Source organism: Nilaparvata lugens, chromosome 10 (genome assembly GCF_014356525.2).
Source record: "Nilaparvata lugens isolate BPH chromosome 10, ASM1435652v1, whole genome shotgun sequence".
Lineage (NCBI taxonomy): Eukaryota > Metazoa > Arthropoda > Insecta > Hemiptera > Delphacidae > Nilaparvata > Nilaparvata lugens.
Window position 1 is genome coordinate 20717228 of NC_052513.1, and position 62622 is coordinate 20779849.

Below are 62622 nucleotides of genomic sequence, written 5' to 3' on the forward strand. Positions count from 1 at the left end.
AGTGTGGTGAATTAATAAAGAGTAGTTTCATATAATGAAACAACCCAAATAAGTAGAAATAAATAACGGCTAACTTATTTTCCAAAGTTAGCATATAACCAACTCGAAGTTATTTATTTACAATGGAGCGGCTTCGTTGAACGTAACACGAAGAAATCACTAATTGGTCAAGTCTCCACCATAATGACAGAAATAAGTTGTAACCAATGATTTTATTACCTTTTATGACTGCAGACGGATTGCTATAACTGCGTCATTAAATCTCTTTCTCTGTGAATTGTTATAACTGTATTCTCCATGTGACGCCTCTGTAATTATTGAAGGACCTCCCAGTCTATTAGTCTCTTGTAGGCCTAATATTGTGGGAAAGGTGGTTGATGTTGAGCAAATGAGCAAAAATAATACATTTTGAATAAAATATTTTATGTCCCATATCTTCTTTCTTCCATGAAACGTAAATGAATATTTTTTTGAAGCTTTTATTCATCAAAATTTGGGATAGTTTTTGGCTATGCCTGCTGTTTTCTCCCAGTCATTTTATGATATAATAATATAATGATTTGTGATTTTCAATAAATGAGATGATGCAAATGGAATCGTAGAGGAAAGATAGCGTAAGTATAGTTGTTTCTGATGAAATAATTCCATTTTTGACATAGAATATCAAAATGATCATAAATGATCATGTGATATGGTATGACACTGCCAAGGAGGATACAAATACAGACATTATGGAGTCTAGAAAAATGGCGTTTCAATAAATTTACCTTTCACTACCTTTCACAAAATTGTTCCTATAGAATTCGACTATACTATTACTAAATAGTATATACTATTCTATATACTACATAGAATTCGAATCAATATTTATTTATATTGAATCCAATAACAGATTATGAATCTCTCCATTGCAGGAATGAGGTTATAAGAAGGGGATAAATCCCTTTGTTCAAGAAACGTCATTCTATGGGTTCAACTCGTTCAAAGCATCAAATTGAAGAAGCTAAAAGCAAATTTGTATTTATTACTTGACGATTTTTTCGTACAGAGGTACTGTATGAAATAATGATACTGAGTGATACTGAGATACTGATTGTTTCGAACTGTACTGCATACTTGTGGATTGTACGTGAATGGTTCGAGAGTATTTCTCACGAGAATCCAAATGAGGTGTTTCCCAATAAAAACTAGGGATGGGTATCGATACATCGATGTTTAAAAACATCGATGTTTCAACATCAAACATCGATGTTTTTAACATCGATGTTTATTGTTCGATGTTTTTCACTTATCGATGGTTTTACCTACACATCGGTCATCCGATGTTTTTCCCAACTAAAAAGTAAAAACAATTCTAATTTTTTAATTTGATACAAATTTTTTTGTTTGAAGAGGATTATCTTGAGAGCAATAAGCAATAGTAACAGAACTATAATCATTATCTTTATCATATTTAGTGTAGTATTCTGTTTAGTGTTTTTCGTGAATATAGATCACTCTTGTGAAAGATCTCGCATAAGTTTTGATTTCCTGCAGATTGCTATTCTTATTTTTCAATCAGGCTCTCTGTATTTTTATGTGAGACTGTTGGATACTCTTGAAGATTTACATTACTTCTGTGGTCCGTGTCAAGGTTAGATAGTTAGTTATTTAGAATTGAATAAGAGGTCGGATTCTTCGTTTCTTAGGAAGAAAGAGTTTTTTCTTACTACAATTATTTCCTCAACATGTGTTTAACACTAATTAATCTAGCTCTGGAAAAGAGGTCCTCGTATTGTAAGGAGTGCAGATATCAATATAAAAAAACTTAATCCATTTCCATTCCCTAAAAAATCTATCAGGTATTGAATGAATACGATATGAGTATCAATGATTGCTAAAATTAGCTTTGGGTGAAATTTCAAGACCGAATCCTCAAGGATATCCCGAGAGGTTTCAGACTAGACCATGAAAATGACAAATCTTGTGAACTAGAGTTGATGTATCTTTCTAGTCACAACCTGACTTCAATTATTCGAAAGACTGTTACTTGAATACCACAAGTCCAAAATTGCTGTGATTCCAGTTAGTAACTGTTAGAAAAAATAAAATAAAATTGTAGTCACTTTAGAAGCTCTTTTTTTGCTCTACAATCTGAGATCAGGTAGAGCGCTCTATCTCATATTCCAGATTCACCTGACAACAATGCTCCTTGTATTGTGAAAAACACCTAGTTTTCAGCTTCAATCATCATCACCAACTACATTGTCCTCACATTGGTATTTCGCACAACGACATAAGTTCTTGAGATTATGTTCTATGAGAATCGATATTTGAACGATATATTCAAAGTAAAAATTGAAGAGTCAAGAATAATTTCCTTTGCTGATGACACAGCCTTAATAATTAAAGATAAGTCATGGACCCAAACGTCTTTAAAAGCAGAAAAAGTTATGTCAAATATTAAAAAGTGGCTTGATCTGAATACATTGAGTATGAATACTACTAAGACTAAATATGTTGCTTTTTCTCCCACTGTGATTGGACAACCACCAGAGGAAATTGTACTTAAAATACACACGAATTGTGAATCGGAGACGTGGGGAGAATGTGCTTGCCCGAAACTAAACAGGAAAAAGTGGTCAAGTATTTGGGGATTATGGTAGACTGTCATCTCAAGTGGGACATGCATATAGAATTAATTTGTAAAAGGCTAAAATTTATATCCTATATATTTTACAAAATCCGTAAATTATTAAATATACAGGAGTTAAAACTAATTTATCATGGATACGTTCAGTCAATTCTGCAATATGCGTTAGGAGTATGGGGGGAACTTATGATCACATAATAAATAGAATTTTTGTCATTCAAAAAATGATAATAAAGACTATTCTGAATAGACCAAGAATTCATCCAAGCAGGGACACATTTGATGAATTCAAGGTAATGACCATACGCCAACTATATATTAAAAAAAAATCTCTACTACATAAGTAAAAATAAAGATAAATTTACAATAAGGAATGATCTAGCCACATATAATTTCAGGTTAAATTTTCATAATTTATTCAACACAAATCACACTAACCTAACAATATTACGTCGACAATTGAATTATTTAAGCACAAAATTAATTAATTTAATCCCAAATGGTATGCAATTTTAACTGAGGATAGACATGGGGCACAGATAAATAAATGGATAATTGAGACATTTTTCTTTACTCTCGATAATATTTTATAATATACATTTTTTTATTTCAACCATATTTTTTTTGTTTGCTTACGTGATTCTAAAATGTTGCCATATTTATTTTTATTTATAATAATAAAATAATATTTGATATAATAATATTGAACTGATGCTCACGCCCAGCGGACAGGATTTTCCTTGCTGGGTTGTTGCCTTAATGAATAGATTTTGATTTAAATATATTTAATTTATAAATTTTGTTTTGATTGTAAGCTATGTTTTATTTTTATTTCTATGAATTTCTTGAATAATTTATTGTAAATTGTATCGATGGCAAATAAAAGAATTGAGAATTGAGAATTGAGAAATTGAGAATTGAGAATCACCCGTAAGATACACTTCATTTCAGTATTTCCTAGTGGGGGGCGCGCTTAAGGACACCTCAAGGATCAAAATTTCAAACACATAACTTTTGACACAATGGTCAGATTGCTTCATCCTTCTCGGCTCGTCACGACGGTTCAAAATCATGCATAATAAGTCAAATTCGGTCGAAAAATGGAAAATTTATTGTTGAGTGTACTTAAGCCAATATTCCAATACACAAAAAATGACCAATTTCTATATTCAAAGCTGCATGTCTTGTGAAATACTTCTGATAAAATTTCCAAATCTAGTGAGAATGTGAAAATTCTCCCCCTCTACCCACTTCAATAAATAATACTCTCGATTCCAAAACAATTTGGAAGTTAAGATTTTTAAAATGGCGATTTACATTTTTTTTTGGTAATTTTACTGTTGATCAAGAGTTTCTAAAACGAGTCTGATAAATCATAGAAACTTTCGATTGATTACAAATTGTAGATAAATATTCATCCTCTACGAGCTCAGTTGCCTAAAATCCATCTTGAATCACTTTTCGCTATCATAGAACTGCCAAAACTGTTAATATGAGAAAAATATCTACAATTTCCGGATTTTTTTTCAACAATCAAATCTCACTTTAAGAACATATTTTTCCATGAATTGCTTACAGCAGATGAAATAGAAAATTCTATTGTACATTTCAAGATCATGTAATAATTTTTATAATAAGGGGTTACCGAGATACATAGCATTGAATAACGAAATTGGCCATTTTTTATGTAAGGAATATAGGCTTAAGTACCTACATTCAACAATAAATTTTCTATTTTTTGACCGAATTTGACTGTTGATGCATGATTTTGAACCGCCTCGGCGAGCCGAGAAGAATGAAGTGTAGTACGATGAAATCTGAGCATTGTGTCAAAAGTAAATTATAAGTGTTTGAAATTTAGATTTTTGAGGTGTCCTTAACCGTGCCTCTACTAGGAAATACTGAAATGAAGTGCATCTAACGGGTGATTCTTACCCATGAACTTATGTCATTGTGCGAAATATCAATGTGAGGACAAAGTAGATGGTGATGATGGTTGAAGCTGGAAATTAGGTGTTTTTCACAATACAAGGAGCATTGTTGTCAGGTGTACCTGGAAATCTATATGACATAGAGCGCTCTACCTGATCTCAGATTGTATAGCACAAAAATACGCCTAGAGGGATTTTGAAATATACATCTAAATTGTAACAATCGAAGATATTGTTGATCATAAACTAAAATTCATCAAAATTGAGTTTTTCTTCAAATTTTAATCATTTTTGCAAAATAATAACTAAGTACTCATTGGAGATGGAGAGTTCCGAGTGATCTCATTTTTTCAGAATTTTATAATCTGGTAGAGATTTGGCAGAAATAGCTGGAAACTGGAAAATGAGCCGAAAATACGAGATTTTTGGGCTATTCTGTATCTAGCACAAGGAAATCTTGCATGAAGAAATTGGTTTTGGACTCCTTTTATGTACCCAAATAATATATAAAAAATCAGAACTGCAATATAAATTGCAAGCACACCTCCTTTTTTATTTAAAATATTGACAAGTCCTGGACACTTATCGCTGAAACTTTTCAATATCCTCCCTATCACTGTTAGGGAACTACCACTTGCTTCATTCAAGAAAAGATTGGAGAATCTCCTTTTAAAGAATCCCATTTATTCCTTTTCTGAGTTCATTCATCTGCCTGTGCTAGATTATTTTTAGACTTAAGAATTGATATGTCATTTCTCTTGTATTAGGTCTGCTTTTATTAATTCTCATAGTGCTTTATATCCCCTAATTCATATTTTTATAATGTTTGTTATTTTTTCTTGTGATAGTTATATTGATGTTTATTGACTTCTTGTTATATTTATTGACTTTTCCTATTGCATTGTATATTGCCTTAATGGAATAAAAGTATTCTTATTCTTATTCTTATTCTTATGTCTATATTGACTGGACTAATAGTATCATCCATAAAAACGTAGGGCAATAAACGATGTTTAAAAACATCGATGATCAAAAACATCGATGTTTACTGTTCGATGTTTTTCACTTATCGATGTTAGGATGAAAAAAACATCGATGTTCAAAACATCATGTCTTTCGATACCCATCCCTAATAAAAACTCGTTTCGACGATGTTCGCTTTTCACAATATTACTAGTCAGGTCAAAAATATCCCCTGCCCTATCACCTTTCATCTTTGTAGAAAAATATGTTTTCGCTTGCTACTCAACGTCTTTTGCTGGAGTTTCGAACTAAGTTTCTATAATGAAATATATCCTCATAGGAGCACTCAATCCAGATTTTCTTCATAATGTGGATCTAAAAAGTGAATGATCAAAGTGCTTTCTAGAAAAACTCGACAAAATCGTGAACTGATATTGTGATCTTCATTGAAGAACTAAAAGGAATAGACTGCCTATTACTGTAAATATTTGGTTCAATTTTGGAGGCGTTATTAAAATTTATAGGAGTTTCCATGATAATAGTTGTATCAACCTGTCAAAAGTGTTGTGAATGAGGGGCTATTTTGAGGGGTCTCAACAAATCAACAGTATCCACAGTTTTTCTGTTAACTAATAACCATCATTCTATTTTCGATCTATCCCTTCCAGTGGTGTAATTATTTTCCCAGCGTGATGTTGGTGTAGCGATCTAGAAGCAAGGGTTCCAGAGGCTGGCAGAACATGGAGGAGAGATGTGTTTTAATGAATTTAATTAGAAAAGCCGCAGGACAAGAATTCCTGAGGTGGGTGTGTGTACGGGCGCATGCGTGTGTGAGACACCCTTCACGTCTGCAGAAGACATGTACAGATTATACCTATATTTTGGCCTATCTATATACCTTTAAATTGTAATCGTTATATATATATATGTGTTAAGGACCCATGCCATTCCTCAGCCCGATGGGAAGATGCTCCATTGAATATGTGGTGAAGTTCGTAGACTGGAAGAGAAAAAAATTGGAGGGCAAGTTTCGAAACTTATTTTTTTGTAGGGGACTCATCTCCAATGCAAAGCTGATACATTCCTTATCAATAGGAAGCACTGATGATACAGAGAGTTGGTGCTAAAGTTTTCATGGATACATGTTTTCCATGGATCTTTAATCACTTGCCATCCTCAGTTGTAAATCAAGTAGTACTAGTAGTTCTCAAGTGTTCGAACTATCTCATATTATCATCTTGCTAAAATAGAGTTTCATCTGAAACCTTCACACCCGATTACTTCTCATGTTCTTCCAAAAGGTATTCATCACTCACTCACATAGGTACTGTACCTTCTAAAATGTGAAATAAAACATGAATTTTAGAGAGGTGAAAAACCGATATCAAGTTTTCACTATTTGAATGTGAGCATCAGAGAATTCAATACCGGATATATTTATCTTTAGGGGTACCCAAAAGGGTGATTTGGATGCAAACGGTTTGCGTCCATGGGCATGGGCTTGAGGTGGAGGGGGTGTTCACCCCTGCGCAAATAGATTTCAAATCAATTCCATTGAATGAAGTATGATAAAATAATAAATAAGTAGTGACTGTATCTTCTTTTCTTGCATGCGCATTTATGCATAAGGTTGGTAACTCACATAATTCTAACACATTATTTTGATAGGTCTAATAGTTATGCTATTGATGATGCATCATCGAACCCATGATCAATGATGAATCATTGAATCATAAACTCATTGAAATCTTTGAATCAATGGAAAAGTGTGAAGTTTTATCAAGATAATGATTTATTATAACTTTTGACTGTGTAGCATGAAAGTTTGCAACGGTGCACTGCAACGCGTATCACTGAGCATCCTATTTTCAAACATGTTTGACTTGCCGGCTTTTCGGCGCTCTATCACAATCATAACGAATTCGCGGCTCATTGTGGAAACAATCGTGCAAACTAAATACTCTAATAAATAATCAAAACATGTGTTTTCGTGATTGTTTTAGAAAAATAAGTTAGGAATATTCCAATGGATTATATTCGTAAAACTTATTTATGAATTAGTTGGCTTTTCTCTGTGTTTGAATATTGTTTTCTTATGATATGTGATTGAAAAAGTAAATCCATGAAAATGGAAAACAAGTGAAACAAAATATGTTAGATTCATTTGAAATAGTGAACTAAGTTATACGACATAGTAATATTGTATGGATAGACGTATAAGTGGACCTCATTGGAAGTAATTCTCTTCAGAATGTTTCATTATAGTGTTTGAATCACGTTATGGATATACTGATCTGATGAAACCCATTTGTCATCATTATTCATGAGGATTCTGGATATTAATTATTAATCATTCTTCAACTGGTGAGTAGGATATTCAATTTCACTCTCGCTTCAAACAGAAGAAAGTCAATCTCTTTATTTTTTAAAAATATTTTACTTTCACAATAATTCCTTCTTTTCTTTCTACCTTTGTGATCCTTGTGTGAATTTCTTTCTACAATAATTCACATCATGAAGTACATTTTAAACTAACAACAAATTTACTATCGATGGCCGCTTTCCAATGCTAGTTCAAATCAAATCAAATTTATTACCAAATTAATAAAAATTTAGAAATCATGAATAACACAATCTAGTTTCACACATTGGAAGGTTACTAACCCAGGTTTGAACCAAGAAAGCCGATAATGGTTCAAGTCGAAGTGAACCGAAGCCTACCCAGCTATCCTTTCTATGTAAATACAGCATTTACACGACAAGTGGAGTATTAAACGAGTCTAGAAGCGTATTTTCTACAATTATCCACAGTGATTTTCGAATTGTAGAAGCTTCAACCAAAAGAGATCAAGTGGACTGAAGCGTATCCAGTAATGTTTTTCATGTAAATTACAGTTGAGAGTTTATTTATTGTCCATATAACCCACTAACACTGAGAGCAAAGAACGTTCAGAACCATAAAGAACCGATGTTTATTCCTTTTTTGACGCCTACAAAGATGGAATAATGTTTCTCTGGATGTTTCATTCTTCTATCTCTGTTTGATTCATAAAACAAAAAAACAACATTACACTATCCTTATCACTCCTATCCTCCAATAAGTTCCAAAGCTAGTTTTCATAAATTCATAAATTCAAAAAACAACATTACACTATCCTTATCACTCCTATCCTCCAATAAGTTCCAAAGCTAGTTTTCTAAGGTAAATTTTTATTAGTTAGGCTACTAATCCTACTTTTTATTGCTCTTGTGCCCGTTAGAATCGTATTTGAATGTTGATTAGAACTGTAAATCTTAAGGAGAATAGAAGTTTTCCGTTATAGATACATACGATTTTTTATAAGGTGACCCAGGTATTTACGTAGCTATTTGTGAGTCAAGTCAGTTGTGATGGTCAGACGGTCGTTGTCATGATTTATGACCATGAAAAATTCTTTTTGTGATTTCTAATTGAAGATTATTCGAGTAACAGCAAACAATCAAGAAACATGAATAACATGAATCTAAACTGGTGTAAATGAAGCCTAATATTTCTTAAAATGTATCTGTTACTGAATCATTATAAGAATATTGTATTCTTAAATATATTTTCTCATTTTTACATCCAAACCCACATATTTCTCCTGACTTATAATATATCATAATACTTGTAACAGTGGCGTAGCGATGGGAGGGAGGTTTCAAGGTTATAACCCAAAAAGAGGCACAAAAATCCAATATTCAAATATGCACTATGTATTGACCTCAAGAGAATTTTGTTTACCACAATATTGTTTGCTGAATGCTGGAAAGTATTAAACTCATTCAAATGATTTGCAATTGGCTTCAGCAATAACAACATGATTTTATGGACCTATCGCAGAATGCTGAGAATCTCATACACCGATCATGTTACAAATTAAGAGGTTCTCAGGAGAATGGGTAAGAAACTGCAACTCATTGGTGAAATCAAGGAGCGCAAATTAAGGTCCCTGGGTCACATAATGAGGGGACACAAGTATGGAATATGCAAGGCAAAATAACAGGTAGGGGGTCAGTGGGGCGAAGAAGGATATCTTGGTTGCGCAATTTAAGGGATTGGTTCAAGTGCACCTCAAATGAACTTTTCAAGTCAGCTGTAAGCAGGGTGAAAATTGCCATCATGATAGCCAACCTCCGCCATGGAGACGGCACATGAAGAAGAAGAAGAAGAAGAAGAGAAGAAGAAGAAGAAGAAGAAGAAGAAGAAGAAGAAGAAGAAGAAGAAGAAGAAGAAGAAGAAGAAGAAGAATAACAACATCTCATTGGCAAATTATTTAAATAACCTTATGTGTAATCCAAACACACGCAAAAACACAACAAAAACAACATCACAATAGAAAAAGAAGCAAAATCAATTGCCCTTATAGTAGGGTAAGCTACAGAGAAGAGACAAGCTATGTCTCACTAGCTATGGTTGTTAATATAAAAGGTAGATAGAGAGCGAAAACAGTTTGGAGTTCGAAAGGTTTGACTTTAATCAATAATATTTTGATTGACGCTTTTGATGTCTTCTCGCACTGGAGATCACTAAACAACTCATCTAAAATATCCTAAAGCTCTCAAACACAGTAGCTTTTCTTATGTCAAGAGCATCGCCAAGAAGGGAAACTAGGATTTAATCAGTCAATTAAACCATAACTAATTTTGATGCCTCACTTTGTGAACTCGTAAAAGTTTGTTCGTTTCTCAGTAATTCCTCTCATCATAGCCAATGATCCGTTGAAAAGTTTATCGACTAAGATGACTGGTTGGAGTTACCCAGTAATGTTGCATGCACGAATAGCTTCAAAATTAATCTTGTGTCAGTTTTCAGTGCGGTTTAAGTGATTGAATTTGTTGAGGACTTGGAAAGAAACAGATGTCAGAGAGAAATGAGCTCAATGAGGATAAAGAAGGGAAGGAACTAAAGAGAGATGAAAAATAACAGAGAAAGATATGAGGAAAGAAATTAACAAGTAACGGTTTAGAGCTACTGAACAGTTTAAAAGCCGCGGGGTAGGTTCGAGTTAAGAAGATGATGCACGAAATTTTACTGAGTATTGCACATGTGGCTAGCCTGTCATTAGTTTACAATGATGTGCCATCTCCAGTAGTAGCGTAGAAATTGAGTGCTCACGGTACACGGTGCTGTCTTGAAAGCCTAATGGTTCAAGCTCAACTTATATTATCTCTGGAGGATTTGAGGCTTGGAAACGAATTAAGAGCAACTGTTGTTCAAGATATTTAGCTACAGCTTGCTTGAATGGAAATGATGGTTAAAACCTGTTGTCAAGCTGTTGAACAGAAGAAAAGCATTGGATTATCATCGAGGATTAAGAAATAATGATTAGTCTTAGTAACATTGCAAACAAAGTGCTTAAAATCAATCGGTATTGGAAAAAGTATAGTACAATAATTACAGTATACAAGAATAATGTTTTAGGACATGACCTTTCAAAAATCAATTGATCATTCCAACCATTATTTCTGGATCCATGATCATAAACCATATTATTTCTGGTAATACCATAGCAAACTCATGATAAAAATCTACCTAACTGTAAATCAAATCCAAGAAATCACAAGAAAAGTTTAAAAGACCAAAATTTTAATTGCGCAGTAAAAAGTCTTTGATTTTGTTTTCCATAAGTTCACCTTTTTCATGAGTGAATTCACATAGACCCGCCAATTTTTTGACACCTCAATCATTATTGAATGCACACGTAGAGCAAACTCACTTTTCTTGAGCTTCTAAAATCAAGACTAGTGTTGTGAAAAAACAACTCGATTAACACAATCTTAGAATCTTAGAACAATGTGTTCAGTCTCGTAGTTATGCAAGAAAACAAAGGAAGAATTTGAATGAGAATCTTTCCATGACCCAATTAACGTGGGAATAGAAACTAACTTCCTGGATCCTTGTGCTCTCAAAATTAATTGAAATACGTTTTTAAGGATATCATTGAGTTATCTGTTGCGAAGGCAGTGGATTGTCAACAAAATGTGTTGTCAATGATTAGGCCTAAACTAAAAATGCAATTAATGGTTCATTGAAACTTATTCTTTGTAATACAATGGGATCTATAATCTACAATTTACTTGAAATATCAAGAATTCGTAAATATTACAAGTTATACTACTTGCTGTTTGTAGGTATGATACGTAGGTATCTACAAACTAGGTTGTAGGTTCGTTGCTAGTATGAACGAATCTAGTCAATATAATTGTGAAGATCTACCCATAAACCTCAAGCTATCAAGATTATATGAAGAGAGAGGTGAAATATTTCATTGGACGCTTTATAAAACATTTCAAGATTTTAGATGCAAGATTATGGAGATTTTTCATGGAATATCCCAAGATTCGACGTTATGCAGCTGTTTCTTTCCTTAGGATTTAAAATATTTATTTTTTTCGTTTCATGTTCAGCTCATGCTCTGAAAGGATTTCATTGGAGAGTGCTTCTAGTTCCATTATACAAGATTTTCTCATTATTAAGCGGAATAAATAATTTAAATGCTGATTCTCATAGAGTTTGCTGTACGCAGAAAGCAAAAAAGTTCTCTGGATACTAGGGTACTCAGGCAGAGTAGGTAATCCTGATTACTATGTAAATAAGATGAAGAGTATAAAGAGTACGTATAATTTCCTACTTTCAGATTCTACTTACTATTGACCAAATTATTTTTTTCCATCAATCAAAATCATTCTGTTCATATCTAGGAAGAACAACTGAGTAATGCATTATTATTCTCTCATTACAAGTGCTATTTTATCCGTGTTTCTCCATCTAGCCTTTCTCAGGAGTTATCTCTATAATCACATCCGTTTTGTTGTTGGAAGCTGCAGTCAGCTGCTGTTGATTGTTGACTTGTCGCATCGCAAGGAAGTGAGAAGGGTAATCACGTAATTTTGAAACAATGGCTGACAACGAAATTATTTGCATTTTATGGGAACTCTGTATCTGATTCAGCGCTTGCAGAGTCTGTTCTCTACTCAAACTCATTCACATAGTATCAGACCTGAAGATGCGATCTGGTGCAGTTGGGATTTAAAGTTGAACAATGAACTGAACTGAGTCATCTAGAAGTAGACATGTGAAGCCTCATACAATACTACCAGGGTTTGGTTTGATTCTCCTCATTATGAGATATGGGTGAGAGAAAATAATATTTGAGACAAGGGAGGAAATGGATATTTGAATCAATCGGAATAGCTAATCCTATGAAATTGGTAATCTTATGAGGCGGAACTGTTTTTTCCTAGATTTGATAGTTCAATAGTACTTAGAAAATATGGATAAAACACAAAAAATGATTAAGCAAGTGAATGACTATGGTACAGTGACGTTTCACAAGCCAACATCATCCTTGTAAAAACGCTTGATTCGCGCTCATTTTTCCTTTTTTTTAATGAAAGTGAAAATATAATTTCCTGTTCGGATAAACATAAATTGACTGAATTTGTGTGAAATTTTCCGATGTATCTAATAAAAACTCTGTGTATGGAGTGGTTAAAACAATATGTTGCAAATGAAGCTGGGAAATGTGATTCCTAACGTTTGGGGTGGATTTTGCTGTTTAAAGGCAGTTCCAATATTTTGAGTCTCAAGAAACTTTTTCTCATATTAATATTGAAAAACAACTATAGCTTAAAAGTACCTTGCAAATATTTCTTTGGTAAAAATAGCAACAAAATATAAATAATTTATTCTATTAACAAGTCAAATTTTAATTATTATTAAACGAATATCCTAATTTAATGCTGTAATTAACCCCGAAGACTTCTGCTACTGCAAATATTGACAACAGGGTGAACAGCTAGATGGAAATTCCAATTTATTTCCATCTGAAGTCAAATTTTCTCTTCTAAAAAGCTCTAGAGAGTTATTCTATTTATACGGAGAGAATTCGGTTCAACTAAAAATTTCGTATTCACACATATATTTATACTTATATACTTTATTTATATTTACAATAATACATTTACTTGAACTTTGTCCGTAAGAGCAATCTTGATGTAGAAACATGATCTAGATTCTTGTTCATCATGCATGCTGTGTTATTCATAAAAGCCGTTATTTTGGCTATTTATACCAAGTTCACGTCATGCTCTGGAGCTACTGTAGAAACTGCGTACGTGCTTTGTATACAAGAAAAAAAGCTTGCCATCAGTAGCAGGCTAGAGTGACAGTGAGAGCGAGTTATGAATGTTATGAGTTATGAGGTATGAGCAAGTTATGAGTGGTTTTTATCCAATAGCACTATCACTCTGCTAATATTTGATTATTCTTCAAGTGATAATTTCATGAATTTTATTTTTCATTTAACTTTTGTCTATTGTGCTTTCACGACTTGAAGTGATTTTTGCCTGAAAATACTCTCACGAAGAGCAAGAAAAACTCTTCTTTGTTATCTAATCTAGAAAATGAAGTGAATTTCAAATTCCATAAGATTAAATTCATTAGGAACTTAATAATCCAAACACCACATTCCAGAAGTCAAACTCTAGTTTTTCTAGAACTTCTTAGCGTACACCACCTAGTTTTCCAAAGAGAAAACTCCTTGCGCAATCAGTAGGCTATAAAGATTATGCATCGACTATTAGAAACGGCAAAGAATAGACTTGTGATGCAAGTCAAACTACCAATTCCACAAGCAATTGAACACTTAGAGCCTGTAATATTGATTCTGACTGTGCCATTATCAGAGAATGAGCAGGTTGCATAACAGTAATAATCGCATAATTTCAATGATTATTTTCAATCAATGATAATAAAAACTGATTGAACCACGCACCACAATAAGTGTTTCTCAATACCCAACATGGGGTCATCCTTCTCTTTAGAAGGAGAATCTGCATAGCCTACAGGAGAAATCTGGAGTATTTGAAATTTATCTAGTTTTTCATTTTCAAAACTTGATTCGAAATTCAAAATACTAGTTCTCTACTTCATTATTTGAGCACTAGAAACATTATTTTAAATTAATCAAAACATCGATTAAATTGCAAAGAACAAAATCTGGAACATCAGTATTTGAGCTGATACTGGAGTATGTCATATATTATTGAGAATGTATGAATATCAACAATCATATGAGTAAAACATATTCCTCGAGCATCCATATCTACATACTATCAACTGCAGCCCAAACTATCTCATATTGACGGCATTTCCCAAATTTGGCAAAAAATCCATGAATTTCCACTCAACTAGGACATTCTACAACAGAAGAAAGCTGTTCTATATTTACCATAATTTACGGCCCCGAAATTTATATTCATCTTTCATACCACTGTTACAGTTCCACAAATGAAACAATACAGGAAAAAATAATATTCAACAATGGGAATCGCGTGTTTCGTGGCTGCAGTAGTTCCGCTGACACTGTGACATCGACATCATCTGTTCCTTATTCTCCAATTAGAAAGTGTTTTTCCATTTCTCTTCGCTGTCATTCGGTTGCCGAAATCGTGCTAACTGCAGAAGACAGCAGCAGAGAACAAAGCATGCAAAGAAGGCAAGATAAGAAATGAAGTAAATAAAAGAAGAAGATTAGGAAGCAACGAATGCTGTTCACAGGAAACGCCACTTCACGCATGGAAAAGTATGGGAAACAAGTAAAGTTCTCTGACTATTGTGAGAGTCACTACAAACTGTCAGAGTTAATTGAATGAGAATCATCAATGTTATTTTAAGAGAATACTGATAGTTTGAGGTGAATCTTAGTATAGGAAGTGAGGAAGAGACACCCCAACCTACCGACTTTTTGAGACTGCAGTCATGCGTGCAACGGAAAATGAAGTACAAAAAGTTAAAGTTTTGTTTTCTAATTTGGAACATCAATACCCCGTTTCTTCGAGTATTCAAAGGCGTTACTCTTCTCCTGTGGAACCTTCATCCACATTTCCATTTTCAAGGCGTAATGAAGCGTTATCTAGAATATTATTCATCCATCAAGATCTCACTGGTCGTCAAATACATTAATATGTAGATAATTACATGTTCGTATTGTGAGTACAGTAAGCTGTATTAATATGCAAGGCTGCATAATCCTATTATATTAAGCGAGCAATTTCTGTATTTATTTATGGATGTATTTTAATGTATGTATGTATTTATTTATGTATGTCCAACGGATCTCGAAAACGGCTCTAACGATTTTAATGAAATTTTCAATATGGGAGGTTCTTGATATAAAAAGACGATTGCACAGGGTCTCATTCCTGGGAAAACTCGCTGAAGGACAACAAATCAACAATCTAAATTTGAACTTTTCTGTATTCAAATCTTTGGACTGAAAATTTGGGCTTGAAAGTGTATGGAACATAACCCTAATTTTTGGACTACTTATAGTATATAAATCGGATCTGTGTATAATGTATAATTCGGGGAAGAAACAGTTTTGGGCTGTGCCTGTTGGTCCTTCATAATTTTTTTAAAGAATATTGTGTTCTGTGTATCAATAAATGAATAAATAAAATTTATTTACTATAAACTATGCTTTCATGCTTCTTTGCTATTGTACTCCAGAGCGAAGCTCGGTGCCCCGATATTATGTATTATTATATAATTTAACATTTCAATTCTTGCAAATTTGAATGTGATTTTTATCAAATTGAAAAAATACTTTAGCATGAATTATTCAAAACTTCCATCAATTTTCTTATGTCTTCAATTTATCGTCCAATAGAAAAAACATACAAACGATTTGTTACAATAATCCATCCATTGATTTCAAGCTTTGAATACGTCCTTATTTTATGATTTGTTAGTGAAAAAATTATATGTTCTGTCGCATTGAGAAGGAGTCAATTATTCTCATTTAATACTTCTGGAATTATTGAGGATGTGTATAAATACAATGACAGTAAAAATTCTATCCTCACCCTTCTCTGAAAACAGTATCTTCAAGCTTCAAAGAAGACAAAACATTATTTTAAAGATTTTTCCTACTAGTATACGGATTTGACTTTTGATAGTAAGTGAATGATTGGTCACCATGACTGAACTCTGTTCCTTTCACAATCAGATAAACTCTTCATGAGAACAATCAAGTCCCTCATAAAATTACATAATTAGCATTTAATTTGGATTTTCGTTTAGTAATAATAAATTACATCAATTTATTGTGAGCTTGGAAAATCACACTTCTCCAAAACACTACTGAAATCTTAGTAGATAATTCGTTGACTCCAGTGAGCAGAACAGCAAAATTACGGCTTCCGCAGTGCTCTGATGGCTTTATAATGACATCGGTACAGAAATTTGGCTCTCCAATGCGTTCTTAGACGGCTGTACACAGGAGGGATCCTATAAAGGTACAGCTAGCAAATGCCTGAAGGCATCTGATGCTGAAAAGCTGAGGGTCTACGACCTATCCGATCCAGTCCCTATCCCATACGACAATCCTGACATCCCACACCTCTCCCGTAACTGAACTATATACATTTATCAATGTTCATACCTATATTGAGGTACATGTCTTCTTCTTGTATCGAGGCAATACCAAACGGGTTGTGTCTGCCCTGGGAGACTTAGCATAATATCTTAGCATAGGAAAGCACAGTATAGACATAGAAAAAGACAGTATAAGTTTCTCTGGTATAATATAGTATATTGCACCGTGCACCCATCGTATCATGATATCAAGAGCTTCATTCACATCTCACTGCTTTATGACCACAAGAATAGAATAACAACCGGTTTCTACTTTATTGAAGATGCTATTCCATGACACTCTGTAACCATCTATCATAATCATTTGCTGATTCACTGTTGCACTATTAGAGTGTTCTCTGTACTGTTATGATAGTAAGTGATCTATAGTAGTTTGTAGCTATTTCTCACCTGAGAGCTAGAAGAGAGAACTGGTTTTTAAATAAATTACGAGTGAGAGCGGATTGTTTCTAAGTCTATCTTCTTCAAATAATTATGCGTTCAAACTATTGAGTTGTTATACTGGACTTTAATTGGATTACCTGAGATCCAGATTGATTGAAATGGGGCTTTTCTTCTTTGTTAGTAAATGAGGTTCGGAAAAGGTTGGAGGGCATTACCATTCATCCATTCGTAACACTTAGAGCAAAACGTTTCTTTATTGGTGGTCGGAGTAATACCTAAAAAATGTTTTATGAACTTAGAAAAAGTTGCTGAGTTTGAGCTAGTTCTCTCGGGATTCTTTAGACCGCTGACTCTCTCACGTAGATCGGATGGTAGATCTCACAGTTATTGAAGCTTGCGCAATGGAGCAAGTCTTCACTTCTCCATTTGCTGGTAGATTATAGCATAGGCTGGATAAATAATACTTAAAATCCTCTATTACCTTTGATTGTAGAGACATTATTCATTAATATTGGTAACAAGTAGTGTGAGAATGAAAACTGACCTTTCAAACTCACTACTTATCAACTCAAAGAACTTATTACCGACATTTCTCAACTCATCATCAGAGAATTATTAAATCAAGAGAGATAATTAATTCATCCACAACGAAGAATCAGTATAAGACGTAAGACCTAAAATATAATTATCATATTCACGCTGAAACATATTGACTGGTTAAATGCTATTGTAACTAATCATGACTGAAATTCTTAGAGATGTTGGTATTGACTTTTATTTATTTATACATTGATACATACAATATCATTCTCAACTATGAATGATTGGGAAAGGAACAACAGGCTAAAAGCCCAAAACTGTTCCTTTCCCAAATTTTTATAGAAATTGTAAATAATTGTATACTTTTCATAAATGTATTATCGCTGTGGCTTTATTCTCTAACCAGAATATTCATGCATTATTGGAATCAATAAACATTTGAAAAAATAATATCTATGAAAACAGTGTTATGAACTCCAATAAACACGCAAAAGCTTAACATAAACTATTTCAATGGATCATTCAACTTCATCAAAATTTTAATTAATGAATGATTGAAAAACTCCATCATTTATTCATTCACTAGGCACTACAATATTGAAAAACTATCATTTCAAAACAATCAATTCTCATGAATCCTCCACTTTACAACGTGATTAATCGCGATTACTCAAAATTATCGAATGATCTATATAAACTTGAACATTATAAAAACTAATATAGAGTAGAGTACATAAATCTTTACTGTAGACAGAAATCAGTAGCCACAGAATCTATAGCTAGACTTCACCGTCTGGGTGTCCTAACTGTTGATTGATGAATTGTTTGAGATCATGATAACAGACGCGTCATCAGTCACGATCACTTCTACGCGCTGATCCCACAAATACGTCACGCTATGGTCACGATTTGAATCTATTCTGATGTTTGAATAACAGTACGAGGTGCTGAAAGGGTTGGACTCAAATCTCGTATCCATTGTGTACAGTTTTCATTCGCTACAGACACGAGTATCAAAGCCATAGTAATCGTATTGTCCATCAGTCACGTCCGTCAGGTGCCTTTTTATACAGAATCGAGAGGTCACATCAAAATAGAAAAAATCTGGTGGTTTTAAGAGCAATCGATTTAGATCAATTCAAGTTCCACTCCAACTCTATAGAACCTTTCTCCTGGTTATAACGGAGATTATAATTGATTGGTGGAGATTAATCTCTCGAATGCTTTGGAAAATTACTTCTCCAATTTTCAAAATTCAAAACTATTAAGATTATTGCTAACCAATATAACAATTAATAATATAACAATTATCAACTGTGTCTTCCTCGGACAACAACAAACGTGAAGCTCATTTTCAGAATTCAAAACTATCAACTCATGATTGTTGATAACATACTGTGCCCTTCTCGGATGTCAAGTCAAGTCTTGTTTATTTGCTCTATCCTTCAAGAAGTCTATTAGTTTCCATGAAGCATGGTTCGAACTGTAATAAATCACAATTATTCAATATGCAATGAATAACATTATATGGTGTTCAACGTATTCTCAAGGTTCCCCTTCCATAAAAATTACAATAATTATCTTTATAGGTTCGTTAACCTCCATAATTTATTTGGACTGTACAATTGATTCACATTGAATCATGAAGAGTGCTTCGCTGAATAGAACTTGTTCAATTATATATATATATATATAATATATATATATATATATATATATAATATATATATATATATATTATCAAAAGAGAAGCGCAATCAGTTTGAAGGTTAGTGGTAATTCGTTTGTTATTCTGAGGTCTGAGCTCAATACAAATTAAAACCAAAATTTGATTCTCATATTCCTTACATTTCACACTCCTCTCACACACATTTAACATTCTCACACTCCTTACATTATTTCTGAAGTTCTCCAGTTCAACACCTCTTTCATAACATTGGAATAAATTTTAATTGGGGAATTCTCAGAAAGGCACTGATATGAATTCAGTTACAAATACTATGAAAATATAATGTGAAGTGCGCATAAGAATATCTTTGATCCTTGTATTTCCCAGGCAGCTATGATAAAGAAGAACGATTCTTCTATGATTCATGATAACGAGTGATAAAACAAGAATAAGTAGCCTAGTAAAAATATTACTGATGGATCTTTGAAATACCTTAGAACATCTTGATCTTAGGAGGCGATGTGAAATAGAAAGTCCAACATCCTTCAAAATGTGTCTAGTCGCTATAATGATACTAATATGATAGATGACGCACAAAGCGCTATAAGAATGATGATAGTGTTAGTCCTTAGGTGATGAGGCGGGGAGGAGTGTTAGATGTTTTCCCTATCAATTGTTCTTGTTCACCGATGCAAGAATCCGCTTCTACAACTTTGCGTTGCGCCGTAGTCGGTAAATGTCAGTCAAACTTATTATGACGAACAGCTGTTTTATGTAGATGGAATTTGTTCCGCTTACAATTGGATTGGACGACGCTTGCTTTGGGTGCATCTCAACAAACCGAAATCCACTCCGGAAATTGAATTCGGTGATTATAGTGTTGCTGAGCTACGCATCATGTGGAATTCCTAACTAATTTGTGGAGTAGATGAGTGATATCATCACAATTTTTGCTCATTTCGGTTTGTGAGTTATGAGCAACGGCTCAACAGTTTAGTGTGTACATGGGTGAAGGAAACCTATACATTGTTGGCACATCCACATTAATAGACTTGTACACAAGATAGGACTGCAGTTTCGTGTTGAAACCAACACATCTTCATCAGCTGAAGATGAATAAAAATGTGTTTTCTCAATTATGGAAAAATTACACAATATCAATTTCCATTTAAATTCATCTGTACATTACTGATTAGAATAATGCAATCATTATTACAACTTCTACTGTTGCTCAAAAAGTTGGCGTGAATTAATATTAATAAATCTAATAGCTATGTAAATTGACTTCTATAAAAACGTTTCACACAATGAAATAATCCATTCAGAGATACTTGAGATGTCTTATTAATTTGTTTCAAAGTTTATCCTATTCAATGAGTTCCAATAATGAGATTCTCGTTAAGTGCAAACCGCTGGATACTTGAGAAAGTTTGAATTATTCCTGAAATCATAGAGTAACTGCTGGGCAAATCAATTCAATGGCTCTGAAATCTAATACAAAATTAGAGATTGATAGCTATAAGTTACCTGTAATGGAAGAAAATTCAGAAAAATAACTCACCGTAATAGTAATATCCTGATTGTAATAAATTTATTGTTGCGAGTACAATTTCTTACAAGTTGTATATCACTTTCGTGCTAGTTAAAAGTGTTGTTTCTTCAACAGCAAAAAATCTCTCTATAAAGGCTATTTTATTATCTTCGAATCTTATTCTAAGATTGACGTCATAAAAGAGACACTTGCATTCATGATCAAAATATGTACAAAAATACAGATATTCACGAAAACGTAGTGGAAAACTCTCCAAGAAATCTTTTGAAAATGGAGTAATTGCCAATTCATGCTGATTGCTTATTACATGAAAAATCATAAGGGAACTCAGATTAATAAGTAAGATCAGTTTGAAACCAATAAACTTGATTCATCTTCAAACATTCAAACTAGCTGTACTCCAGTGCTTGTATGACTTCATCGATGACGGAAATATTATTAGGAACAATCATGAAAATATGATTGAAAAAGAGAAGGATAACCGCCTGCTGCCTGCAGCACGGAAAAAGTCCCGGCTACCTGATTTGAATGTGTGGCTGTGACCCCTATGGACCGACCCGAGTCATCAGTCTCCTGTTCCGTTTTAATTCCATGTTTGGGACAGAATTAGAGAGAAAGGCTTGATAGGGAGAGAGAAGAAAGAAAGAGAATGAGGAAAGAGTGTCCTCCTACTCCTCCTCTTCCCTTCCCATGACCCAACTCTTGATGGATTTAATGATATAGCTCTAGCAGTGATCTCAAGATCGTCCTCCGCAGGTTCCCTTACAGATTTGTGATAGCTACTGTGTGTTCTTCTTTGAACTGGAATTCCTTATTGGACTTTATCTTTGAAATGATAATGGCAGCTTCTCACATTTCTCACTCACGACCAAGTTCCGAAAATTGAAAAAAATGGATGTAGCCTTTTAGGAATTAAGTTGTTTGAATAATTTTCTCACACTATCTCATAGTGAGAGTTCTATCACATTTTATCATTATGGAGGAACGTTTCATAGGGTATGGCAATAAGGTCGGTCCTGCAGATCTAATAATACATAATAATTATCTGATAATCTCCAATAATCCCAAATAATCTCTCACATAACTGATATTACTTGGATAAATTATTTAAATTTTCTCAATTTCTCATGCTACTTTTCTACTGTAGTTCCAACTGCTGTGACAACTTGCAACTCCACAATCCTATTGAATGAAACCATCAAGATTCTCAATCAAATAACCAGATTCCATATTAGAATGAACCTGTTCCAGGGCAGACCTACGATAGGTAGACGGTCAGGTCGATAGCATTCTTTCATTTCTATATATATATATATATATATATATATATATATATATATAATCAAAAGAGAAGCGCAATCAGTTTGAAGGTTAGTGGTAATTCGTTTGTTATTCTGAGGTCTGAGCTCAATACAAATTAAAACCAAAATTTGATTCTCATATTCCTTACATTTCACACTCCTCTCACACACATTTAACATTCTCACACTCCTTACATTATTTCTGAAGTTCTCCAGTTCAACACCTCTTTCATAACATTGGAATAAATTTTAATTGGGGAATTCTCAGAAAGGCACGGATATGAATTCAGTTACAAATACTATGAAAATATAATGTGAAGTGCGCATAAGAATATCTTTGATCCTTGTATTTCCCAGGCAGCTATGATAAAGAAGAACGATTCTTCTATGATTCATGATAACGAGTGATAAAACAAGAATAAGTAGCCTAGTAAAAATATTACTGATGGATCTTTGAAATACCTTAGAACATCTTGATCTTAGGAGGCGATGTGAAATAGAAAGTCCAACATCCTTCAAAAATGTGTCTAGTCGCTATAATGATACTAATATGATAGATGACGCACAAAGCGCTATAAGAATGATGATAGTGTTAGTCCTTAGGTGATGAGGCGGGGAGGAGTGTTAGATGTTTTCCCTATCAATTGTTCTTGTTCACCGATGCAAGAATCCGCTTCTACAACTTTGCGTTGCGCCGTAGTCGGTAAATGTCAGTCAAACTTATTATGACGAACAGCTGTTTTATGTAGATGGAATTTGTTCCGCTTACAATTGGATTGGACGACGCTTGCATCTCAACAAACCGAAATCCACTCCGGAAATTGAATTCGGTGATTATAGTGTTGCTGAGCTACGCATCATGTGGAATTTCTAACTAATTTGTGGAGTAGATGAGTGATATCATCACAATTTTCGCTCATTTCGGTTTGTGAGTTATGAGCAACGGCTCAACAGTTTAGTGTGTACATGGGTGAAGGAAACCTATACATTGTTGGCACATCCACATTTATTAGACTTTGTGTACAAGACAGGACTGCAGTTTCGTGTTGAAACCAACACATCTTCATCAGCTGAAGATGAATAACAATGTGTTTTCTCAATTATGGAAAAATTACACAATATCAATTTCCATTTAAATTCATCTGTACATTACTGATTAGAATAATGCAATCATTATTACAACTTCTACTTTTGCTCAAAAAGTTGGCGTGAATTAATATTATTAAACCTAATAGCTATGTAAATTGACTTCTATAGAGACATTTCACACAATAAAATAATCCATCTAGAGATACTTGAGATGTCTTATTAATTTGTTTCAAAGTTTATCCTATTCAATGGGTTCCAATAATGAGAATCTCGTTAAGTACAAACCGCTGGATACTTGAGAAAGTTCGAATTATTCCTGAAATCACAGGAAAAAACAGCTGTTCGTCATAATCAGCAAATCACATTGATTTGCTGGGCAAATCAATTCAATGGCTCTGAAATCTAATTCAAAATTAGAGATTGATAGCTATAAGTTACCTGTAATGGAAGAAAATTCAGAAAAATAACTCACCGTAATATTAATATCCTGATTGTAATGAATTTATTGTTGCGAGTACGATTTCTTACAAGTTGTATATCACTTTCGTGCTAGTTAAAAGTGTTGTTTCTTCAACAGCAAAAACTCTCTCTCTATAAAGGCTATTTTATTATCTTCGAATCTTATTCTAAGATTGACGTCATAAAAGAGACACTTGCATTTATGATCCAAATATGTACAAAAATACGGATATTCACGAAAACGTAGTGGAAAATTCTCCAAGAAATCTTTTGAAAATGGAGTAATTGCCAATTCATGCTGATTGCTTATTACATGAAAAATCATAAGGGAACTCAAATTAATAAGTAAGATCAGTTTGAAACCAATAAACTTGATTCATCTTCAAACATTCAAACTAGCTGTACTCCAGTGCTTGTATCACTTCATCGATGACGGAAATATTATTAGGAACAATCATGAAAATATGATTGAAAAAGAGAAGGATAACCGCCTGCTGCCTGCAGCACGGAAAAAGTCCCGGCTACCTGATTTGAATGTGCGGCTGTGACCCCTATGGACCGACCCGAGTCATCAGTCTCCTGTTCCGTTTTAATTCCATGTTTGGGACAGAATTAGAGAGAAAGGCTTGATAGGGAGAGAGAAGAAAGAAAGAGAATGAGGAAAGAGTGTCCTCCTCCTACTCCTCCTCTTCCCTTCCCATGACCCAACTCTTGATGGATTTAATGATATAGCTCTAGCAGTGATCTCAAGATCGTCCTCCGCAGGTTCCCTTACAGATTTGTGATAGCTACTGTGTGTTCTTCTTTGAACTGGAATTCCTTATTGGACTTTATCTTTAAAATGATAATGGCAGCTTCTCACATTTCTCACTCACGACCAAGTTCCGAAAATTGAAAAAAATGGATGTAGCCTTTTAGGAATTAAGTTGTTTGAATAATTTTCTCACACTATCTCATAGTGAGAGTTCTATCACATTTTATCATTATGGAGGAACGTTTCATAGGGTATGGCAATAAGGTCGGTCCTGCAGATCTAATAATACATAATAATTATCTGATAATCTCCAATAATCCCAAATAATCTCTCACATAACTGATATTACTTGGATAAATTATTTAAATTTTCTCAATTTCTCATGCTACTTTTCTACTGTAGTTCCAACTGCTGTGACAACTTGCAACTCCACAATCCTATTGAATGAAACCATCAAGATTCTCAATCAAATAACCAGATTCCATATTAGAATGAACCTGTTCCAGGGCAGACCTACGATAGGTAGACGGTCAGGTCGATAGCATTCTTTCATTTCTATAATATTAATGGAAAATCACTTTTTTGATATTTATATGCTTTGCTACGTCCACATGCAAACCACGATGCAAACTAGGCCTATCAAACTCTACTCTGCAACTTGCATTAGTGTACTTTTCTATTCAGTCCTGGTGGATGAGGGAAGATACACTCCTAGATTTACAATGTAGCCTTCATGTAAGTAGGCCTAAAGTAAATAGGCCACTTTTCTGTTTATATTTGCTCTTTACTCAATTCTAAAAATACATTCCTCCACATCATCGAAGTCCATAGTAAATTACAGCGCTTTAGAGATTTTAATATGAGAACAAGGCAGATTTCCATCCTAGGTAATTTTAGAAGCTTCGTGGGGAACCTGTCCGACTCCTAGATAATTTTCAGCCGCAAATGAATGTTTGGCAACATTGAATTGAAACATGTTTCCCACGAGCATCATTTAATCGTTGAAATTGGGCTCTATTCGAGCATCTAATGATGAGAAGCTGCGTTCAGTTTACGAAAGAAATGTTTTGAAAGCTTGCCTACAATTTGTATGGTCACGGCGGACCAATTGCCAGACATTAAACGTAATTATTGATGAAAAAAACTAATTGAAGAAGAGTTGAATTAATGGATGGAGGAGTGTTCTTGAGATCTAATAGATCACGTGACAGGTCCAATCGTCTCCAGAAGCAGAATGGATGATTTATGAGCAATAAATGTTTTTGGCCTTCAAGACTAAGAAAAACTACGCACTGACATTACCGATTACAGAGGCGGTATGTTAAACTTGTGAAATTCAAAGAAAAAATTCAATATTATCAATAAGAAACAACGGAGGTGGTTGATTAGAGGAGTAACGAAGATAGGGATCTCTCTAGTAGATTCTAGCATAAAGGAAACATAGGTACCGTATTAAAGAAACATCCTTATTATTTTATTGCATCTAGTTTGTCCTGCAGTCGTAAACAGAGAATTAATTTATATTGATTTCGACATTGGTGAGTAGTATTCTATTTCCGAATAGATTCTGAAGTTAGTAAGCTTACTAGTACAATAAGTACAAAGCACAATACTCTCTTTTAATTTATTTTCTTTAACCAATGTGATCAATTAAAAACGCCCATTGACTGCAGAATAGTTTCAGGAGAGATAGGATTCAGCTCTAGAGGTAGTGAATACAAGCGGAGACTTGTAAGCTAGAACGGGTAGTAGTGTATAGTAGTAGTAGGAGAGCATAGCACTAGAAAGGTCATATTATACCTAGCGGGTCATCATAGCATTATTTTCATAGTAGATTTGAGGCGAGCGACTTGCGAACCCGGTTTGAACCCAGTTTGAACTTTCTGCCCCCCTACCCCTCCCCATACTACAACTCCCCCTCAGGCCATGACCCGAATTTAGTGGCCAAACTCAGGGCCAGCTCACGCTCCCTACAACTATAATTTGTACTTATTACTATATACTGTAGTTGCTTTGTTGTTATAACATATAAACATATAGTTGTTGCGGAAACAGCTACATCATAGTTATATCTATATAGTTGTAGATACAACTACCTGGTTGTTATAGTTGTAACTGAATTGTTGTAGTAGTGATACGTGTAGGGTCCACTCTTATATTGAACACGAATGTTGTACTCGCTGAATTTATTCAGTATTATTTAGCTTAACAAGATGTCGGAACTGGGATAGCAAAATGTTACAAGTACTTACTCTCTATAACATTCACCAATTACATCATTGAGTATCTGTGGAGCACAAATATACTTTTTGAATGTTGCATTACATGGAGAGATTGATCTGACTCGTGAGATATTGATATTCCAATGAATGAAGCGTGTTGGTTCCAGAACTTACAAAATTAGTTGCTTGAATATCGATTGAATTTAAAACTAACAATAATCAAAATCTTACAGCTTTTATTTGGTACTGAAAACCTTAAGAGCAGGTCTATCCTGCTTTGTACCCAAGTAATAAACAGAAAATGATTCTAACGTTTTTGATGGAATAATGATTATTCTCTATTCTCCTGAATTGAAAATTAGTTAGTTCTTCTCAACTCTTATTCTAATCACCAGTTTGTGAGTGTTATAATGGATGAATATTATGAGCAAAATAATCATGATGATTATTCATGAATTATGAAGGATATTAAAATGATCATGACATATCCTTCAAGCTAAATGCAAACAGTAAAATGTAGTCACGATCACTTTGTACAACAGCTCCCTAACCACTAAAAATTTTATATTTATTGCTATGTGAACCATTAGGATATATAGTTTTCCAATAACTCTCCCTATCATCATAAAAACAAGTACAAAATGCCTACAGCGCATGCGTGTATGCTACATGTAATAATGCAGTTCAAGTAAGCAGCATAAGTACAAATATCTGTAAGCATACGTGTTACAGGCCAGTCCATGGATTCTATACATACTTATTATCGAGTATAGAGCATAATGTAGTAAGGTAGAGAGATTCAACAACGGTACTTAGATAATTAGTTGAGGTTAACAAGTTGCGTGAGAACAGATAGTCAACTGTTCTCCACGTTTGAACAAGGTTTAATTGTTTTCTCTCTCCACTTTTTATCAATTATTTCTGCCTTCATCGTGGGGGTTCACCATATACAGAGAATAAGTAGCATGGTAGCAATGGACTTTGAAAGGATGGCCAACAATATTAGAAGAAATAGAAAATATACTGTTAGATATTGGAACCTTTGAGAAGAACAGGATCAAGCTCAGGATATAAGCACTTGGAGATATCGTTGATGAAATGAAAACTGGTTCAATCATCAAACTCGATTTTTCCCTGTTTTCCCTGTTCCCCTCGATTTTGCTTGTTTGATATGAAAAAATCTTACTATAAAATCGTGACAAACTGGAAGGTCTTTTTTGTTGGTGCAAAGCTTATCTTGATTGAAAGTAGTTTTTTAATTTATTGATGCTAGCGATCAAGTCCAGAGCCATCGCTGCCGATTGATGATCATAGCGCTCAAGGTTGGGTTGAAAAAAGATAGAGAATGAAAAAAATATTGAAAAATAAGTCAGAACACGAAGTCAAGACAATCAAATTAATGAGCCGAATGGTGTTCTGCACCACTTCACAGCACAGAGAAGTAAAGCTGCAATAGAGTTTTACATCCAATAGCACTATTGCTGAGGAACGAACAGTTCAACAGAAACATAGCTGATAACTTATGCTTCTAACGTTTAGAATTGAGAAGAATGAAGATTCGTGTTGATGAAACATAGATTTCAGTTGAAGATAATAACATTCAAATTCAAATTCAAATTCATTTATTTGCCATAAAATAATACAGATTGATAAAATAAATATTTTAACTTGCAAAATGGCACTACCGGCAAAGAAAACTTGTGCGCCGGCAGTGAGTTTGAGCAACTAGGTACAGAAAACATGTCAATAGAAAAAAAGAGCTAATTCAAACCACTAGAATAAATAAAACTATGGAAACCAGGTCACATCTCAATACTCACAAACGATAAGACAAAGTAACAAAATCATAGTTTGATAGACAACTTTCAGATAGTAATAACATAATTATATCCATGGCTAATTTTAATCAGAGCTCAAGTATTAGATCTCTGACAAAGCCTGGTAGTTTTGGTGCACTAATCATGCCCTCAATTTCAACTTGGAATCAGAAATATCGGTACAGTTCTAAAACCACAAATAAAAATCTCACAAAAACGTTTCTCCCTCAATAATATCGAATATAGAGCCCACTGTAAAAGTACTGGGGCTGGAAAATATTTTTCAGCTTCCCACTTTGGTTTTATGAGTTACTTTATTGTTACAATCAGTAATAAATCAAATCATTTAGCATTTTACTTCTAAAGAACGATGGGTGATCCAATTAATTCAAATGGATGAAAGTAATATTCAAGTCATGTCAAACGCTGTGCCAATAAGCCCAACAACCATGGAAGAAAACAATCTTAAATTTTCTCTGGCTCAACTTGCAACAATTTTGGCTTGTCCTCTTTATAGATATATACGCTCAGTACGCAACATAAATTCATACATACATATTATTTTTTCAATTCATTATGACTATGATAATATTCATTAGTCACATAATACTATCTCCTTGGTTCATTCTGAAATATCGAGTATCAAAATATATCGATGTGACTGGAACACCGATATTAAAGTATCTTATTATGTGCTTCTTTGGTCTTGAACTGTTTTAAGCTCGACCTCGCTTGAGTGTGTTGGTATGTAATTGTCTCTCCGACATCTGACATATTGTGCGGCTCTTCTCTTGTTCATCCATTAGTGGCATTACACACTCCATGACTTTTTTCATCCATGGATGTCATTCACATCTGAGTGTATTGTTCGAGTTGTTATCCAACCAGCCTTGATAGCCTCAATGTGATGCAGGATTTCCGGATCCAGGACACAGATCAAGGCTGTCGTTGAATTGAAGACTTTTTAGTGATTTTCAAAAGGAGATGGGCGTATTTATACAGTCAACAAGTTTTCTTGGAGTTGCTTCAGCAAATTGGAATAGGATATGAGGTTTAATCGATCCTCATTATTCGCATCATTCTTTGAACCTACTAAGCTACCGTAACCAGTTTGATCCTCAAGTGAATTTCAACAGATATTTTCCTTTTAGGAAAATCCCCACTTCCCAATCTCAATTCTAATTCACGGTTATTATAAAATGAGTGAAATAGTGTGAGTCTGTTTAATTTTTATTATTTTCGAAAAATCTAGATGTTCACTCTCTCCTGCGGACTTGATAACAAACCTCTTAATCTATTTTATGCCAAAAATCGATTATTTTTTCAATCTGATTTTTTTCTGTGAAAAATACCTAGTTCCAACCCTATTTAGTCCATTATTTGGTCTCAATTATTGCACATTTTTTTGCTGGGTTAGTTGTGGTCATATTATGGTAACGCTAGGATACCATAAATTACAAAATTGCTATTGACATACCTTACAAAATTTGGATACCTATACAGATAAAGGTCAATATTGTATAAATGAATATATATGCACTCTGATTCATTTCACTGTCAAATTAGCCCTTAGACTATGAAAATCTCATAATTTCAAAATAGTTTCTTCTCTTGATATAATGTTTTTTCTGAATAATAATTATCAACTGGATTTAGCCTACTATCATATCCTATTCATCAAAAACATCATAAGCAGCCTTATTAGCTTTGCATTGCCCATTGTCTACGAAGTATGAAATCTTTCTCTCCAGAGTCTTCCTTACCAACCCCACTTTTGGTAGTAGCCAACCCCACTTTTCAGGTAGAACTTAGTCATCTTCCTCATCATCAGCTGGAATAATGTTAGTGCTCTTGGAAAGTAAATCCAGGCCTAAAATAGTTACAAAGTTGTTCACATTCAATACTGGCAATATTATTTGTTATCATATTATATAAGTTGCTGCCAATAGTAGTATTGTGTCCTAGCGTAGGTAACAGTGGAATGAATAATAATTGATTTGAGGTCAAACATTACAAATTAATCTGATGGATTACTACGAATACATCTTTCTTCACTATTTTTTGTTGTATCTAACCTGAAAAATATATTATTTGAAAAAATAGCCTTGAAGTTTCCTTACTGATGAAGTCTAGATACATATGCCATTCAGTAACGAGAAAATCTAGTTGTCAATCAAAGTAGACTTGGATCACGGTTAGACGATTTCAAACTAAAAAAATCTCACTAATTATTGTTTGAAGAGACCATATGGTAACGCTAGGATAAAATAGGTCTACTGGACATAACTACTGGAACATAAACAATCATTCATAGAGCATGAAATCGATAATTCACTTTCCATCATATTTCGAGACGTTCTTTTCCAAGTTAAAGTCCAATCCTTGGGTGGTAAGTTTAATATTTTAAAACATAATTGTAGATAGTATACTATGTATGATTTTTTTCAAATGTATGAACTCAGGGCTACTTTAAAATATTAAAAATACAATTTGTATTCTTGTTTTTTAATATTTTATTAATTTTGAAGGGTATTATAATTCTATTTTATAAAAACTATCTATGATATTTATGTTTTATTCCATTATTCCATGCCTCATGAATTCCCATGAAGTAATCACTAATATCACAATATTGCTTATGGCAATCTGTTCGCCTATTTCATTTTTCTACTATCCACTATTCGAAACTAGAACATCCCACAAAATCCCCACCCACGTTCACAAAAATATATTGTCGGTTACTGTCAAATTTGTTTTAGACTCCATGACTACATATTCGTAGTTCGGTAGTAGAAACTGAAACTATAAATAAATTCACTCTAATGACACACTACATAATACTATCATAACAATGTAAATTCATGCAAATTGCCAGAGGATAGAAAAAAGTTAAACAGCCAATATGTAAACAGCTATGCATATTTCGGTACAACAATGTGTCTCCTGCTTCTTAAATGGTATGGAGGTTGTGGGACAGTTTCGCTTTTACATCTTTGTTTTTTAATGTTATTTTGACATCTTTTGCCCGCTTCCTTTGTGTCGGTTGTACTTAACAAGCGATATAATTATATACACAAGTATATATTCGCAACAATCCATTATTAAGAGAACATTTTTTACAGATTGGCTAATCCCTCTTTGTGTTGGCCTTACCTTGATGTCAGTGTCGGCCTGTCGGCAACATGTGCAAGCCATCTTCCTTTCTTAGAGTGTTGTCTTTGAACATGGTGATATTTTACAAAGTGCGTACAAAAGAATTTGTCTGAAAAGCTTGTTTATACGCCCAGGAATGTCGTCGGAGGATTAACATAAGTCTGCCAAGAGAGTTACGTGAAACTGGAGATTAATGATAGTGCCTCCGAGTGTATGTTCGTTCATGTTGTAAAGTTAGCGGAAGGAGGTGAAAAATTGAGATACCACCAGCAAGAAAATTTTAAATTCGCAGTAGAAATGTATAATGGAACTTGCCTCATAAAATATGTATTCAAAGTTAAATTCATGAAGCTTATAATATACAAATCTGCATGCGAAAAATATAATTCTTATCAAGGTTCAGATTCAGATTCCTCTATTCATGTGTCTAAAAAAACAAAAATCAACTTACGTTCTAGCGCTAAAAATAATTACCAGTTGGAGTAAAATAGCATGGTGAATCATATATAACTAAAGAGTTCTACAATATAATATTGAGCAAGAAATATGGTGAAATATGCGAAAATTGAGGTACTACTGTAATGTTTTCACATGAAACGGTGAAGTTTGGACCTTTAGATGTCCATTCTCAGAGAGGGTACTAGGATACCCTTACCCTTCAGCATTCGACCAAAAAGGGTTGAGAGAACTGTAGTTTCTTTTCACATTTGTGTTATTAGGAAGATTTTTTTATATCTGTAATGTAGTTAAGGAAATTTGTTTCAATTGAAGATCATATTCTCTTGGAAGAATGCATTCCCTTTTTGTGATGTGTGTCATTAATAAATTCAATATTTTTTCAGGAATCTCCTCCAGCAATGACGAGAATGGGATCAACGTCACAACTGAGTGAAACATCAGCCTCCTCAACTAAACGTTTTGGAAAAGGCATTATCAGGTAATATAGCTTCTGTATTGTATGAACTTCAACTAAAGAATATGAAAAGTTGTTTGACAATACGAACCATTATAGATTATTTCTTAATGCTTTTATTTTTAATTTATAATGAAAAATGTTTTTATATCTCAAAGCCTTATAATTTCTTTCTCAATTGTAATTTCTTGAAACATCATTAGTATGTTAGGAATTCGATAATAGAATTGATTTTTTCACTATAAGAGAGTTTCTCAGTCTGCAGCAACTCCTCCATTCGTACAGGGAAGCTTCTCTTGCATGCGAGTATTTTTTGTCATAAAATTGAATAAATATCGATCAAATTTCCAAATATATTATCACTAGTATAGTTTCATCCTGGCTTTTTTATTGAATCTTTAATACATTATTTTGTATTGCATTGTATTGAAGAGTTAGAAGCATCAATAAAAGAGTTATACAGTTACATAAAATAGAATTATATGCACATCTGATCATAAAACGTATCTTGTAATTCTATCCTCGAGCAATAGAAGACTTATTTGAAACAAATTTTTATTGATATATTTATCCGAATTACTTTCAATAGCAATGGCAATGCGAGTCTAAAATAAAAGGTTTTTCCTTTACGATGATTGTTTTACTCATTTATTTTTGTTCCACAGAGCATCGAAAAAGAGCACTGTTATGCACTCAGACTATTATGATGATGAGAAAGAAGATGAAACTAGTAATGTTCTATCAAATCAGAGATCAATATCACTGGTAAGTTATCTGCAATTGATCCTTTCCATTTCACTCATTTATTTCATATCACTCCTCCATTTCAAAAGTGGGGGTGGGGGAAAGATTTATTTCTCTGATTCCAGAGAATTGTTCATACTTCTTATAAATGAGCATGATTCATTTTCAAGTCAGGCTATTATTAGAAGAGTGGAAATAATGTTCTCATCTCCAAATACATACACAGGTTCTCTCACTTTCACTTTCCTCTCTGAAAAAGTACTTTTACAGTGGAACTTAAGCCAAGTTCAACTTTCCTTTTCTAGTATTATATATTTTCGGCTATTCAAGATTTCTAAATTGCCTCAACAAATTTCATCTGAAAGATCTGAATGTTTACGTCATTAGAGCGCTATTTTTCATCGCGCCGCTTCAAGAATGAAAGTAGTAACTTCGGAGGAGCAAGATCCATAAACCTGTCCTCATAACAACTGTTATGATCACTTCCAAGTTAACTGTTATAAAAACAAGAGAATTAGAGTTGGAACGATGTAATCGATGGGTGTAGATGATTGGAAAAGTTAATAGAAATACTGATTTCAATTTTGTTGAGAGAGAAAGAGATAGAGAAAGAAAGCTAATCTCATATGAAGAGAACAATGGAAAAAACTCTCCACCTCTCTATATTCTTTTACTAGACGAATTCTGTGTTGCTTTTCGACCCTTCAAGAATTGTGTCAAATAGCAGTACTTGGAAGCATATTGTGCAATTTAATTAAAACTCCCATTAAAACTGTCTTATTAAATCCTACCTTTATTACGCCTCATGGCCGTATGCACAGTCTCAGTTTAAATACATTATTTATCAGATTTATTCATTTATTTATCAAACATAAATCAAGTTACATAAATGTTATAACAATAGCCTTTAACAATTTGTTTTTGTCGGCTTTCTAGTGTAGCAGAACAGCTTTGAAATCGCCTTAGAAATTGCCGTCAGTATGGTAGTTATAAATTAAAGTTCAATTGTAGCTATCTCGTTGGGTAGAGCACTTAGCGTCCTCGTGAAATCAGTTTGTTAAAATTTGTTTAAATAAGAATTAATAGTATTGTGGAATTTTTCCATAAATAAAAAACACAGTTTTATTCCTGTGTTCAAGTCTAATAAATGTAGATGTCACAAAAATAAAATTGTGTTTTTTCAAAAATCAGTTTACGTAGAAAAGTTTTTATCTGGATACAAAATGTGGGCAATCTCGGTGCATCTGTCGACAGAAGATATATTACTTCGATTTGATTATATTCTCATTATTATCATGTGAACCCAGATTGGCGTTGAAAGTGGATGTTGCATTTAAATGGGCACCAGAATCAAATTCAAACATCAAATATGAGATCACAATATCTGCCAAATGCTATTTATAGAAACAATAATCATGAATAAGAAGTGAGAGCTCGTTTGGATTCGTAGAGTGCAATAGAATACCAATGCGGTAATCGAAATCAATTGAACTATGATTATTATTTTAAAAAAACTGAATAATTTCCAAAGATTTGATTGGAAAAATTGTTTTTGCTAGTAGTTACACTACAGTGAGTATGAGTTAATAAGTTATGGAGTTGGGGAAACTCTTTGATGGAGCTCTCTGATAACCAGAGTTTGTACCATCTCTCTGAATATTCTCGCTTTTGTATGAGATCGGACAGCACGTAAGTGTACCCTATGAGGGGTTTGAGCTTATTCCTTCTTTTTGCCTGCTTCATTTATTTTTTCCTTTGTTTGACACCTTTTCACCGTCTGGCTCTCAGGTAATAAGCAAATGCGAACTTCCCAATGGTCTGCTGCTAGTGAATGCATGTTGGTTAAAATAAAAGAAGCCCAGAGTGGTGAACAGAGCCAGGCATTCTTAATTCGTTTTTTGCTTCTCTCTTTCTACTCAACAGCACCCAATTTGACCTTGACTCTTTCCCGGTGAACAGCTGTGGAAGGAAAATTATGGGGAGAAAACATACTTCTATCTCTTTTCCATCCAGCTACCTGCAGCCTGTTCATCTTCTCTCCCCTCGAATACTGTAATTATTTTGCTTTCGATACGCCCGAAATGAGAGGAGATGGCTTACATGGTAGATAGGCTTACCTGTTGATTCCTTCTCCACGTCTATAAACTCCTATCAATTTTGAAGAGATGGGCTCTCTCACTTTCATTGGATACGTGCATTTTATTATCAAAGTTATCGTCTACTACTGCAAGTTATCTTCCAAATTTATGATTGAATATCGTCTAGATTGGATATCGTAATGGTACGTTACCAAGTGTAAAGATACTGCTGTCCAAGCTTCTAACGATCTAACCTTAGTTAAAGCCCAATCCTAATGACAAAGAAATCTAATACTATTTATACTATCGTGAGCAAGAGTACAAATTTATAATGAATATCTTGCTTCTTGTTAAAGCCTTGTGTATATTACTTCAATTTGCATGACGGCAACAGCTATTTTTAACTACGGGTTAAAATTTCTACCTTCAACCGCCAACACGTTATTCGCATGAATTTCCTCGAAATGAAAATCATGTGAATTTCAGTAGTGTGCACAAGGCTAAATGGATTTCATCCAGAGAGTCATTCGCCTCTTTAAATATTAATAGAATTATTATAATATTCTGAAATTGCCTTGATTACTATATTGAGAATTTTATTTTTGATGGATACCATAATTCATGATTAATGAAACTAAAAATCTAGAAGTGAATTATCGTAAGGCACGTGAGTAAATAAATGAAATAATGTTGAACCAGATATGAACAGTTTGAACAGTTTGATTGAACGCTCGGTAGCATGGCCCTTGCTTGTTTGTTATTGAACTGGTAGTGCCATTTTGAGATCAGCTCTGCTCATTTTATAGCTTTAATATCGTCTCCCAGTGATTGGGAGCATGAAACACTGTATATCTGCCTAATATCATAATCCTCCTTTTATTTCCTATGCACAAATCTATGACTAACTATGATATTGCTGGTTCAATCGCGTATTGTTTGACGTTAGTCTACTGTGTTTGTGCAATATACGAATACTTTTAAACACATAAGTGGTATCTTTTAAAGTATATGGTTATCATATAATACAAAACATGCTAGGCATTGGTATTCAAATAGCTGTAACAGAGCACGTCTTTCATATTCAAATAAGGGCGCCCATTGATTATATCCATGATGTTTCAATAGAGACCAACACGCAGTGCTAGGCAAGGCGGAAAATAAGACTGTTTCAATGACCAGGTACGCTAAATTCCTCTAGATGTGAGTGGGATAATATAGGGATGGAATGTCAGAAGAAAGCATTGTGTTCTTTTGAGGCGCCTGGCTGAGAGACTGCGAGGTAAAACAGTAAAATAGAGAAGAAGAATGAGTTGGAGTTTCTTTTGAAATGCATAACAATATTTGCGTTAGAGTTGAATAATGTAGGCCCATTATAATTAATCGGAAAGAGTATCTGCCATGAATAATATATAAGTGAAACTGTCAAGTGGGGCGATTTTTCTGGTCACGTTCACGCTCTTGAGTACTTTTATTCGTAGTTGTTAGCGATTAAAATATGCGAAGAGTGCCTTTAACGTGTCTAAGGTCAGCTCACATTTCACAATAAATCATTAATTTGTAAGGCTCTTTCAGAATTCTGTTTCATTCGGCTTTTATTTATTTGACAGATTGTGTGGGAGTTAGCAATGGAATGTTTGGAAGTGAAGTATTGGGAACAATGAATAAGATTAGTTTGTTTTTCAATTTTAATTGAGACGAAATGAATGTGTTGTGATCAGTTTACATTGATTATTCATAGAATTGATACAAAACTAGAATGAATCATGACGGAAATAATGCAAAATGGATGAGTGACATTGTTGCATGATCTCAGATAGAGATAGGAATGAACCTACTATTTTATCTCCCATCCAATTTGGGCATTGATTTAAATTGTGCATTGTATGAAGTAAGAACCAAAGAATATAGACCAAACTCTGGAAAAAATGAGGAATGATCGAATAGCCTCTCACTAGGTACTCTCTTATACTTGTATATAAGAAAATATTTTCCTCGATTGCCATTAATGAGAGAAATTTCCCTCAAACCTACAGAAAAAACATTGCAATATGTCTAACGATATCAAATATTGGGAAATCGTATATAACATACATTAGAGGTATAAGCATTTCCACTCGATCATTTCTTTCTAATAAATTATATTTTGTCATTTCTCATAATTACATTAATAATCAGTTGAAGTTTAACGTTTTCAATAATTATTTTCCATTATTATAGACACATATCTCTGATACTATAGTAACTAATAATAATAATTAACCATTCCATTTGCTTCTTCAGGGATTTCAGTGAATCGAAGTTATTGCTTATTGTTGTCTCCAAATTCGATTGATTTCAAAGAACCTCAATTCTTCAAACTTTTGTATTAAACATAATAGAGATATTTGTACCGTACTCAATTATATTTTACTATAACACCTTTTTAATTATTATAACTTTTTTATGCTGAGAGTGATGGACCTACAGTTTTAGGTGGGTTCCGAACCACCAGAAAGCGATTTTACAACTCATGAATAATATTCAGAGGAGTTGGCTCAAGAGATCATTCTTCCAACGGGAGTAGCAGGCGCATATTTTTTATATAAGCGACAGCTTATCAGCGCGACTACTGAGACTGAGTCAAACCGCTACTGTTCATTGATTGATATTTGAATATAACTCACATAATATTGATTGATATTTAAATATAACTCATATGAAATGTACTTTCAGCCTATATAACTTACAAACTTCTAAATTAGCTGCTCTTTCATACTCTAACCGGCCCTAAATGGGAGTCAAGATCGATTTCAAAGGGTTAGCAAATAATGTACATAGCCTACATATGGAATATGTTCAATACATATATATAGGAGTTAGGCCATATGCATGAGAGGCATCTCATCAGATATTCAGCAAAGGTGTTAGTGGTAGTCACGCTATAAGCCAGATCAAGTTCAGAGTCAAAGATGCATCTGAGAATCGTGTAAGGCCCATGATAGAGGTCGTTGCCACTTCAGCCTCAAACAAAATCTCTCTCACTTTCTCGCACTCTCCTATCCAATCTGTATCTCTCACTTTATTTAATGCGTACCTCCATTCTCCATCTGGACAGGACCTAATGATCGTGTGGTCCTTCTTGCTTCATGGAGTCCTTGAAAGGTCAAATCTGGTCAAAGGTCATATTTGTGGATAACCCAATGCAGATGTTTAGCATTTTTTTAATTATGGACCTCTTCAAAAATAATTCTCCCACTGAAAGAGATTTAAATTTGAATACTGTTACTTGGCCTATTTTGTCAAAATACAACGTTTCAATCTGCTACTTTAATGATTTCCCTTCAATTTACAGGAAAATGATCAGTATGATTCTCATGTATTCATAAACAAGTAAAAATTTTATCGAATCAAGAAGTAAACAAAAATTTAACAGTCAAGTTTCTTGAATAGATTTTTAAAACATTGACAACAATTTGAAGATGTCAATTCAAGTTGAGTGGTTCCAATCAATTCCATTAAGAGGAGTCACATTCCAATCGAAAAACATTATTATTCGCATATTCATAATATTAAAATATGTCAACCTCTGGAGTTTTATTTTGCGAATATTATTCTCAAGCTGTCAACAAAAGTTTTAGATTCAAGATAGTGTTTCTACAAGCATATTGAGTGAAAATAATTATTCCTCACAAATTGCATATCACATGAAGCTTATCATGCTTTCAACTATCAGTCGATGAAGGTGCTTATCATGTTGACAATGACACCGTCCAGGAAGTGGAATGTTGCAGCACAAACAAGGCGCTTTTCATTCAGTATGACAGTAATAGAAGTCATCAATTAACATCCCACAGACAGAACTATAAATACAATAATAATTTCATATAGGCTATTAAAAACAATGCGATGATGGAATATTTTAGTAGTTCATTTTATGTAGATGGTGATCATTCATTCAAGTGGGAGACAAATTTATAATAAAAATAAATTGGAACCTATATAACAATATATAATTTGTTACTCTGCAGTTCCAAGATTTAAAATAGTATTTTATAATTTGAGAAGTCTTTCAAATATAAGTTATTGTGATTCCAGTTTGTAGAAATTAAACACAATAAAAAACTTGCGATGAATCTAGAATAATTATTTCCAAATAAGCTAAATTTGCGGACTTCTTTTAAACAATTTTGTGGCGGGATATAAAGATAAGAGTTGAGAAAAAAAGATAGAGATACCTAGAGAAAAGAATGTTCAATAGACCTAGAACAAATTTTTCTGCTTTCTTTTGTTATGCTTAACAATCCAATCAGAAATTACTTGAGGTATGACATTATTTTGCGTCGAGTTCTGAGTGAAATCAGGGCGTCCATAACAATCTCTACTGACTACGCAATTTTCTCGAGTACACCTCGAAGCTCTAGATTAGTATGACTCCTCTGCCAACAAATTGCAATTTTTTACAGCTTGGAAATTCTCTGGAATCTTGCCACTCAAGCGTGGCAAAACCCCGACAAAGGCATACAAATACTTCTTGAGTTTTTAGAAATGGAAATTCCTTCATTTTAACGTTCCTCAGGCTCCTTATTTCTATTTCGTTAATAGGCTTATTCACATTATTACATTGAGTATTTCGAAAGACCGCAACATAAACAAAACTGCGTCTTCCCCGGATTTTGAAAAAAACATCTACTAAATTCTTGTGAGTTTTCCATCAATTGATTGATAACGAATCTCATCAATATTCTCCATAAATGATTTCTATTCATCTCTCAAACAAAAAACCTTGAACAAAATAATAAAATTATTAATTATTCTGAGGGAAAGAGGCATAGGTATTTTTATTGAATTGGAAAGGATTTTCTGTTGTAATGCAGAAAATTTTAGTATGAGAAAATGTTCAGAAAGAATGAATTCTCTGATCATTCTTACACTCGATCCTTGTTGCTTTATGGAACACTGTATTGCACTTTTATTGTTGCTTATTTATGTCTGTCACACATAAATTATTTTTGAAAAATTACCCTAAAATTTAAATATGTTGAGGAATTCAGTTCAATTACACTCTTGGCAAAATGAATGGAAATCATACCGTAATGAATTAAAAATAATTACCGTATTGATAACAAATAATTTTAATATGAGATTACGAATTGAATGCTACTGTCAACTCACCCCGAAGACTTCTGCTACTTCTAATATATTGACTGCATTAATATTTTTTATTTCATTCAATAAATATTTCGTACACATTAGTTAGTACAATCCTTCACTAAGATAGATAGAGGTCGTTGCCACTTCAGCCTCAAACAAAATCTCTCTCACTTTCTCGCACTCTCCTATCCAATCTGTATCTCTCACTTTATTTAATGCGTACCTCCATTCTCCATCTGGACAGGACCTAATGATCATGTGGTCCTTCTTGCTTCATGGAGTCCTTGAAAGGTCAAATCTGGTCAAAGGTCATATTTGTGGATAACCCAATGCAGATGTTTAGCATTTTTTTAATTATGGACCTCTTCAAAAATAATTCTCCCACTGAAAGAGATTTAAATTTGAATACTGTTACTTGGCCTATTTTGTCAAAATACAACGTTTCAATCTGCTACTTTAATGATTTCCCTTCAATTTATAGGAAAATGATCAGTATGATTCTCATGTATTCATAAACAAGTAAGAATTTTATCAAATCAAGAAGTAAACAAAAATTTAACAGTCAAGTTTCTTGAATAGATTTTTAAAACATTGACAACAATTTGAAGATGTCAATTCAAGTTGAGTGGTTCCAATCAATTCCATTAAGAGGAGTCACATTCCAATCGAAAAACATTATTATTCGCATATTCATAATATTAAAATATGTCAACCTCTGGAGTTTTATTTTGCGAATATTATTCTCAAGCTGTCAACAAAAGTTTTAGATTCAAGATAGTGTTTCTACAAGCATATTGAGTGAAAATAATTATTCCTCACAAATTGCATATCACATGAAGCTTATCATGCTTTCAACTATCAGTCGATGAAGGTGCTTATCATGTTGACAATGACACCGTCCAGGAAGTGGAATGTTGCAGCACAAACAAGGCGCTTTTCATTCAGTATGACAGTAATAGAAGTCATCAATTAACATCCCACAGACAGAGCTATAAATACAATAATAATTTCATATAGGCTATTAAAAACAATGCGATGATGGAATATTTTAGTAGTTCATTTTATGTAGATGGTGATCATTCATTCAAGTGCAAGACAAATGTATAGTAAAAATAAATTGGAGCCTATATAACAATACATAATTTGTTACTCTGCAGTTCCAAGATTTAAAATAGTATTTTATAATTTGAGAAGTCTTTCAAATATAAGTTATTGTGATTCCAGTTTGTAGAAATTAAACACAATAAAAAACTTGCGATGAATCTAGAATAATTATTTCCAAAGCTAAATTTGCGGACTTCTTTTAAACAATTTTGTGGCGGGATATAAAGATAGAGTTGAGAAAAAAAGATAGAGGTACCTAGAGAAAAGAATGTTCAATAGACCTAGGATAAATTTTTCTGCTTTCTTTTGTTATGCTTAACAATCCAATCAGCAATTACTTGAGGTATGACATTATTTTGCGTCGAGTTCTGAGTGAAATCAGGGCGTCCATAACAATCTCTACTGACTACGCAATTTTCTCGAGTACACCTCGAAGCTGTATGACTCCTCTGCCAACAAATTGCAATTTTTTACAGCTTGGAAATTCTCTGGAATCTTGCCACTCAAGCGTGGCAAAACCCCGACAAAGGCATACAAATACTTCTTGAGTTTTTAGAAATGGAAATTCCTTCATTTTAACGTTCCTCAGGCTCCTTATTTCTATTTCGTTAATAGGCTTATTCACATTACATTGAGTATTTCGAAAGACCGCAACATAAACAAAACTGCGTCTTCCCCGGATTTTGAAAAAAAACATCTACTAAATTCTTGTAAGTTTTCCATCAATTGATTGATAACGAATCTCATCAATATTCTCCATAAATGATTTCTATTCATCTCTCAAACAAAAAACCTTGAACAAAATAATAAAATTATTAATTATTCTGAGGGAAAGAGGCATAGGTATTTTTATTGAATTGGAAAGGATTTTCTGTTGTAATGCAGAAAATTTTAGAATGAGAAAATGTTCAGAAAGAATGAATTCTCTGATTATTCTTACACTCGATTCTTGTTGCTTTATGGAAAACTGTATTGCACTATTATTGTTGCTTATGTCTGTCACACATAAATTATTTTTGAAAAATTACCCTGAAATTTAAATATGTTGAGGAATTCAGTTCAATTACACTCTTGGCAAAATGAATGGAAATCATACCGTAATGAATTAAAAATAATTACCGTATTGATAACAAATAATTTTAATATGAGATAACGAATTGAATGCTGTCAACTCACCCCGAAGACTTCTGCTACTTCTAATATATTGACTGCATTAATTTATAATTTCATTCAATAAATATTTCGTACACATTAGTTAGTACAATCCTTCACTAAGATAGATATCAACCTACACAATAATTCTATATTTGAAAATAAACAGCTCCATTTCTTAATGTGGCGGAAAATATTTCTTGAAGCAAATCATTTCCATATCAGTTGGTTGAGTGTGCAATGCCTTTAGAAGTCCTGAAACTAATATAATCATTCGCATCGTTCATGTTTATTAGTATTTGCTAAAAGCTCTGAGCACTCAATGAGAATGGATACAGATATAAAACTGGCTTTAGTGTAATAATCGATTACACACAAGCAAATAAAATGTTTGCCAGTTCGCCAAACAACACGACAACGTTCTATGTGTCTTTCAGTGTTCAACCATGCATGAACACAACGCTTTGCTTAGCTGCGAGAATAATTCAACATCCAAGAAACGTCAATCTTTAAAATGGTTTGTTCTTATATAGTGGAAGAGGTTCACATCCTAGAAATGACAACAGCTCTAGAACATACGTTGCTTTATAACTTTATATTTTCATGGATCACATTGGTAGAAACCAGGAATCTGTAAACAGAGTGGAACATTCTATTTGAAATGCGGGTTTACTGTAACAGCATTAAGCCTTCAACCTGAAGCATTGTCACTGTAATTATTATTTCGTTCAAGTCTTCATGTGAGTTCGAATAGCTGTGATAAGGGGAATAGCTGTTGTAAGAAAGTTGGTGTGTAGAAGTAGGCTAGAAGTTGATAATATGAATAATTATTGAGTTTGTTATGAAGTGGAAGTTGATAAGTTGAGTACAGTTCAAGCATATCTATTTTAGCTTACTTTGACAACCTTTATTTACTCTATTCTCTGTACAGACTTGAATTTGTTTTTCAATTTCCAATAATATTCTTCCGCTTGAGAGTGGGCCTATAACAAACCCACTCATAACTCAAGTTATAGTCTTCACATTGTTCCATCTTCTTCTATTCTTATTCCCCATTTTAGTAAATGGAGTTTTTAATAGTGTCAAATAGAGTTAACCACATTATAAATTAAAGTATGTGTTATCACATCCTTATTTTATTGATTCTTACAACAAGTACATCATCAAAATGGAATTTTGATATTGATTATTTGCTTTGCTATTTCAGAGCGCCCTGCATTCAACTTCAGCGCCTCTAGAACCAAGAATGGCACAGCTTGAAACTTTAGAAGCCAAGGTATGTCAGCAAATTTCATGTGATTGGAATGTGTTTCTCTGGATACTGATCAAATCACATTGTCTGTTAATATTGGAATAGAAATGTCTTGCGTGAAAAATTGTAATAATAATTTATTCTTCTAAAATTGATAAAGTTGAGAAAATCTTAAATGTATCCAAAGAATGAAATATGTAGGAATCATTTCTGTTACAAAATTGGTGAAATGTTGTTATATAGACTCCTATATCATTGAATTATTGAGTAGTTATTTGTAAACTAAACTAAACTGGCTACAAGAAATAAGATAGCATTTTAATATTTCTATTCACAAGCTATTTAAAATCTATTAACCCTTTCTTAATAGGTTATCAACCTAAGGATAGTAGGCTAATATTCATTCATCAAATTGCTCTTTGAAGAAGTATTCTTGAACTCGAAATAAACTCACTTTGTACCTCTCCTACCCAATTATGTTGACTATCATCTATCAGCTTTCCTCTCTCCATAATTAAATTAACAGGAAAATAATTTAAATCTTTCACTTTATATCTCAATAAATCTATACCGGTATCTTAATTGAACTTGAATTTATTGCCAAAACTCACAAATACATATTCTTACAGTATAATTACCAGAGTATACAAACATACATTGATTGTAACTTGAGTATAACAGTATCATAAATGTAATATATGGCACTTCCAATATAAGATTCATTGTGTGTTGGCAGTGAGTTGCAGTTAACTTATTTTGCTACAATTCTGGTCAAGTACGAAGTAATATACAATTTAAATTTATTAATGCTGAATAATGTATTATACCTAATATACAAAAATCGCAGAGGTTCAGAAAAAAACAAAACTTGAGAATACTACATACTCTATGATGAAGTTATAATCCAATTAATCACTGTGACGTCTTGAGGCCATCATAGTGAATCTTTCACAAAGAAAAAATACAATAGGAAGAGATTCCTGTAAGATGACGTGGGACAATTAGGTACATAGGTACTTGGTTCATGAACATGAAACAGAAAAACCATCGCTCACTGTTTTTAGTACCTAACAATGCTTGTTTAATACAATACTGTATCACTTTATACCACTAGTTTGAAGGATATATTTTACTCAATCCAATATTATATTCATTCGAGTAAATTACGTTTGATCTGTATATCTATAAAAAATAATCATTTTCATCTTCTGAGATACTTGCTATGTTTGTATGGTACGTAATGCAATTTACAGGTAAATTTCCCAATTTTGTCAATAAATCTTTTTACTATATTTAAACGTTGCAGATGGCTAGCATAGAAGTGTCATTATCAACGACCACCTCACCAAGGAGGAAGAAGATAAGCAGTGGTACCACCACACCGACACCAAATACACCGACACCCACTATGAACAATTCCAACACAAACAGTGTTGCCAGTATATACCGCACCTCGAAAGACATCGCCAAAGAACTGGACATGCTAAGGAACACGCTCAGAGACAAAGAGAATGTGATCAACAGGTGACTTAATAAAACATTTCCAATTAATATTTCCCTTAGTACAGGCAATGAATGCTTAAAAAAAAGGTATAGAGGGAAAAGTTTGAACACAATTTTTAACCCCGCAGCTCTTTTGAGGATAGTAAGGGAGTAAATATATCAAAATTCCTCACTCCTACCCCTGTGCTAAGAGGGTGGGATATCACAAAATTCTACGGAACAAAACTTGTAGGAAATTTATTTGTGTTCAGTTAGTCATGTCGCTGAAATGCATTGTTTACAAGATACATGCCTGTAAGCCAGAAATAAAAAAACGAAACTTTTAAACCACCCTCATCCCTTGAGCACAAGGAGTAGGGATGAGGGCTTTTGATATGTTTACCTTCTAAATAGTCCAAACAAAGCTGTAAAGTCAAATATTGTGTTCCAAAGGTTCCCTCAAAATTTCCCTGTCAATAATAATTGATCTATTGTTGTTGAACTGATAATTTCACATTCAGCACTATAACGGCTATACCAATCGTAGGGAGATGCTTAAAGTAATGAAATAATACATGAAATCGAAGAGAATATGATGCTCTACGAGCTCATGATTAGCACGGATTTTTTCAATCATTAAAAAGTTATAAGGCCAAAAAGATGAAAAAATCGGAGCCGGAAGGTTTTTCTTCAAAATGTGACACTTTCGAGAGCTCATACCTAAAAAAACTAGAAGAGATATGGGAAAATGTTACAATTTAAACTTCTAGGCTAATTTGTAAGCTTTAATTTCGTATTCGACAAAAATTTCCGAAAGACGCATATTGTTCGAGATATGTGCGAGAAACCAAAATATGGTACTTTCAAACCACCCTCACCCCCTTAACACAGGGGGTAGCAGTGAGGACTTTTGATATTTTTACCCCCTCAAAAGAGCTGCGGGGCTAAAAATTGTGTTCTCTATAATATAATACCTATTTCTACTTTCATGAGTCATTTTTAACATGCTTATTATTCATGATTCTATTTCCAGATCAAATATTATTCCATTTATTATTTTAAAGATTCAAGTTTGCCTTTTCAATATTTTTTTATAAATTGAGACTTTGTAAAAATTGTATTATCTGCATCCAAATTTAAATTACCATGCAATTATCATTCAACTTATAAGTAATAAATTCAACCTATCTCCACACAACTTATAACGTTCTAATTAACGCACACTCAAATAATCAACCAGTATGTTCAGTTTTACAAAAACTCCACTAAAATGAAATCAATGAACTGGATAGTTGTCTCATTGACTCACTTGTGGTCGAGAGTTGATTGCCTGTCAATATTCAGGCCGACAGCCAAGATTGTTGGCAAAATCGCTTGCAATACATTTTTTCAACAAGGAAAAATCGTATGAGGTTGATATTGTATTCTTTTTTTGAATTGTCAACCACATATATGTCACTTTGTTGCAGTCTGAAAGGACAGCTATGCACTTCGATGAGCATCGGTCGAATTTCAGCCAATAATTACCTGCAGCGACAAAACCAAAACAATCAGCCGTTGAATGAGAAAGAGCGGAAAGCAGCTGAAGACAGACTCAACAAGCTGAGGTGTGAGTTGGACGCCAAAAGACTGGCCATGAAGAACATCAAGCTGTCACTTGAGAGACTAGATATCACTGAGTGAGTGCTTTTTTGCCTGCAATGATCTGAAAAATCTTCAAGGCTTACATTACCTTCTCCATTTAACTATACAGAAATTAATCCAGTAGTGATCATGGATGAATTAGTGAGAAAAATATAGAATTTCATGTAAGAGGCCAGAATACATAGGTAATTGTCTTTTAAAGCCCAAATAAAATTAAATATTGTGAAAAATAGATCTACATAATAATTGATCAAAATTTTCTTATTGTATAACTTTGTATAGCCTAACTACTTGGAAAAAATAATATAGTAAATGGTGGATCATAGCAGGCCCATGGAATGTTATCTAAAAGGTTTAAAGACTTTGATAAATCTATGTTTTCAATGGTAGAAGTAAAGTAAACTCGTATGAACATTTGTTAGTGGAGAGTCCCTTGCGGGAATGGTAAAATTATCTAATTGACCGTTGAAGATAAAACTTCAATGTTCATTATGATTCTTCTGAAACTTCTTTCACTTGAGCTTCAACTTATAGGTATCAAACTTCAATCCTAAAAACTCTTTACATACTCCTGTTGACCTATAGATAAGTTATTCTCTGCCAATAATTAAAATGAATACGAGTCCTCGATTATTCTCATTTTTAATATTGCTCAGATCACTCATTTTCGTGATTCGAAATCACAATGTGTTTCTAGCTGGATTATATCATTTGTTGAATGAAAACAAGAAAACGCATTCACGAAGAGGTTGGAAGGAACTAATGTTAGTTTCCGAGCACAGAATTGGTTGTAAACTGTAGATGATTATTATATACTACTCATTATGCATGAAAAAGGAATATCGTCGTTTCTTATAAATAATCAGTGGAAAAAGAATTTGGAATTGTATAATGTAGCCTGTTTTTAAAGTGAAATAGGTTACTATAAAGATACTTATATTTCCATTCATTTGGGTATTGAAAAAAGATATGCTGTTGTTATCAAGATCAGCAAAGGAATAGGCTACGTGGATACAAAGAAATTCATTATTCAATATTTTTTTATTACCTGATAATATAGCCTAGTATTTCCTCTTCAATTAAATATTACTTCTTTTTCCTCTTCAATTAAAGATTGACAAATCCCATGAAACTACATAATAAAATAGTCCTCTCTATAAAGTACTCAAAGTACTCAGGAGATAAGAGAGCTTATAATTATCTGTAACATGAGAAGTGCCGTAGTACAGTATTCAATAATCATTGATCAATCATGAATAATTCAATACATTTTTTATCAAAAAATGTCATTCTGGTATGTCTATGATGCTTATATCTAACATTTTCCAATTGGTATAACTATTCTTGTTTTTGCAGTAACATAGACGTGAGAATTCAACAAGCTGAACTGGAATATCAACTTGGAAGAGAGGAGTTGAACTTGTTGAGCATATTGGAGGAAAGCAGGAACTTACAAGCTTGTTTGGAGGATGCAGCACAAAATAAGGAATCCGATACAATATTCGGGTAATTATGTGAATTATTTTCATAGTTGTCTGATGATTTCCCAATTCATTCTCATTCATACTCGATGTAGCCTATCCATATTTTCATTATTTGAAAAAACAACTTATAGGCTACAATATAAATATTGTTCCACCAGTATTGCTATTTTTATTTTATAAAATTTCAATTATTTTCTTCAATGAATTATTTACTGTTTCTTCTAATATCAGTGAGACGTAGTTCGTGTCTGAGTATCACCAATATTCAATAAATTATCCATGTACCGTAGTTGATATATTTGATGAATTTGTGTCATAAGCACTGATGTATGATTCTGATGATTGCTCATATCCTTGACTCATTCCCCTTCATATTATTATTCATGAAAATCAAAGCTTGGCAATCTATTGAGTTTCCAACAATTTTCCTGCAATTCCTTCAATTCAATTTTTTAAACTGAATCTCCTTCTCACATATTATTTCATAGAATTTAAGATAATTCAGTTCAATCATATTCATTTCTGACTGTTGAAAATGATTCCAATATTATCGCTCCAATCCAGTCTGAAAAATATTCACAATGAACAATTTTTTGCTTAACGGAGCTTTCAAATAGAAATTGGTTTTGATAATATAATAATTATAGAATAGGAATAACTGGATCTAGTTCCTAATTATAATTTATTGAATCCTCTCTCAGGTACATGAAGGATAGTTCGGCTGTGACCCTGCATGCTGTGGAGCTTCCGTACGATCCAAAAAGTCCGCGTTTTGGAGCTGGACCCAAAGAGGATGCGTCTGGTCTCTTCATTGAGTGGGCCACTGAGGACTCTGGTCTACAAAAAGGCGACAGGTGAGACGTAACTCATATTGAATGTCAATATCAGGCCTTCAATTTTATTAATGCTGGATTAGTTGAAGGATATAGTTGAAGAATGAATAAGAAGATGTGATAATATGGTTTTGGAGTAATTATGAAAAAGTCTAAAAAACTCTTGAGAATATTTCATCAACAATTAAATTCTCCAATACAGTAGGTATTGAATAAGAATGTAGTACTTTGAATTATTTTGATACCGGTATGCCATGAATACACAATAATGATTCTATATATATATATATATATATATATATATATATATATATATATATATATATATATATACGTATCTCTCTGATCTAGAGTGATCAATCACAATCAACAATAAACATAGTGTGAATAATTAAACGAATTCACTAAATTTCCACGTTCCTGCAATTTCCCAAGTAAATGCCTTTTGCCTTTCCCATTTTCCACGAATCGAAATAAATTCGATGACATTCTATTGAGTTCTATAAGCCATGCTGAGTTTTTACATGAGAGTTGGTTGTTGGAATTTTGAGAGCTATAGAGCTATAGGGCCCTTTCAAAATAGATCAGAATAGTATTGGAATCGAATAGTTGGCCACAATGATAATATTTTTTATGTTATATTCATGTTTAATTAATTAACAACATAGTAGACTGATTAAAAAGTTATTTGAACATTTTATAATGTTTTTTATGTAACACAGTTCAAAATTTATTTTATTTTTCCATTATAGTAACAACTACTGTTAGAACAAGTTGGAAAATAACTCATTATTCAATTAATCCTTTTAATTGAGTCAACTCATAGCCAAATTCTGGTTATTTTGTTCTAGATTGTTCGAGGTAAATGGAAAATCAGTGCTATCAAAAAGCAAAGAGGACATGATTCGTCTCCTCACGGTTTCCCCAGATCCAGCCCAGCTGGTCGTACTTCGCAAGCAGCCATCGCACCTTGATCAGCTGATGACCAACTTACAGGAAGAACTGTCAGTTGTCAGGGAAAAGGCGGGAGAAGCCGAACGAACCAGAGACAGCTTCCGAAGCGACAACGTTCGTCTCACTCATCGCATATCATATCTGGAGGAGCAAGTCGCAGAACTACTGGAGAGAGCGAGAGAGGACGAGCGAAAGAGTCCCATCATGTCCTCTGCGTCTAGTGTCAAATCAGGACACACCGCTCCTGCATCTCCCAAACCGGAAGTGCAGGTTTTCCAGAAAGGGCCACAAGTGACTGCTCTAGTTGCGAATCTTCCTGGATTGGAGGTCGGCAGCAAACCACAAACGGATAGTAGTATAGTTTTGCCAACAATGAAACCCAAACTGAAACAAGATTCATTACAAGATGTGAGGAGCATCAAATCGCTGGATTTGGGTGTTAATGAGAGTAACAGACAGTTAAATCGTAGTAGAGAGAGCAGTAAAAAGAGAGAGACTGGCCACTTGCAGTCTGCACAAAGTACAAACTCTTTGGATACAAAAACAAAACACCATTCCAAATCTTACCATAGGTCCACTCACCATCACCCCCACCCCCACTACCACAACCATCATAATCTCAATAGTTCGTTGTGTAATGACGTCAGTGCCCCACGTTTGGAGAAGAGTAATGGTAGAGTGTTGGATTACAACTCAGAAAGCTCTCTGGTAGATCAGAGAAGAAGTCATTCCCATCGACATACACCCGAGAGTCATCGAATCCATCTAGAGCAACGTCAAAGACACATCAGGGAAGCTCGGTCTTCGCTGTTTGATTATATAGAGCGCGATAAAACCAACTCCAAATCACTGGATTTTGATTCTGAACCTAACTACAGCTATGGCCACCAACAACCGGCCGGCCAAACACCTCACCATGGCCATCAAAAGTCATTAGACTACAATACTGAGTCGCTGAATCAGCATTTCAAGAAACAATCGGAGCACAGAGCCGCAAGACCAGTTCCGCCCAAGAAGCCGCTGCGATTGTCGCTGCACCGCGCCACCAGTCTGCAGTCGGTCGAGAACGGAAGTGAGAAGAAAACTCTCAAGAGAAATCATAAAGGGGAAGCACCTCCCATTCCTCAACAAGCTCTCAATTGGTCCTCCCCGGCTGCTGGTTTGCAATCAACTAATCATGTCAGTAATAAGTCGAATGAGAAATGGTGTTGAATTTGAAACAAGTCTTCAGTAGTATTGAGTTTTATGCGATTCATACGTGATGATTCCCTATCAGTAAGTAGCAGTGTTGAATGTGGGGGTAATTCAGGAGTAAGCACTTGTCATTGAGTAGCGAGGATTCTAATAAGCCTAAAAATGTCATACTGATATAAGATTTTTGAGGGTGTAATCCGGTACCTACTCTGAAATTTTTACAATTTTCTCAATTAACTCAGTAGTGAATTCAAAACAATTTATAATAAACTCCAAATTGGATAGGAAGGATTCTCAAATAAGCATTGCAGAGAAAATTCAATATATTACAACTGATATAAAATTTTCTAAGTGTTTATTTCTGGGATTTTAATTTTCTAAACTTCACATGATTAGGAAGTGGCAGATCTGAGACATTCCAAGATACTGAGAGATGGTTTTTTCGCAATTCCTATCCTTATAGGTGAATACAGAATCAGGTAGAATGACTTTATATTAAAAAACTTGATGACAAAGAGAACTACACAAATTGTTGCTGCGTTATTGTGTAATCATCAACAAGAGTAATTGTATGATTGAGTGGATGGCTTTTGAAATAAAATCAATGTGTGAAAAAAAAGGAATGAAGCAAAATATCACACACTGTATATTTTGAGAATTTCCTGAAAACTAGTCATTATTTGTAAGTCTATTGGACTATTTTGTGAATATTATGTGTTATCGTATAAGGTTATAAGGTATAATAATCGTATTCTAAAAATTATAATTTGTTGGATAATTGTTTACAAAGTAAGGTACGGTATTATCATGTACATGACTGTATAAAAGACCAGAGATTTAATTTTCAATTATTTTTTGATTGTTTAAAATATGCGTGTATATTCTTGTACTCATGACTAAGGGTACCTTAATTTTCTTGGAAAGCAATACTTTCCTTACCTATGGTAATAGGACAAGGAAAGTAAAAATTAATACTCAGTTTTTAAACTTCCCCGGTGGCCTGACGTCATCTGAATTAAGTGTAGAGCATTCTAGCGTCTAAGATTGAAGATTGTATAGAATATTTTATGATATTGATTATTCTATATTCTAACATTTGGACTCAATAATTTGCATCACAAGATGAAGCAAGCAGTTTGGTTTTATGACGATAATTCAACTAATATATCGAGATTCAACAAGATATCGATTGTAGAACCTCGATGAACAGGACTATCAATGTTGAACATAGATTTCGGATAACAGAGATAAACTGATTCGAATATTTTCCGCGAGGTGGGACAAAGTCACCCCTGGGTAGACAGTACCCCGGTCGACGGGTACCTATTATTCGTGAACGTGCTTATGAAGAGTTTCTCAATGACAAAGTTTGGGAATATTAAGCTACAAGAAAATTATTCTGTTAAAGGTAAGTTATTATACTGAAGTATCAGAAAATTATTCTGTTAAAGGAACGTTATCATACCATCTAAGTAATTCATGTGCGATACCGTAGCAGTAGGCTATAAAAGAGTCTTATGTACAGTGAGTTATAGCCGCAGTTAAAACAACACTATTATCAGTATTTTCCTAAAAAATCTACACCAAACAAGTTTACAGCGATTTTTTTATTATTATTTAAATTAATATAAAAGCTCATGCAATAAGTGAATCTTCAGATTCTTATTGAACAAAAATTCTTATTTTCAGTAATATAGTTAACCAGGTATAAAAGTTTTTCTTCTTGAAAATCGATAGCATGATAATTATATCATTTTATATATGTTATACTAACTGTGGTCCAGTGGTACGTGTGCCATAGTGACAAATCTTCCAGAGTAGGAACATTAAAATAAATGTATGCATAAGATTGTTAAATTATAACGGAGAATTAAGTTGATAAAAGGCCTACTCTTCATTTTTTAATACACGACCTCCGGTTTCGATGGCTCAATTGGCTGAGACTGTTCGTGTCTTCAAAGATATAAAATTATTACTCATTCATTAATAAGTTTATTTTTTCACAGTGAAAAATAATTTTGAAGATACTGTTTCTCCGTTAGACTATAAGTACTGTAGTGAAGGGAATAAACAATTATTATTATAACGTTCACAATTCAATAAGGATAGCTTGAGGATAAGATAAGTAACAATGACATAGGAAAAATATAAAATGTTAATTCAAAATTTATTTTCAACAGACAATAAATATTAACATTTACATGAATAAATTAATGAATAGCTAAGAAAAAAATGAATCAAGAAAATTGCAATTTTCAAATAATATTCAGATTAAGTTAAAAATTTGTTCAAAAGTGACTTAAAGACATGACTCATCGACATATTTCTACTAGCTCAATAATATTACAATATTATTATCGATCACAGTTTAACTCCATTTGCTTGTTATTCAAATAAAGTTCACGAATATGGTAAACTGGAAATCACCAATAAACTTTGGTATTTGGTTTATGAGAAACCCTTAATGATGTTTTAATCAGTTCTTCTGAAAATGCGCACCAGTGGTGCGGAACTGTATGAGTAGTAAACAGGAGAAGGTGGAGCAACAGGTTGTTGACCAGGATATTCAACTGAAGCCAAATACCCGTTGAAAACAAAAGGTGATGAAGGACCATTGTCAGCCTCTTGCTGCCTTGCAAACTCAATTGGTTGGTAAGTGTAGCTGGGGTAAGAGGGTTGAGGGTATGTGTAATGGGATGAGGGTTGAGGGTATGTGTAATGGGATGAGGGTTGAAGGTGTGTGTAATGGGAAACAGTTTGTACAGAAACTGCAGGTGTGTCTTGGTTCTGTCCACCAACAAATTGTTTACCCTGAGTTGTTACACTCACAGATGGTTTACCCTGAGTTGTTACACTTACAGATGGTTTACCCTGTGTTGACACACTCACAGCTGGTTTGCTTGGAGTTGGTCCAAAATGTGCGCTGACAAATACTGGTTTAACCAGGATTGTTTTGTTGGATACTTTTCCACCATCCGATGATTTGGGTGATGGGGTGGTCTGTGATGAGACAGATTTGGGTTCCTCTTTCTGTTGCTGGTAGTAGAATGACTGGAAGTTTGAAGGACTGCCCTGACTGGTTCTGTACTGACCACTAGCTGATACTTGAGCGGAATTCTGTCCCAGATTGTTCTCTTGGTACTGATTCTGTTTGAATGAGTTCAAAGCGAACTGGTTGCTTTGGAAAGATGGTTTCTGGAAGCTGAATTGTCCGGTTCTGCTATTTTGTCCAGTTTGGTCAGCGTTCTGATGTGAGCTTGCCTGTGATGGATTTGCGTTTCTGGTGTGAGCGGCTTGTTTGAGTGGTGCAGTTGTGTACTCAACTCGCTGTAGTCTGCCGTCTGGTAAAAGGACATGGTAGACACCACTGGTCACTTGAGGCTGCTCCTTTTGTTGCTCGCTTGTGATGAACGAGTATCCGTCACTTGATTCGTCAGTCTGGAAGAAACGAGAACGTGTGAGTAACCTGATCACAAATACTATTTATAAAACAACAATTGATAGTCGTATTGATGTGGATATTTCATAAAAATGCATCTTATTTTCCTTCCAAACTTGAACTATTTATGTCACTTATTATCATCACAAACATTGATATAGGCTTCCAGAGTATAGTAGACATGAAAATGGTAATTTATGACAAGTTATGTAGTCTACTTCATTATTGCAGTACATAAGTAGGCTACAGTACAATATTTTTGAAGAATTCCAAAGTATTATTATTTTTTATAATAAAGATATGGGATGGTAGCCTATAGCACATAAATCAGATATCACTTCTTATATATGTGCTATAAATTTGAAATTATCGATGAACTTCATCCATGAAATATTCATTGATTTACTGAGAGATGTGGTGTAACTCTATTATTAAAAAGTGAATAAAACAGTTCGAAATTGGCAGTTCAATTTTTGCAGTTTTCATTGGTTCAGTTTCTGGATGTGACGCATTAACAAGTACTTATCAATTGAATCTATTCATTTAGACCTATTGGTTTGGATTTTGAATTTAACAAAACAATTCAAATGATGTAACTGGGTAGCCCTTAGATAGTTCACTTGACATAAATACAAAAAGAAATCAATTTGAATATAAAATAAATTATGTAGAGAACTATAATTAAACTGGTTTTTAGAGTAGATATTCTTAATCAAACTGAATTCCATTCTTAAAAAAGCCTCGCTGATTTTCAAACCATAATTATTCACAAAACCTTCACGACAGCAAACGAAAAATAATCTGCTCTAAGAACCTAGTATTTCTTACTTGTGGCGTAGTAGTGGGATACTCGTCCGTGAAGGGAGCTTGAGTGCCTTCCTCCTCGGGTGGAGGCGAGAGAGTGTCGTCGTCATAGTCAGCCGGCGACTGTTGGTTGGTGTTGGCAAACTCAGCCGGGGGCGGCCCGTACAACTGCGCCGTCTGTTGCTTGGCGGGAAGCAGGAGCACGCGGCCCGTTGGCTTCCAGTGCACGACCGGCTGAGGTTGACTCTCCCCCGCTGCCGCTGCCAGACTGTCAGCAATCGTCTCGCCGGCGATAAGGCTCAAAGCCAGCAGTAAGGATAGTTTTACCTGACCGACAAATCGAAAATAGTGTGTAAATATAAGTAAGTAATTAGTAGTAAATAAGTAATTATTGGTAATATTGCTTCATTACAAAAAAAACATTTATTATATTTCAATGCTTACCGTATTCATAAGGACCAATTTGTCTACTTACAGAAGACTGGAGCTAAAATAAAATAATAGAAATACCTAAAAAAATAGCTAAAAATAAAATAAAATAAAATAAGAGCTAAAATAAATAATGCTAATAAGATGTAATAAGAGTAATAAAATGTAATAAGAGCTAATATAAGAATACAACTAGTATGTGGTAAGCTAATATATGGGCTTGAACTACAAGACTAAGTAAAACAATGAGGTGAATGCTTTAAATTTATGTTGTAAGCTGAATAATAAGTTATAGAAGTTATAAACTACAAATATTGAAAAAGTAGAACAATGAGGTGAAAACAGATTTTGTTGAAATAACAAGAATATAAGGTGAATATGGTGTGTAATAGAAAATTCAAATCGATGAGCGTGATGTGATGAAAATATTGATTAGATTGCACATTGAAGTAGCAACTTCCTTTCCTACTGGAAACTACAATATACACGCTACCGATAACAAACGGTTGTATTATAATAGTAGAATCTGGTGAGTACATTATAGTTTAGGAAAGGTCTTTGGGAAAAAATATGTTGAGGATTGTGATTCGTCGATAAAATTGTCTTAAATTTTGTAAAAATAAAGTGATAAATTTTCAAATTAAAATAAATCTCTATTATAGACAGAACTTTCATTTCTCATAATCTTCATGGAAAATAAAACTTAAAGTTATTAATTCACCCGTCGATGATAATTTATTATAGCCCAACATTATCTTCCAAAAATAAGTTCTTTGTTATTTCCTTATTCAAAGAATACATCAATATTATTGGAAATAGTATTTTTTCAATGTATTTGATTACAAATCACAATTATTAATTCTTAGATGAACTCCATGAGTGATGAATTTTCAAGCTATTGTAAATTTCAACTTGATTTTTCTGAACAAGATTTAGAAAATTCAACTTGTGTTTATTCAGTGATTTGATTTGAATTTGCAAAAGGAAATAATTAATTGCTCTTGTAAAAATGTTTAAAAAATCGTAAAATCAAATCAAACTCTAACAATGTATAAAATTGTGATTTACAATGGCAAATAAAAGTTTAAATTGAATGCGTAAATTTTAAGTTAAGTAAAATTTGACTGAACTAACTCACCTGCATTCTGAAAGATGGTTCAACAGGAACTATTGTAGGACTTCAACTTGTAGATAGTATTTATACAAAGCATTGCTAGATTATGCCAATGTCACAGGTTCGTCTTTGGACTTGAATTTCGACGAGTTTGGAATTGATAATAGTGTTTTAATTTCGAGACATCGGATGCATTCCGAATTATTTTCATGAAATGCACGGCGGTCGAGTGTCATTGACAGGAGGTCGTCTATTACAATCAGAGAGACGTACATTCTTGTCAAACGTCTGAACAGCTCAACAAGTAGAACTCAATATAAGACTTTCTGAACTAATATGAAGAATGAGCTTCAGATACATATTATGGTCTGGCTCTCACTGGAGCCTAGTAATTTTCGACCACATTGATAACACATTTTATAATTTTGATTCGTTAGTGCAATACAACCATAAATCTTCGAAAATTCTGCTGGGAAAGTTAAAGCCAGTTTTTAAAACTGATACAGTGGTTAACATTAAGTGCATACAGCAAAATAATAATTACGATTGTGGTATTTTTGCTTTTTTCCACCTTGCTAGTTACAATAGGATTAGAATAAAGAATGAGAATAGGAATATTCAAGGTAATTTTCAGTTTAAGAAGTTTGATGCAAGGAAACAACAAATGCATGTATTGGGGAAAATTTTCAACCACTTAAAAAGGTCTGAGCTGGAAACTGCACAAGATGCCCATATTAGATGAAGCAGAGTCTATGTATATTGAAAATAGTTTTTGAACATATCGAGGTTTGTAGTTTAGAGGTACGGTATCGACTCAGACCGAATCTGTGCCCAAGATTGATAAGAGTGTTGAAAGGAAATGTTAAACTTTTTACGGGCAGTCAGGGAAGAGGAGTGGTTGATATAGTGATTGATAATTGTAATATCATAGGTACTCTTGAGCCTGGAGCTATTTTTGAAGACGTAACAAAGGAGAGTGTAAGCGACTGTTGTGATTTGGGTCCACAGGATGTTGCTGTGTTTTTAGCGGGAACGAATGACAGCACGAAATGAAGCCAAACCATTTATAGCGGCGCTACGCAGATAGCTATTAGAGATGAGGCATACTAGAGATTTTCTCTTTGATATCCCTCATAGGCATGATCTTGCAAGCTGGTCATGTGTTAATAAATCTGTTTTATGGGCTAATAATGAGCTGAGAAAATGTGTCAATATTTTACAAATGTTACACTTTTAGAGCTAAGTAAACTTGGAAAACGCTTCCATACGCATCATGGGCTCCACCTCAATATGTTGGGAAAGCGCTACATTGCAGATAATATCCTCAGAGAGCTCCATAAACAGGTGGATATTGTTCTGAGTATGCCTATAGCTCTAAAAAACTAGACTATCTAGCCGACACTGACAATAGTGTTAGTCAATGTCGACGGTTTTCAGGGCGAAACAAGGTGAAAAATGTGGAAACCAATACTAGGTCTAGGGGAGGGGTCTATGAAATGGAACTTTGTGAAAACCAGGAATAGCTCTAATTGAATGAACCTACAAACTACTATTTCCACTCAATAACAATCAAATGATTCAAGAAAAAATCATTTGAGTTCGGTGAATAATGTGAACATTCTTTACTGTAATATTCAATGTTTGCGTAACAAGACATCAGAAGTGGAATTGATAAATTCACAGGAAAAGATCGACATTTTGTGTTTCTCGGAGCACTGGATGAAGACTGAGGAGCTTATATGAACTCATCAAACTCAAAAATTATTATTCCTTGAGCAATGCATTTTGTAGAAGTAACAAGAAACACGGTGGGGTTACGTTGTTTGCCTCTGATAGTCTAAATTATCCAATCAGGGAAATAAATGTAGATAAATTTTTGCTCAGAATTGGACCATGAATTTGCGTGTGTAGTTCTTCCAGTACAGAGAATAGTAATAATAGTTCTATACCGTTCACCAAGTGGTGATCTAAATATGTTCCATGCTAGCCTTGATAGACTATTGCTATGATGCTATGATTAGAACTGGTTATAAATTCGTGGTTGGTGAGGATTTCAACATAAATGTAATTGAGAATGGTTCCAGAGAGACTATTGAGTTGATGAATACTTTGAGATCGAATGACTTACATTTAATCACAGATTAAATAAGTTATAATTAATATTTACTTCCTCTATGATTTAACCTGCTCTGAGCCAACTCGAGGTGCAGCCTGTTTGGATAATGTGGCGACCAATTTGAACAGCAGTTCATACGTCACAGAAGTGAAAAATTTCGTTTCAAGTGACATTATTCTCTATCTTTCAGAGTGTTGCTGGACAATATTGCGCCAGAGTTTAAAAGTAGATTTGATAGGTTGGGTGGTCCAACTAGACCTATAACAAGTAATATAATTTTGAATTTTTGTCAAAGATTGAGTTCAGTCGACTGGCCTGGTGTTCTGATATTTCCTGGTGAAGAAGAAAATTTCAATGCATTCTTTGACCTATTCTTGCGACTATTCAATGAATTTTTCCCTAAGAGAATGACAAGGAAAAGGTCTGATACAAGTAAAAATATGACGTTGGTTTGGATTGACCAATCATTATTGACCTTGAAAAACTGTGTTTGGAAGCATATGAAAAGTATCGGATAAGTCAGTCAGCTCATGCTAAACAAACATTCAAGAATGTGAGGAAACTATATAGTTATGAACTGAATGAAGCAAAATTACAATGTAATGGCCTCAAAATTGATAAGGCATCAAATAAATGTTCAGCAGCCTGGAGTATAATCCGTGAAGAGTCTAAAACAGCAAAAACGTACAAAAGAGAGAATTTCAGTACGATAACACCTGATACTTCCAATGAGTTCTTTCAAGTCAGTCAAGCAGTTACTAGATACAATTAATAGCCACCTAAATCTGCTGAACAGATCCTAAATGTCACTCCTCCTCCTCCTGAGTCCATGTTTAAGCTGTGTTTGCAGGTATAACCATGTGTGACCTCAGTAAAGCGTTCGATATTGTTGACCACAGTATATTGATGTCGAAACTTTCTTACTATGGTGTTGGGGGCTCAGTTAATCAGCGTTTAATGTATTATTTGACGGATCTCAAGCAGACAGTTTGTGTAGATGGTTGTTTTTCTCATGCGCGTGATATAGAGTATGGGCCACAAGGCTCGGTACTTGGCCTGTTATTGTTTATCATAATGGTGAATGATATTTCTTTATGCATGGAAAACCACATTGTAAGATACGACGATTACACATCATTGTTCTCCAATAATTTTTATTTGGAATTGCTGAGGACCCAGATGAGCAGTACCTATAAGAATGTATGGGCTCAGTTCCAGGCTAACTAGGCTACCTTTCTTTAAATAAAGCGAAAACGCGAACAATGATTTTTAATCTGAGAAATGTGACGAATGAAATTGAAACCTTCAAACTCCTTGGTATAATGTTGGATACCAAGCTAACTTGGACAAGTCACATTGATTGGGTGTGTGGACGACTCAGCAGGGTGGTGTTTCTGTTAAGACGACTGAAAAATCTTGTTCCTCATCAGTATTTGACAATTTCATACTTTGGGTTTTTCCAGAGTGCAATTTTGTACGGGCTTATATTCTCTGGGGTGGGGCAGCTAATGTGGGAGAAATTCTATTACTCCAGAAAAAAGTACTGAGAATTATAACTGGTTCATAGACAACTATGCGCATTGTCGTCCTCTTTTTAAATCACAACAGATTATGACAGTGTTCAGTTTGTATGTTATGCTCCTTCGGATAAAAGTGAAAAATGAGTTGCATACTTTGAAGTATAGATCAGAAATGCATAGGCACGGCACGGCACAGGGTAATTATTTGAATGTCCCCTATATGTAAAATTGAGAAAGTTGCGGTGTTAATCTGACGTTCTATCAATAGATTACCGTTGTGTTCCAGGAATCTGAGAATATCTGTTTTCAAAACAAATGTGAAAAGGATGCTTTTAGAGAACCCACTGTACATTGTTGGAGAGTTCTTTGATCTCCCTTGTGATATTGTAAATAATTTTTTCTAAGCTGACTGATATATTTATATAGTCACTAGAATTATGAATTGTTATGTTATAATGATTAATGTTTGAAAGTGTGTTGTAACCTGTATTTTTTATATTGAAATGTATACATAGAATGTTCTGAAAAAAGGTACCCATAAGTCAGGGCGTAATTCCCCTCATCAAAAGAAGAAAAAAGTTCCAATTAACATAGGTTTGAAAATGCTTGGTTACCAAGTTATACAGGGTGAAAGATTTCGTCTGAATTTCAGTTCCCCTGCCAAAACGAAGCCCTGCGGGTATTTGTTTGCTGTTGATTAAGACGCATAATTTAGCGAACTTTATGTAAAATGAACTGAAAAATTGAATAAAACTGATTCCAGACCTTAGCTACAGTAACTTTTGTGATATTTGATGAAATACGCGAAACTTGGTCCCGAAAAACAAGTTCCTTTAAGGTTTGAAGCAGATTTACTATGTTAAATGTACAATAAACACTGAATTTTTTTCTACAGAACTTGTAGAAAATTTAATTTCGAAGAGAAAGATTTAGAATATGTCTATAATAGACAAACGCAACCTTAGAATATAATCCTTAATTACATTCAAAACGCATGAAAAATAGAGAGCTCAACAGATTTTGTCTACTCTCATTCATGAAGAATCTCTGTTTGTAGGAAGTTTCCTTCATCAAGGGATCTAGAATCTCTGAAGCCTATTGTTTTTGCAAAGCCGTAAATATTATCACGCGAACAATACCTTGCCCATATGCCGTTTAAAAGTCATGGAGGCAAAACTGTGGGACGCGTAATGTACTGAATCGTGTTATCTTGGATAGTACAGTTTCACGTATTTTGTAGAAGTCTAAATCAGTTCCATGATAACTTATATTATTGAATTGACTTGATGTTTTGAGTTGAAATAGAAAT

The 62622-nt window shown here is 33.8% G+C and overlaps 2 protein-coding genes across 3 annotated transcripts; one reads left to right on the forward strand and one right to left on the reverse strand.

Annotated features, from left to right (window-relative positions):
* Window positions 1–7433: 7433 nt before the first annotated feature.
* On the forward strand, window positions 7434–52518 carry LOC111047256. Its single transcript, XM_022332963.2, has 9 exons — window positions 7434–7890; window positions 32770–32864; window positions 33506–33605; window positions 44256–44324; window positions 45607–45824; window positions 47252–47461; window positions 48783–48932; window positions 49612–49764; window positions 50595–52518. The coding sequence occupies exons 2-9, from the start codon at window positions 32785–32787 to the stop codon at window positions 51907–51909; spliced, it is 2295 nt and encodes a 764-aa protein (XP_022188655.1). The 5' UTR covers window positions 7434–7890; window positions 32770–32784; the 3' UTR covers window positions 51910–52518.
* A 1521-nt stretch (window positions 52519–54039) lies between these two features.
* On the reverse strand, window positions 54040–57839 carry LOC111047258. Of its 2 annotated transcripts, XM_022332972.2 has the most exons (4): window positions 57702–57839; window positions 56159–56461; window positions 54732–55329; window positions 54040–54701 (listed from the first exon to the last, which is right to left on the reverse strand). In XM_022332972.2, exons 1-4 carry the CDS (start codon window positions 57705–57707, stop codon window positions 54364–54366), a joined length of 1245 nt encoding a protein of 414 aa, XP_022188664.1. In that variant the 5' UTR covers window positions 57708–57839; the 3' UTR covers window positions 54040–54363. The 2 variants fall into 2 exon arrangements, with proteins under 2 accessions (XP_022188664.1, XP_022188663.1); XM_022332971.2 differs by having other exon boundaries at window positions 54040–55329; window positions 57702–57838.
* Window positions 57840–62622: the final 4783 nt, after the last annotated feature.

Excerpts from the sequence above, each read along its gene's own strand:
- LOC111047258 (XM_022332971.2), bottom strand. Across the intron at positions 55,330-56,158 it reads ATCCCACTACTACGCCACAA|ACTGACGAATCAAGTGACGG; the intron begins GTAAGAAATACT and ends CGTTTCTTCCAG.
- LOC111047256 (XM_022332963.2), top strand. The coding sequence starts at position 32,785 with ATGACGAGAATGGGATCAACGTCACAACTGAGTGAAACATCAGCCTCC. Across the intron at positions 44,325-45,606 it reads TTGAAACTTTAGAAGCCAAG|ATGGCTAGCATAGAAGTGTC; the intron begins GTATGTCAGCAA and ends TAAACGTTGCAG. Across the intron at positions 47,462-48,782 it reads GAGAGACTAGATATCACTGA|TAACATAGACGTGAGAATTC; the intron begins GTGAGTGCTTTT and ends TTGTTTTTGCAG.